Raw genomic sequence first — 65624 nt, forward strand, 5'->3', positions numbered from 1 at the left:
CCCTTCTTTCTTGCTGCCCTCTCCCATTCCAAAAACATAACCTGTCAAGGTACAGAAATCAAACCAGCACATGGGCCGTTTTTGCTTTATGGGTTACACTACTCTGAAGAAATGGAAGTAGGGTGTAAAAAATATTCAGTTTAAGGACATTCCAAAATGTCCTGAATCTCAGAAAGTTACAGTGCTTGCTCCTGATCTGCATATAGTTCCTGACTTCCTTTCATAGATGGTGGAATATCATACAGTTCCCCCTTTCTTTCTTCATGCCTCTGCCTGTCTGTAGATCACACAGACCCGTCTCTAACATTTGCTTTTAAACATTGGTAGTGGTGAGGGTATCTCCCCCTTTTTTCCTATTAATTTTCCTGTAGAGTAGAATTAACCTGGAGGATTTCCAGACTCTGAACCACGCTGAGAAGAGCAGGGTAACCCTATGGCAATTGTCTATCATCTTTCCTGGGTCCAGGCCTTTAGGAAAACCCAATAAAGTTAGGGCATCTCTCCTCATAATTGCCCAAGCCCATAGAATTATGCATACAATTCTGTTCTGGGCCTTTATGGAAGCCAGGTTAAACACCTCAGGTTTAGAAGAGCATCGTAATTTGGCAATCCCCCAACAGAGAACCCCCTTTTACTTTCTCCATATCTCCACAGCTCCTGCCTGAGGAGTCACTAAGGCTCTTTTTTCAAGAATGTCATAAACAAGCCACACAGGGCTTTGAACTCTACATGCCACGGGGCCGGTACTGGAGGCATCGTCTCTCTCCTGGTAACTCCTCTTCCCAGCATCCCCTTCCAGAGTTCCCAGGGGGTAATAGTGGCCTGACTCCTCCAGATCCTGGCTCCACTTCTCTGTCTCCATCCTTGTCCTCGCCTTCTGTGTCCCACAAATCCTACCATCTTCCCCTGAATATTCCCTTAAGAGCTCAACAGATCTACATGGTCTCATATCCTGTACTTTCTCTTCTTCCACTCCAGAACTGCCCAGCATTCCCAGTGAGTATGCTAAGTTGGTGGTTCGCACTGTACTGGAGCCTGTGCTGCAAGGATTGCAGGGATTGCCGCCCCAAGCCCAGGACCCTGTCCTTGGTCAGGCACTGACAGCCATCCTGGGTGCCTGGCTTGACTACATCCTCATGCACAAGATCCGGTTCAGGTGGGGAGAAAAGGAGGCAGTGGCAGAGGGCTGGATGGAACTGGAAAAAGGGAGGGGGTATAGGTGGGGCAGAGCAGTTAGAGAGGCAGGTGGCCACATTGTACTTTGGCCTTCAGCCTGCAGGGGGCGCTGCAGCTCAGACAAGACTTTGGAGTGGTTCGGGAGTTGCTGGAGGAGGAGCAGTGGGGCTTGTCCCCGGAACTTCGTCAGACTCTGCTCACACTCAACATCTTCCAGAAACTGGATGGGGCCCTGCTGTGTCTATTCCAGCAGCCTCTGCCCAAGCCTGAAGTCCACAGGAGGCCTCCCTGTTGCTGTGAGTCACTCTTAACCAACTCCAGGCTCTCTTTGACCTGGCCTTGCCACTTTATGTGCCCCATCCCCCATCCTCATCACTGACCTCATATAGTTGTCAAGGGTAGTCATACCTCTCCTCCTCCCCACTGCCTGTCTTCCATTCCTGCCTTACTAGGTACATGCAGTGAGGTCCAGACCATGGAATTGCCCAGCAGCAGCCTCAACAGCCTGGAGAGCTTGGAGCCCCCTATTCGGCCTGGAGCACCCCCAGCCCAGACAGCTCAGCTGCTAAGCACACTATGGGGAGGGGGACCTAGCCCGGAGGCTTACCTGGTGGGAAATCAGCAGGCCTGGCTTGCCCTGAGGCAGCACCAGCGTCCCCGTTGGCACTTGCCTTTTCTTTCCTGCCTGGGGACCAGTCCTGAATCCTGAGAAGCCTGGGACCAGGAGCCACAAAGTCAGAGCTCCCCATCTCTGGCTGGGAAAGCCCAGGTATTTCTGTGTATATTAAAGAAGCCTACAATTGGGAGCTTGGAAGAAAGGATACCTGAGAAACACAAGCTCCAGAGAGCCTGGACTTAAAAGCTAAGAATCCAAGACACTCCAATGCCTGGAATCCAGAGTAAAGGGCCAAACACCACAGCCTGGAACCTGGAGGTTAGCATCCTTGGGAGGCTTGGGCCTAGTTCCCCAACAGTGAAGACATCTCAGGGCTAGGCCCTAGAAAAAGGGCTATGGAGCTGGATCCCTGGGGAAAGGGAAAGGGAAAAAATGATAGAAAGCAGAGAGCCTAGATGCTACTTCCTCTTAAGTCCTAGGAGCCACGCTAAACACACAGTTCATCAGGAACCACAGAGGTGGAATAGGCATTTCTACATTTGGATCAGTCCCAAGAGGTGTATTACCCTATGCTCCCTGTCTTGTTACTGTTTGAAGTCACTTAAGAATATTAGGCTAAAGGACCTTCACGTTTAAACTTTGGTTACTCAGAGTTCAACGTGTTTGATCTTCAGTTACCTGAGTAGGGTTTACCCCCCTGGTAGCTGTATAATCCCTGCCATGGCAGTATCCTCACCGAAGGGGCCAGCGCTTGAGATGGCACAGCAACGTAAGGAAAGGGAAAGGCCACAGAAGATGGACGTATTATCAGAGCCAAGTGCAAGGCTTTTGCGCTATTTATTTATTGTCTTCACCGTAGTACAAGAGGACTATTAATGATAGGTATTTACTGAACGGTTACTTTGGGGACCTCCAGACCCTGGGTTGAAACCACCTCCCTAACCGGGGGCCTTCTTCCTCCACTCGGGGTGGGGAGCCCAGGGAACGCTAGCTCAGGAACTGTAGAATCAGAGTACCGCACCCTCAAGAGGCCGGGAGCAGGGAGGGGAGCGCAGCGGTAACGGACACTTCCGCCCGCACGAGGCCTTCCGGTGCGAAGGTCACCATGGCGGCCTCCTTGGCTCGGCTCGGGCTCCGGTCTGTGAAGCAGGTTCGGGTTCAATTCTGCCCCTTCGAGAAGAATGTAGAGTCGACGAGGTACGAGGAAGAAGGAAATGGGGACGGGAAGGGGCGCGCCTTCCTCGCGCTGGGGGTCTAGGGGGTCTAGCCCTCTCGGCCGGGCGTTCAAGCTGTTTTCCGACCGCAGGACCTTCCTCCAGGCGGTGAGCAGCGAGAAGGTCCGTTCCACCAACCTCAACTGCTCGGTGATTGTGGACGTGAGGCACGACGGCTCCGAGCCCTGCGTGGACGTGCTGTTCGGTGGGCTGGGGTGGGGAGGCGGGCGGAAGGGGCTCCAGGCAGCCCGCGCGCCCTCAGTCCGGGGCCCCGCCGCCGTCGCCGTGTCTGACTCTTTTTTTTTTCTTCCCCAGGAGACGGGCATCGCCTGATTATGCGCGGCACCCACCTCACCGCCCAGGAAATGCTCACAGCCTTTGCCTCCCACATCCAGACTAGGGCTGCGGCGAGCAGCGGGGAGAAGCCAGGCGCTGGTACCGGGCGCTGACAGTGCAGAAGAGATCAACAAGCCGATTTTAGCTTGGGATTGCTAGGACGCTTACCTAAGAGTTTGAGAGACTTCATCACTCGAATCACAGTCTGGAGGGCCACGGAGCGCCGGAAAGAAAAAAAGAGCGAGCCCTGGGACTACTGATCCAACCAGCGTTTCTGAAAAGAGACACGATGAGAGAGGGGTCTGCACAAACTTGAATTGATTTCATTTTCTTACCATCACTCCCTGCTGAACCCTTTTGAATTTGGCTTTTCCCACCACTCACTCAAGGTGCCTATTGCTCTTATTAGCCAAATCCAGTGCTGTTTTTCTCGGTCCTCATATTTCCATCTCAGTAGGATCCGCCGCTTTTAATTTGCTCCCTTGTGGAAGTTCCCTTCCTCGTGGGTCTTTTTTTCTTTTAACCATAAAACTGTGCTTCTTTCATCCTTCATTTTTGTGTCTATTTCTGAGCATTTCATTCTGTCATAACTTGAACTCTGGGGTTAAATCCTACATTTCTGTTTGGCTCTAATCTCAACTACTGTGCTATTGTCAGGTTCCTTACTAGCAGTTTCCTCCAAACCCCACCCACACTCCTTTGTCCAAAATAGCATTGATAATCTTACATACACATATACTTGCCTCTTCCCCTGACTTCCCCATTCCTTCATCTGCTTTATCTCCTCAGCAACCTGGGCTGGAAACCACAGCATTGCCTCTGCTTCTGCCCTCTCTCTTTCCCTGCATATCTAGTCAATAAATTCAGAATATTCTTTTTTAAACAAAAGCTTCTGAAGTGTTTTCTCCGTTCCCATTCACTTTCCTGTATCATTGTATTATCCCACCCAATCTCCATTTTTTCTGACCATTTTGCTGCTGCTTAATTTTGTCTTTCAAAGCTGGTCGCTGTTTTTATGTCTTCCTGCTACTTGTTTCACACTGTGCCTGATGTGTTTTTCATACTGGGTTACCAACTCGTTAGTATGGATCGTGAAATCAATTTAGAGGGTTAAATCAGCATTTCAGAAACAAAGTAAAATAGAATAAAAAATATCAGAGTGCATGGCACAGAAAGGGAAGCACTCTTTTAAGAAATTTAAGCTTTCAGCATAATCATGAATATATACATATAAAACATGAAGTATGTTGATGTGTGCATATCTGCAGGTACTTGGTTGCAGAATAGAACTGTTTCTTACCACGGGTTGTAGGAAAAAATGGTTGATGGTACTGGTTTAGAGAACTTGAGAATGCTTAGACAATCAAGGATCTCTAGACACTGGCTGCCGTGTACTTTGCCAAATACTTTGCTATAGCATTACTACACTGCTTCTCTGCTTAAAAGGGTACTATCTTCAAGAGCTGTTATTCCCCTCCCCCCTTAAAAAAGAAACTACTGAAAAACAAACCAGAAACCTACCGGGAGGCAGTATGGGGTAGTAAAGAGCCAGGATTCCTGGGGTTGAAATCTTAGCTTTGCCCTTAAGTAGTTCTGTGATTGTGGAAAAATTAGTCTCTCAGTGCCTGTTTCCTCATTTGTAAAATTGGGGTAATGGTACATATATTCTAGGACTGTTGAGAAGATTAAATGAGTTGCTATTTTTAAGTGCCTAGAACATTACCAGGAGTGTGAGTGTTACCTAAGAGGCCTTATGCTATAGCCAAAAGTATACTGACAGCCTAGATTTGAGTTCCCCCAACTTGACGGCTAGCTGGCTTTTCTCTCTGGCTAGACTTTACTGCTCTCCTCATCTGTAAAAATGGGGGTGTTTCAGATATTGCTGTAAACATAGATTGAATGCTGGCACTGTGAACCTGAGGTTGGGGCTGTTTTCTCTGTGTCCCTAGCACTTTGCATAGTGCCTGATACACAGCGTGCAATTAACATTTGTCACATTTACAAATATTTACCATCTACCTTGTGCCTGTAACTGATTAATACTGGGATACAAAGATGAATAATGAAATCCAGGTATGTAATAAGTGCTACAATAGACATGTGAATTAGATGTAATGGTAGCAAAGAAGATAAAGACAGGAGTGACCATTGGGTTTGGTCAGAAGGTGATTTTTGTAAGAGTAAAAAGTCTACCAGTGGAGGGTAGGGTCAGATATCAGATTATAGCAAAAGAGAAAATATATATAGCATAAAGTATTAGCTTTATACAATGAATTTGGATGGGAGGTGTGATACTAGTTAAAGTGGCATAATGATGTTGAGTAAGGTTTTTTAAAGGATGATAGGGACTTGTACTTTATGAAAATACCTTTTTAAAAAATGTTTTAATGTTTATTTTTGAGAGAGAGAGAATGAGCAGGGGAGGAACAGAGAGAGAGACATAGAGGAGACCTAGGATCGGAAGGAGACTCCCAAGCTCTGAGCTGTCAGCATAGAGCATGACGCACGGCTCTAAGCCAGGAACCCTGAGATCATGACCTGAGCTGATGTCAGGAGCTTAACCAACTGAGCTACCCAGGTGCCCCTATTGAAAACACCTTTTAAGCTGAGCTGTTGGTGAGACACAAGTTAACTGTGAATCTAAGTTGCTTTTCTGAGCCACCAATTGTAATGTTAACTCTTCTAGGCCACCTAGAAATGTTGCCTCCTTCCTACAGCCTTTCCTGACCTGAATATAAGCTATCCTTCCCCTAAGACCCTTCACTTCCTGGTTTGTAGAAAACGAGGGGAAATGCATTCTTGAAGTGCATACACCACCATTTTGGTCCTTTTAGAGTTCATCTAGATAAGGAATCCTGGACTGAGTGGATATCTGGATATATTTGTCTAAAGTTACAGGTTGCTTAAAGACTGCTGGAACAGATTTCAGGCTTCCTTTTGGGTCCACTCTGGCACACTCCATTTAAATTGGAAAGAAGGCATGGGCAAAATGATACAGTCTTTATTTATGTATTTTTTTTTTAACATTTATTCATTTTTGAGAGATGGAGAGAGACAGAGCATGAGTAGGGGAGGCGCAGAGAGAGAGAGAGGGAGACACTGAATCTAAAGCAGGCTCCAGGCTCTGAAAGATCAGCACAGAGCCCGATGGGGGTTCTAACCCACGATCCAGGAGGTCATCACCTAAGCCAAAGTTGGATACTTAACCGACTGTGCCACCCAGGCGCCCCGATCCAGTCTATTATAGATACAGTTCGGCTCCAAGCTAGCCATTTCCTGGCTCTGTGGCCGAGGCCAATTTACTTGAATTTTCTAGGCCAGTTTTCAGCCACCTGACTGGGGCGGCTAAATGTCAAACACTCGGGAAGGCGTCCCAGGTTCTTAATAATCATTTGGAAAGCAAAACCAAAAAAGCCAACGTGAGATTACTTGTATCTACTAGCCCGTGAAATCCAAGCGCCAAAGAAACGTTAACCCAGGATATAGCTAGCCCTAAACAACTGCCGGTGACAGCGGTTCCGGACTTTGAGACTTAATCTGACGTGGCGGGGCGGGACTTCCGGCGGGAGGCGGAAGCGGAGCGGGAGGCGCGGACCGGCAGGGGCGGGTGACACATCTGTGGTCTCCCGGGCGCGGCGCGCAAGCCGGGGAGGCGAGACAGGACTCGGGTTCCGTTGCCACCTGCCCGAGCACTCCGCGACGCCGACCTCAGTGCCAGGATGGCTCGGGGAGAGCGGCGGCGCCGTGGAGCCCCGGCAGAAGGAGCGCGGATAGCTGAAAGGGTGGCTCGGGGCGGCCCTGCACGACGGGGCGGCGGAGCCCGTGGCTCTGTCTGGAGAGCGGCTCTGGGCGTCGTGGTCCTGTCTCTGGCCCTGGGCCTGTCAGGATGCTGGCTGCTGGCGTGGCACCGTGTGCGGCGGGCGGTCACACTGCACTCCGCGCCCCCAGCACTGCCTCCCGACTCTTCCAGCCCCGCCGTGGCCCCGGACCTCTTCTGGGGCACCTACCGCCCTCACGTCTACTTCGGCATGAAGACTCGCAGCCCGAAACCCCTCCTCACCGGTAACTGGGCCTCGGAGCGGGCGGGCATGCAGGCGGACTCTTAATCCGGGCGCCCCAGCTTCACGCCAGAGCAAGAGTGGGGAGGGGTGGTTCAGAAGAGTTATGAGGAGGGATTATAGTGAAGTTCTCGAAAACCCAGAGGGACAGGTCCCCTGATCTCTCTTTGACTTACGTGGCCATTCTACCCCCAGGACTGATGTGGGCGCAGCAAGGCGCCACCCCAGGGACCCCTAAGCTCAGGCACACGTGTGAGCAGGGGGACGGCGTGGGTCCCTATGGCTGGGAGTTCCACGACGGTCTCTCCTTCGGGCGGCAGCACATCCAGGATGGGGCCCTAAGACTCACGACTGAGTTCGTCAAGAGGCCTGGGGGTCAGCACGGAGGGGACTGGAGCTGGAGAGTGACTGTAGAGCCTCAGGTCAGGGCCTCAGGACACCCTTTCCCCAGCCCATACTCACTCCACCCTTTCTTTGCTGCCAGCAAACTCAGTATGTTGTGAAGGTTGATAGCAGGGGCTCTGAATCTGGCTGCCTGCCTTAAACACTTGCCTGTATGACCATCTCTATTTACTCCATAAGCCGTGGTTTCCGTGTCTGCAAAATGGAGATACAAACGGCACTTTACTCAGAGGATTGTAGGAATAAAAGAAAATGATGTGTAGAGTTCTTAGTACACGACACAAAAACACTCTGTTTCCCAGAGAACTGTGCAAATCTCTATACCTCATCTCACTGGGTCACTGACCCTCGTTGACCCTCAACACTGCGGATGTATGTTTACCATGTTGCTCCTGCATGGGGTTCCTTTGAGTAAGGCTGGATTTTCAGGAGAGAATACTAATCTAATTCTGTGTTTTTCTGTCCTCCTTGGTCACCCAGGCCTCAGGTACCTCTGCCCTGCCTTTGGTGTCCCTGTTCTTCTATGTGGTGACAGATGGCAATGAAGTCCTAGTGCCAGAGGTTGGGGCCAAAGGGCAGTTGAAGTTCATCAGTGGGCATTCCAGTGAACTTGGTGACTTCCGCTTTACACTTATGCCACCAACCCATCCAGGGGATACTGCCCCCAAGTATAGCAGGTAACAGAGGAGAGAGTGTGGGGCGATGGTAGGGGTGGTATGGATGCTGAATTAGCCTGATTTCTATCTCCCCGACTCTACCCTCTTTCCACCAGTTATTTTGCTTCTCACCAGGCTCCAATTCCCCTGCATTGCCAAGACCCTGCCATCTTGACTCGTGATCACCTCTTATTTCTCTTTATAATCCCCATCTTTTTCTCCTGAGTAATATTTCCTATTTATCTTCTTCCCTTCAAGCTACAATGTCTTCTGGTCCTCCAACCCAGGACTTCCCTTGCTAACAGAGATGGTGAAGAGTCGTCTAAGTAGCTGGTTTCAGCATCGGCCTCCAGGGGCTTCCCCTGAACGCTACCTCGGCTTGCCAGGATCTCTGAAGTGGGAGGACAGAGGCCCAAGTGGGCAAGGACAGGGACAGGGGCAATTCTTGATACAACAGGTGACACTGAAAGTCCCCTTTTCTGTGGAGTTGGTGTTTGAATCGGGCAGTGCCCGGGCAGGAGGAAGCCAAGCCCTGGCACGGCTGGCAGGCAGCCTGCTGACCCAAGCCCTGGAGAGCCATGCTGAAGCCTTTAGAGAGCGCTTTGAGAAGACCTTTCAGCTGAAGAAGAAGGGCCTGAGCCCTGAGGAGCAGGCTTTGGGTCAGGCTGCCCTCAGTGGCCTCCTTGGTGGGATTGGTTACTTCTATGGACAGGGTCTGGTGTTGGCAGACATGGGGGTTGAGGGATCTGAGCAGAAGGTGGACCCAGCCCTCTTTCCACCTGTCCCTCTTTTCACAGCAGTGCCCTCCCGGTCATTCTTCCCACGAGGTTTCCTCTGGGATGAGGGCTTTCACCAGCTGCTGGTACAGCGGTGGGATCCCCGCCTTACCCGGGAGGCCCTAGGCCACTGGCTGGGGCTGCTCAATGCTGATGGCTGGATTGGAAGGGAGCAGGTACTAGGAGATGAGGCCCGAGCCCGGGTGCCCCCAGAATTCCTGGTGCAACGGGCAGCCCATGCCAACCCCCCAACCCTGCTTTTGCCTGTAGCCCACATGCTAGAGGGTGGCGACCCTGCTGACTTTGCCTTCCTCCGCAGGGCCTTCCCCCGTCTGCATGCCTGGTTCTCCTGGCTCTATAAGAGCCAGGCAGGGCCAGTGCCACTATCTTACCGCTGGCGGGGCCGGGATCCCGCCTTGCCAACCCTGTTGAACCCTAAGACATTGCCTTCAGGGCTGGATGACTATCCCCGAGCTTCACACCCTTCAGCCAGTGAGCGGCACCTTGACCTGCGGTGCTGGGTGGCACTGGGTGCCCGTGTGCTGGCGCGGCTGGCAGAACAGCTGGGAGAGACTGAGGCAGTTGCGGAGCTGGGTCCACTGGCTGCCTCACTAGAGGCAGAGGAGAGCCTGGATGAGCTGCACTGGGCCCCAGAGCTAGGAGTCTTTGCAGACTTTGGGAACCACACAAAAGCAGTGCAGCTGAAGCCTCGGCCCCCCCAGGGGCTGGTGCGGGTAGTGGGCCGGCCCCACCCTCGGTTACAGTATGTGGATGCCCTGGGCTATGTCAGTCTTTTTCCCATGCTGCTGCGGCTGCTGGACCCCAACTCATCCCGCCTGGGGCCCCTGCTAGATGTTCTGGCTGACAGCCGCCATCTCTGGAGCCCCTTTGGTTTGCGCTCCCTCACAGCCTCCAGCTCCTTTTATGGCCAGCGCAATTCAGAGCATGATCCTCCCTACTGGCGGGGTGCTGTGTGGCTCAATGTTAACTACCTAGCCTTAGGGGCTCTCTACCACTATGGTCATCTAGAAGGTCTTCATCAGGCCCGGGCTGCCAAGCTCTACAGTGAGCTCCGTGCCAATGTGGTAGGCAATGTGTGGCGGCAGTACCAGGCCACAGGTTTCCTTTGGGAGCAGTACAGTGACCGGGATGGGCGGGGTATGGGCTGCCGCCCTTTCCAAGGCTGGACCAGCCTTGTCCTACTGGCCATGGCTGAAGACTACTGAACGGGGAGGATGAAGGGGAGCCAGGCCCCCACTCTGGACTAAAGAGACCAGGTCCCTAGCTTCTGCCCCCAGCCCTCAGATGCTAGTGCTTCAAACTTTCCTCAGCCCATCTCAGGTGTCTCCTTCTTGTCATCCCACATAGCCCTGGGGTGAATGTGAATTCAGAGTCTATTTTTCTAAATAAATTGGAAAACCATGCCAGACTCTATTGCTTTTGCCAGTTTTGCCTCACCAAGAAGTCTTAGCTCAGTCCAGACCTTAGAGCTGCCTGCTTTTCTTCAGAGAAGTTGGGAAAAGTGGTCATTTCTTATCCCCTTAAATCCAGTCAGGTCAAGTGCGAAGCAGCAATTTCAGCACTAGTCCACCCAAATTCACAAGCAGCTGGTTCACATCTCTTTAATGAGATCAAAGGCTCCTGTGTATGTTTTAGGGGGGTAGAGCTAGCACAGTCCCCCAAATGCTGCCACTCTCCTCAGGACTCCACCCCTTTCAGGCAGATTAGAGGAGGCAGGGAGAGGCCAAGGAGAACTCAAGGAGTTGGGCCCAGGGCTGTTTCTGGTGGGCAAGTAATCCACCCACCCTCCCAAAACTGATTATGGGACGTCCCCTTCACTGGAAGCGAGCCCCACAGGAGAGACCTGGGGTACAGGATCAAGGGGCAGCATACAAGGGTCCTCCAAATCTGGTGGGGTGGCACTAGCCCTAGCCTCCTTGACTGGCTCGCCCTCACTGGAGTCAGGACAAGGGCAGAGCTCAATACCTGAGTCACCAGTCAGGCGGCGATAACGGCAGGAAGGGGGAGTGGGGGCAGGGCTCGCCCCTGCCCCAGGCTCATCGTCTTGATGAGGGGGGCCACTCTGGTGGGAGGAAACACCTTCCACATTTGTTCCCTCGCAGTGGGCAGGGCAGCTAGAAGCAGAGGAGCAGCAGGTACGTTCACTGGAAGCAGTCAAGGGGCAGCCTGAGGCTGCAGTGTAAGGAGGCGGCGGTGTGCCAGGGCGGTGAACCACATCCTCATAGGCTGGGGGTTTGAAGGCGCTGAGAAGGCCTGCAGGAAAGAATGGCATGGTTGGTGGGGCAACCAGCAGTGGGGTAGTAGTATTTTTGCTATTAGGAAAAGTGTGCTTTGAAATGTCTATACAGGGAATGTGGGGATGATTTGGGGTTCTGGGTTGGGAGGGGCCACCAGTAGTGAGTCCAGAGCCTCAAGTCACTCACGAAGGTCAAGTAGTGAACCGGAAGGGACAGGGCCAGCCCCATGGCATGCCCCATGGTAGGCCAACAAGTTGATCTCACGCTGCCGCTGCTGTTGCTGCAGCCGGAGTTTAGCTCGTCGATGACGGAAGGCGCAACAGCAGCTAAAGAGGATGAGGACAGTCCAGAGCAGCCAGAACCCTGCAAGGGGTGAGGGTGGGTCTTAGATACTTCCCACGCAGAGAAAGGTCCATGAAGACTGGAATTTTGAGGCCCAAGGGCAGGTGGGCAGAAGGACCCGAGAATAGCCCCCTTGGAGACTCACACCAGAGCTCATAGTAGTAGGTGCAGCAGCCTGTCTCCCCGCAGCAGTGACCACTCTCACAGAGGTAGGGCTGGTTGTTCACTCCTGGGCACAGCTCTCGAAGCTGGGAGCAAGGAGGTACTTAGAACCAAGGGAGATTCCAGCCCCAGGCAGTGTCCACCCCCACCCTGCTGCATGCACGGACACAGTCCCACCCTGTGAACCAAACTGAGCTCAGAGAGACCTGTGCGGAGGGTTAAGAGTGATGGAGAGAGGAGTGTTCAAATGTCAGAAGGGCTGTCGACATGAAGGGATTTGGAACAGCAAGAATCTGTCTAGAGAACTAAATGTACAGTGTGGACATACAAAGAGGCAGATTTCAGTTCTGCGTATAGGAGACTTCTCTCACACTCAGGCTGGCTCCCCAGGGTCTTTTCTGTTAACAGAGTATCTGGGCAGAAGCCAGAGGGCAGTCTGAGCCATCTCAAAGTCTCAGACAATGGGTAAGGGGTTTAAGGTAATTTCCAATGTTAAGATGCTTTCATTATCCTCCCCTGGCCTGCCTCCCCACCCCCAAGCTGGATCTCTCCACCCTTGGGTTTCAGGCTTCCTAGGGTAGAGGAAGGGCCATATGAGACCCAGAGCAGTGCTCCCAACCAGATGGGATTGCTGTGGATGATAAAGGATGGCATCCAAGGCGCGAGTCTGGGTTCCAGCTCTTCTCCAAATTGCTCCCTCAAGAGAAGACGCTGCCGGACTCTGTTGTGACAACAGGCACACAGAAAAACATCACAAATAACTGTTGCAAGACAGAGGGAGCTTCCCTGAGCCTCACTATGCCTTTGGTCACTGGAGAGCCACTGCAAGCTTCCACTGCAGCCGTGGGATGGGGTCTAAGAAGCTGCAGGCAAAGTCAACTGCATCTACGTTACAAAGTTTAGACAAAGAGTAGAAGGGACATATTTAGGAACTTCACAGTACCTTTGGCTACGTGAGTTCCTCCCCAACCCCGCAAAAGGAAGGGACAAGGAAAGGGGAAAGAGAAATAAATGGCTGTCGTGATAGGCTTTTGGAGCAGTTGGGATACCTGCTGTTGCGGCACCCGAAGTGCCCCCCAGGTCTCCTCGCTGCCGTTCCTGCTGCTGGCCTGAGCCATGCCTCCACCTACAGCCCCCTGTAGACCACAGCCTCCTCTATCGCCAGGCGCCCCGCCCCTGCCACCTCTGCCATGGTCCCTGCCCGGCCCATCTTCGCTGCCGCCACCATCACTCCGCGGCCGGAGCTTCCATCCGGAGAGAGCGCTGCCAACTAGGACCCAGATTGCTCGGTCCTACCAATCAGCAACGCCCGCCGGCGGACAGGCCAATAAGAACGGACCAGAGGTTTCTCCCAGTGACCAATGTACAGCGGCGCCTCCGCCACTCTCCCAGACGACAAGAGCTTACACAGACAAAGAGTGGGGTAAGGTTCGACCCATGGCCCTGACTGACAGCGACAATAGCCAATATGGACAACAGAACGGGCTCCGCGCTATCAACCAATGAACGGCCGTCCAGAGAAGCAAAGTTCCTGCTGATTGGCTTGAGCGCTATTTTCGGGATGACGCCAAAGCCTCAACCAAGCCAGGTAATTCCGATAGAAAGGGCGGGGGAGAGGACCAAAAGTCCGCCCAAGTTTAGGGGCAGAGCGGTCAGCCTTCTTTTGGCCCAGTGGTCGTTTCCTGGGGCTCGATGCAAGCTCTCGAGAGGGCAACGTGTGTGGGGGGAATTGACCGGCCCATACCCCATTCCCCCAATTCTGTACAAGTTGAGGCACCGGATGAAATTTAATAGGGTGGAGAAAATAATGAAAACGGGGGCAGGGGAGAGGGCGCAGAGTCCGGGTTAAGTATGGATCTTAAGTAGCCAAAAGCGGGGATCCGGGACCCTCGGGCCCTCCAAGCCGCATCTGCAGGTTGATGCGGTAGCACTGAAGGCTGCAGAGTGCCTGGCCGGTGCGGGAGCAGGCGTAGCGGCGCGGGTGGGGGCAGCCCGGGACAGAGCATCGAGGAGGAGGGCCAGATGGGGATGGCCGTTGAGACAGTGGCGCGGGGACGGGAACGCCGGCGGGGAAGGAGAGGGTGGAACCCTGTGCCCCGCTGCTGTAGCGCACCATGGGCGCCGGGGCCACTGCCCGCCCGCCCCGCCGCTCGCCCCGAGCTGCCCCTCGGCCTCCCCGCCCGCTGGGCGCCGCAGTCTTAGTGAGACGCTCGATAGTCTGATTCTTGTGCTCCTCCGCCCGCCGAGCAGCCTGCAGCCGTCTCTTCCTCGCCCTCTCCTCGCGCTTCAGCAGCATCTCCTCGGTGAGGGCCGGAGCAGGGCAGCCCCCAGCCACAGGTAGTGGCAGCATCGGGGAAGGCTGACTCCGCGCCTTCTGGAGCAGAGCTCGCTGGGGAGAAACAGACGGAGGGGGTGTCAGAGAGAGGTGTTCTGAACGAACGAGGGAAGGCGAAAGCAGGGTCTTGAGGAGCGCTGGACTTGAGAGAAGAGGTGGAATGGGCACCTCTCCAGGTGCCTTTTAGTACTGCCTCCTCCCAGATCCCCAGACTTTCGTCTCTAGATCCTTGACTCTCAAGAAGAAAAGCATTAATATTTCCTGCCTTCCCCCAAACTCTGTTTACCACCTCTCCAGGGTTTTTTGTTTTGTTTTGTTTTTTGCTGTTTTAAATCTTTTCATCTCAGGGGAGACCATCAACTGGATAACTGCTCAAGCCCAAAACTCAAGGTTTCCCTTGACTCCTCTTCTCTACCCCTCCCTGACTCCTAACAGGCATCTACTTCCAAAATATATCCAGAATCCATCTGATTTCCTCCTCCACAATTTCACCTTGGTTCAAGCCACTCCCCAACAGCTTCCTGGTAGATCTTCCTTTTTTACTCTTTACCTCCACTAAGAAGCCAAAGTAATCTACCAAAATAGAACTCAAATGTATCACTTTCCTGCAAACAATCCTCTCATGGCTTAGTCACACTTATTTTCCTCCTTGACCAGTACTAGGCATGTTCCACTCTCAGGGTCTTTGCACCTGCTGGTCTCTGCCTGAAAAGCACCTCTGGTATTGGAAATGTAATCTCTTCAGAGGGGTCTTCCCTGACTACACTATCTAACATCTCTTTTCCACGACTTTCTATTTCATTGCCCTAGTTTTGCTATAAATCATGCTCTTCAAAATTATTTATTTACTTACCCCTCTCCCCCAAACACAGACACACAAGAATACCAGCTCCATGAGAACTGAAACCTTTTCTGTCTTTTTTTTCCACCACTGATATCCCCACTGTCTAGCAACATTCTTGGGACATGGAAAATTCTCAATACATATTTAGCAAGTGGATAAAGAATGAACCGACTTACCTGTCGAGCAGTGAGCAGCCGTTCATTGATCTCCTTCTTGAGATCTCCATTGTCATCCAGCTCTCCCTTCTCCAGGGCATCCAGCCACCTCTGTTCCTCCTCTTCCTCTTGACCCCCTAAGCCCCCTGACAGGTCCCGAAGTGGGGAGGGTGATAGATTACTGTCTTCATCTGGAAAGCAAAGTTGGAGAGCTAAAAGTAAAATTGTTCAGATGGGGAACCCTAATTTGGCCAAGTTAAATGGGGACACTCAAAATTCTCACCATCCTCAAAACCAGCCCTCTTCCTTTTACCAGGTATAGTGAAAAACCCAGTTTCCCCACCTCCAGATCCTTCTCACCCAGCCAGGCACGGTACTGCTCAAGGGGGACTCCTTCCATAGGTTCCTCTTCATTGTCAACAACCATAAGGGGAGAGGGTGATCGTGGACCTTCAGGTATCACAGTAAAGGTAGGAACACTGTAGAAAAGCACCACTGTGTAAGCTGAGCAGTTGTCTCCTCTTGCTTGGTGGTTATACCCAGCCCTCCCCTGCACACTCTTGGGTTCCAGCTACCTTAACGTCGGCCCCGAAATCAGAGTCCATTCTCTTCTACTGGAAAGCCCAGAGAGCTGCTTCTTTCTCTGCCTACTCCTAAAATTCCCCAAGTAAAACCTTGGCTTTCTTGGCCTCACCTCTTGGTGCCCAGGACCTGCCCACCCAGCTTGATTTTGAGTTTAAGCTGGGGCTTGGCAGGTGACGGCTGCGTCGGCCCAGCCTCCTCTTCCTGATGGTGTTTCTTCTTGTGTTTTTTCTTGTGCTTCTTGTGCTTTTTCTTGTGCACTCCATGGCCGTGGGCACCCGCCAGACTCAATTCCAGCGCTTCCCCTGCGTAAGGAGAGCCTGTCAACGGCGGACCACAACGGCGGGACAGAGAAAGCCTTGAAGAACCCGATACCCCCGAAGGGCCACACTCTTCCCGCGGTACACGCTGTTACCATAACAACAGCTCCGCCTTTCTCCTTCCCACCTGTGGCTAAGTACCCCGGACGCTTGGAAGAGCAAAAAAGGGACTCCTTTTCTGAGGACGCCTAACTTGCTTTACCGACCCGCGCCTACCTGGTTCAGGGGCTTCCATAGCCCCAGAGGTGCTCCCGCGCCGCCACAGCTTACTCATAGGATCCTGCAAGGAAAGGGGACTGGAAATGATAGGAACACATGCTTAATTGCCTTTTCCGCCCCGCGGAAGAACTGACTCTCTCAAAATAACAGGCTACTTCCGGTACGGAAAAACCATGCTTGTGCGGGGCACGCTCAGTGGCTAAAAATCCTCCCTGAGAAACAATGAAAAGTCTAACAAAAAGTTCCGGGCCCTCTGAGGCCGGGACAGCTTAAAGAGGCACGGCTTTGCCCTCGCTTCGCCTCCCCACACTCCATTCCAGCACTCAGCGCGGGCGATTCAATTGTTATTGTACCTAAACGTAGTGAGCGTGTACTCTGGACCAAACATGGGACCAAACAAAGATGAACATGAACACTTCCCCTGCTTTGGAGGAGCTCAAAGCGCACCGGAGGAGTACGTAAGAAACTATGTTGCCGGCAAATGGCAGAAGTCCTTAATAGGACAGGTGCCCTAGGAGCAGAGCAAACTGTATTTAAGCCTAAATTCTCATCAGTAGAGAAATGGATGAATGAATTATGGTGCATCTATACAATCTGGAACACTTTATTGCTAACAAAAATTAAGAGGGATAAGTAATTGATAAGATTGACATGGAATTTAGATCCTAATGGGTAATAGCATTGGAGACCATCTCAGTGTCCCTCTAATGAAACACCAAAATAATTAGGTGCATGGATTGGGTACATCCATACAATGGACAGCTATGCTACTATTCAAAGGAATGAGGCCTCTGAATGCTCCCAAGAAACTAGTGACATTAATTCTGATGGTGACTGAGGAACAAGGGTGAAGAGAGTCTTATTTTTCATAATATACATTTTTTTTGTGCGTTTTGAACTTTGTAAAAAATATGTGTCTATTTTACCTAATTAATAAAAGAGAGGGCGCCTGGGTGGCTCAGTTAAGCGTCTGACTTCTGCTCAGGTCATGATCTCACCGCTTATGAGTTCCAGCCCCCCTGTTGGGTTCTGTGCTGACAGCTGAGAGCCTGGAGCCTACTTCAGATTCTGTGTCTCACCTTCTTTCTGCCCCTCCCATGCTCATGCTCTTTCTCTGTCTCTCAATAATAAATAAAAACGTTAAAAAAAATTTTTTTTTAATATTTTTATTTATTTCTAGGAGAGAGAGAGAGAGAGAGACAGCGTGAGCAGGGGAGGGTCAGAGAGAGAGGGAGATACAGACTCTGAAATAGGCTCCAGGCTCCGAGCTGGCAGTCAGCACAGAGCCCGACGCGGGGCTCGAACCCACGAACCGCGAGATCATGACCTAAGCGAAAGTCGGACGCTCAACCGACTAAGCCACCCAGGCGCCCCATAAGTAAACAATTTTTAAGTAAAAAGATAAATACTTTTTTAAAAAGAACAACAAAGTATTTCTTATATGAAATAATAAAGGTGAGTTTCAATAGGATGTGATACCATTTCAAAAGTGTAATATGTTTCTATATATGTAGGGAAAAAATGAGGAATGCATACTACACCTTAATTGTGGTTATCTTTAGAAGTTGGGGTTGAGGAACTTCTACTAGTTAGATCTGTGATGAATTTTCTTACAGCCAGTATATATCATATTTATAATTAGAAAAATGTACCACCTATATGAGTATGTTTAAGTACGTACAAGATGTGTGTCTGAACAAGGTAGCATCAGGGAACAAAGAAAAAACTGATTCAAGAGACATTTCAGTGACAAAATTAAAAGGAATCAATGAAATATGTGAGAATTCAGGAAGAAGTCAATGTTGTATAACGATTAAGATTAACAGAATGGACTTTGGAGTCAGACAATCCTATTATAAAAACCCGGTTCCACTATTTATTGGCTGTATAACCTTGAACTAAAAAGTTATTTAAGCTCTCTGAACCCTAGATTTCAGTTTTGTAAGAAGGAATGAAGTAGGATCTACTTTAGAGGGCTCTTTCAAGGAATAAAAGCAAATCAAGAATGCAAAGTACCTGGAAAATAGTAGGTGTTCAATAAACAAATAACAACAACAATAATTGAGGCCTGCATTTCTGGCCCAAGTATTTAGAGGGAACGTGGTGTTTAAAATAGAAAGCGAGCATAGAAAGTGAAGCAAGTATGAGAATCAGTGTTGTCAAAGGTGAATTTGAAGTGCCTGAGTGAATGCCCAGATAGAGATGAAATGCTGACAGGAGAAGCCAGTGCAAAAGGTGTGAGTAGGGGTGTCATCAGCATAGAAACAGAGGTGCCCCCCAAAGTATGGGAATAGACAGACATTCCAGAATGAACAAGCAGATGAAGAGGAAAAGACCAGGAACAGATCTGAGTGAGCACCTGTCCTGGACAGGCAGGCAGAGAGTGGCCAGGCAGAGTTGAGGAGAAGAGGTCAAAAGAAGGCAAGAAAGGGACACTTCAGCAGATGAAGGCTGTGATCAGTTATGTGTAGTCCTGCAGAGGGCAGGCTGAACTCCTAGAAGGGGATGCATTCTAGCAGATGTGAAGGCAATAGTCCTGTATCACCAGGAGTTAAAGTGAGGGATCACCTCACTTAGTATTTGTTAAGCACAGTATAGTTTATAACCTGCTTTCACATCCCTTCTCTCCCTTGATCTCCACGGCAGCTCTGTAAGAGGTACTACTGTTCCCTCATGAAGAAACTGAGGCTCAGAGAGGTTAAATGATTTGGCCAAAGTCACATAGTTAGGGAGTGTTGAGCCAACCTCCAACAGCGGCTTCCTGACACCAGGCCGAGTGGTGTTTCCTCAACATCCTGATGCCCAGCAGGGAGCAAATGGCAACAGCAGGTAGCCAATAGCTTCGTTATTTTGTTTTGGTTTGGTTTTGCTTTGTTTAGAAGAGATTTAAGCATCTTTGTAAGCTAAAAGGAAGAACTTTGTTCTTCTGAAAGAGTTCTTAGCCTTATTTTTAAAATATTTTTTTATTTTGAAATAATAGCAAACATACAGAAAAGTTGCAGGAAGAGAACAAAAAGGACTCTCTCAGTTCCTGAAATCAGATTCTGCAATTATTAACATTCATCATTACCCCTCCCCCTCATTATCGTTACTTATTTTTCTGATCTGAGACAAAGTTGCAGACATGTTGCCATTTCACCCTTAAAATATTTCCTCAAAATAAGTACTCTGTTCTTATAACCTTTTTGCAACCCTCCCAATCAGGAAATTAACGTTGATAGAACATGACCATCCAATCCACAGAGGGCATTCAAGTTTGACCGCTGCCCAATGTCTTCCTTTCCTTTCTAGCCCAGGATCCAAATCCAGAATCATGCATTACATTCTCTTATCATATCTTTGATTTACTTGAATCTGGAACATTTCTACACTTGTTCCCTATCTTTCATGATCTTGACAACTTTAAATAAAGAGTACAAATCTGTGACACCTGGTGGCTCAGCCGATTAAGCGTCCAACTTTGGCTCAGGTCATGATCTCAGGGTTCGTGGGTCCAAGCCCTGCTTCGGGCTCTGTGCTGATAGCTCAGAGCTTGGAGCCTGATATGGATTCTGTGTCTCCCTCTGCCTCTGCCTCTCCCCAGCTCGCACTCTGTCTCTCTCAAAAATAAATAAACATTTAAAAAAAGAGTACAGACCTTTGGGGGCTCTTGACTGGCTCAGGCCCATTTGGTAGAGCATGTGACTCGACCTCAGAGTTGTAAATTCGAGCCCCACACTGGGCGTAGAGATTACTTAAAAACATAAAAAATTGTAAATGCTTGTTTACTTATTTTAAGAGAGAGAGAGTGTGCATGAGCAGGAGAGGAGCAGAGAGAGAAAATCCCAACCATGCTCTATGCTGTTAGCAAGGAGACCACCGCGGGGCTCAAACTCATGAACTGCAAGATCATGACCTGAGCTGAAATCAAGAGCTGGTTGCTTAACCAACTGAGCCACCAGGTGCCCCAAGTGTAATTATTTTTGAGAGAAAGAGCATGCGTGCACAAGTGAGGGAAGGGCAGACAGAGTGGGGGAGAAGGGAGAAAGAGAATCCCAAGCAGGCTCCAGCATTGTCAGTATGGAGCCTGATGCAGGGCTCGAACCCACAAACCATGAGATCATGACCTGAACCAAAACTAAGAGTCAGATGCTTAACCAACTGAGTCAACAGGCACCCTCAAAATGCAATCTTTAAAAAACAGAGTATAGGCCTTTGATTCCTGATGTCCCTCAACCTGGATCCATCTGGTGTTTCCTCATGTCTTGATTCATAATTGTTGGCAGGAATACTATACAAAAAAGACTGCACTGTGTTCTTCTCAGTGTATCACATCAGGAGGCACATGATGTCAGCCTGCCTCACTACCGATGATGCTAATCTTGATCACCTGCTCAAGGTGGTGTCTGTTAGTGTTCTCCACTGTAAAGTTGCCATTTTTCACTTTTATAATTAATGAGTTATTTTCTGGGGAAATACTTTGAAACTACTCTGATAATCCTGTTCCCCACCAAACCTCCACCCACCAGGCTTAGTATCCATTGACAAATACTCTATGAGTCAGCAGTACTATAATAATTGCCAGTGTAATCTTTCTACTTCCATTATTGCATCTACATGTATTATTAGTGGGCAGGCTACTGTGAAAAGGTGCTTTCTCTTCTTACATTCCTTTACATATGTATTATTTACATCATTTTCTATTTCAGTCAATGGGTTATAATCCATTACTATCGTTATTTATTTTGATGCTGAAATATGTCCCAGCTTTGCTCAGTGGGCATTTTTTTAGGATGATTTCTGTGTCCTTTTGACATGTTTCCATCATTCTTTGAGCACTTTTTTACTTTCTAACACTACAAAATGTTTTGGGCTTGTCTTGTACTTTCCTTTGAAAGGGGTGGGAACCAAGAAATGCCAGGAAGTAGAAACATGTGGCTGATGTGACACTGAGCTACACCAGTCACACCACTGGAACCTACTGATGAGGATTTCCCTGTTAGCACAGCCACCTGCCCCCCCCCCCCCATGGGCTGCAGGTGCAATGATTATATCATGAACTCTCCCTGGGTCTTGTTTTCACTTGTTCAAGATTCAAAGTCCAGTTGGGAGCCTTCCAGTTGGTTGACTTAGGCCAAGTACTTTCCCCTGAGCTGTGAAGAAGTGTGAGAGAGGATGAATAACCTTCTCCAGATGCCATAACGAGGGTAGAGCCTCAGTCTACCAGTATTGCCCACAGTAGGGGACCATGCAGAAATAGGAAGATGATTTAAAAACCAGGTGGCTGACAATCCCTTCTCCAAATAGCTACTTTGTACTTGGAGACATAGAGACACAGGCATAAGTAAACGAAAAAGTTGGAAAGATAATGCACCAAACCAGTAGAATGCTGGTAAATTTTTAGCAAAAGCTCCCTGAGAGAAAAGAAAAAAAAAAACAAAAAACAAAAAAACAAACCAGCCCTGATTTATGATGCTCACCTGTTTCTGTTGTGTAACTACTCTCACCATGCCAGATGTGATGTGATAGGACACAGGAATTTAGGAAGAGACATAGCATTTCCATATATATATATATATATATATTTATATATATTATATAAATATATATATATATTTATATATATTATATAAATATATATATATATTTATATATATTTAAATATATATATATAAAATCAATGTGAATAACCTCAAAAGACAATAGGAAAATGCAGTGAAATAATGAGGAAGGGATGAATTTTGAGTATTTGTCACTTTTGCTTTAATAGAATTTATTTGTGAGTTTTAGATTTAATTAAAAAATTTTTTAATGTTTTATTTATTTTTGAGAGAGACAGCATGAGCAGGGGAGGGTCAGAGAGAGAGGGAGACACAGAATCCGAAACAGGCTCCAGGCTCTGAGCTAGCTGTCAGCACAGAGCCCAATGCAGGGCTCGAACCCATGAACTGTGAGATCATGACCTTAGACGAAGTCGGACGCTTAACTGACTGAGCCACCCAGGCACCCCTAGATTTAATTTTTAATCAAAGCTGTGTTTCACACCTGGAATGCACAATTCCAGACAACTTAGCAGATGTCTCTTATGAACCAGTGTGAGGCGTCAGCACCCCATAGCACTAAATGTCTCAGTGTTTTTCTCTGATGCTCGGGAAGGCATGCTTTTATTCATTTATTTTGTACTTTATATTATTTTTATTTTATTTTATTTTTAAGTAGGCTTCACACCCAGTGTGGAGCCCAATGCAGGGCTTCAACACATGGCTATGAGATGAAGACCTGGGCTGAGACCAAGAGTCAGACACTCAACTGACTGGGACATCCAGGTGCCCTATACTTTATATTATGTTTAAATGATAAATTAGGAGTGCATTAGCTTTTTTCTTTTTAACTGTGTTTTCAAATAGGAATTTAATTAAAAAAATAAACAAATCCACAAAACCATTGGCCCTTGTTTCTCCACTCCTATTCATTCACAGTCAACTGGCTTCCCTGACCTCAGTCAGAACCTCCTCCAACTGACTTACGCAAAAGGCTGCCAGATTATGATTTCTAAAATACAACTTTAGCTGTCCCACTCTTTGCAAAATCTTCAGTCACATGGAGTCCAGATTCTCAGGCAGGGTTTGAGCTCTACTTCCTTTCCAAACCTCTTCCATTCCTCCACTTCTTGCAGGGGCTTTCAAACCCTTCTGGAGAGGGAGAGCCCATGGTCCACGAGGTGGGGGGTGGGGCAGCCGAGGGCCTGTGGAGAGGACAGCGCTTGAGGCTCCAGCCCTGCTTCCATCACAGCAGCTGTTGCTTCTATTTCACATATTCCAGGTAAGATTTCATTTTGGGGGAAAAGCGCACTCTGTTGCTAAAAAAAAACAGTGTTTACAATGAACCCTTTTAGTCCCACAGCATGCCTCATCCCAGTCAGGTACTCTCAAATCTGCATGTTTTCTTGAGGCATTTCCTGTGTTCATGTACTTCACTGACGGTTGACTGAGTATTTCCTATGTGCTGGACACAGGGCATAAAGCAGTGGACAGACAGACTGTCCCTCCCTGGAGAGCTTACAGTTAAGAAGAATTACAATAAAGGGGCACCTGGGTGGCTCAGTCTAAGCATCCTACTTCAGCTCAGGTCATGATCTCATGGTTTGTGAGTTCAAGTCCCACATTGGGCTCACTGCTATCGGTGCAGAGCCTGCTTCAATCCTCTATCTCCCTCTCTCTCTGCCCATCCCCCCACCCTGCACTCTTCCTCAAAAACAAATAAACATTAAAAAAATTTTTTTTAAAGGAATGACAATAGATATTTGAAGAAATAAAAAACAGTTCCAAGGTGCCTGGCTGGTTCAGTAAGTAGAGCATATGATGGTGACTCTTGATCATGAGGTCGTGAGTTTAAGCACCACATTGGGGGTAGAGTTTATTTAAAAAAAAAACAAAAGCAAAACAACGACACACACAAATAAAACGCCTTTCCCTTCCTTCTCCTCACCCATCCTTTGACGTTTATCTCGGAGACCATGAATTTTATAAAATCTTTTGATCGGACTTTCCTACTGATGAGAATAATTCCCGTCTCCATGTAACTGTATGTCAAGGCTGTTTGCTGTTTTCCTGTCCAGCATCCATTCCTTGAGCTTCTGGTGGTAGTACTGGAACAGTCTTTGGTAAACCACCTCTCCATTCCCTCCTCTCCTAGCTCAATAGGTTCCAGTTGGTCTCTGGTAGTGGGCAAGTGACCCAGGCCAGATTGATTGGCATGTGAAAGTCCCCCCTTCCCCCCATAGCCACAATGATTGGTTCAGGTTGGGTGACCCCTCTGGCTACAGAGGTTAGATAAATGATCCCAGATGACCCATAGGGAATCCAAGACATGGGTAGGATGTTCAGGAAACAGATGCTGTCTTTTTCCCTGAACTTAAGCCTGAAAAATTATAGACCCAGAATTTTTGACAACAATCTTATGCTGTGGACGGTGAAGCCAACATGGAGTAAGTAGAGCTAGATGATGGGAAGAGACAGGGTCTTTGTGACACTGAATGCCTGTGTCAAGCCACATCTAAACCCTAACCTCTGTTTTTTTTTGTTTTTTTTTTGTTTTTTTTTAATGTTTTATTTATTTCTGAGAGAGAGAGAGACAGTGTGAGCAGGGGAGGATCAGAGAGAGAGGGAGATACAGAATCTGAAGCAGGCTCCAGGCTCTGAGGTAGCTGTCAGCACAGAGCCCGACATGGGGCTTGAACCCAAGAACCATGAGATCATGACCTGAGCCGAAGTTGGATGCTTAACCGACTGAGCCACCCAGGCGCCCCATAAAGCCTGAGCTCTGGATATTTTAGCTCCTCAATAAATTTCCCCTTTTGCTCAAGTATTCTTAAGTGAGGTTTTCTAGAACATTGAGTAATTAGCAATAGCAGAGCAACTGTATCCTCTCTAAAGGTAAAGGCAAGTATTTCTCTGACTCCAGCCCATCTGCTATGAAGGAGCTTTGCTCTCAAGATTTATTTATTTATTTAATTATATTAATTAATTTCTCAAGTTCTCTCCAGTAAGTTCTAGAGTCCCCAGAAGACTCATCCGTGTGGTCAGCAAGCTAATACTCTGCCATGTCCTTCTCTCTCACTAGGCTCCGTGAGGTGAGGAAGGCCCCTTCTTCTGCACAGACTGAGAGTGTTAATCCTGTCTTGGCCATCCAGCAAAGCAGCTGAAAAATAGTCAATATTGTGGTCAATGATCAACTCACCTTCTCAAGGCACTTATGTTTTGGGTCCAGAGAGTCGAGGTCACCTATGCCCCATTCAAGGGCACAAGACTGCTGCACCTGCACCTTTGTCTTCATAGCTTCATTTATGGGGCACTTGTTTTATATCAGGCACTATGCTGGGCATCTTACACCCATTCTCATATGGGATCCTCATAGCAACCTGAGGAATGGAGGTAATTACTATATCCCCATTGAACACAAGAGAAAACTGAAGCTCAGTTCAAGACTGAGTCAAGACTCTGCAGTTAGTAATTGACAGAACAGGAATCCAAAACATACTTAACCATTGCCACGGATTGGGTGGATGGGCAGGTAGTGAGCTAATGGAGGACCTAAAGCGGGACGAAGAAACATTTGGGTCTGTAGGAAATTGAAACCATGACTTCAGAAGCTGCTTGGTGTGAAATTGGGGACGGTCCCGGGGCCCAGCTAGAACCGCTGGGTGCCACGCGGTGACCCAGGTGGCCACGGGATTTTCCGCGCGCAGGGAGTGGGGCTTGCCAGGTGGGGGAGGCTGGCGGGGCGGGGCTTCCCTGGGCCCGCCCCTTCCCCAGGTGAGGCGCCAAGAGACCTGGGCGCGACCGGATGATGCGCCCCCGCAATGTTTGAGCAGTGTAGGGTGCCTGGCTGTGGGGTTGTCGGGCCAGGCCTGCTTGGTGCCTCGGGACTGGCCCGGCCGGCCGGGCCTTTGGCGGGGGTGTTGGAGGAGGGTGCCGCGCCCTGCCCAGCCCAGGTGTCGTCTCCGGGGGCGGAGTTTGGGAACCCGGCTGCGGGAGATTCCCAGCCCGACTGGCTGGCTGACGTCGAGGGACAGAAGCGGACGAGACCAGGCACAGCCAGGCGGCTCCGGGAACTCACAGAGCAGGTAAAGGCGCAGGGTCGCCAGCATGTTCTCCCGAAACCACAGGAGCCGGGTCACCGTGGCCCGGGGCTCCGCCCTGGAGATGGAGTTCAAACGCGGCCGCTTCCGACTCAGCCTCTTCAGCGACCAGCCGGAGGTGAGACCCGCGTCCCTGCCTCCCCCAGCCCCCCGCTCCAGCAGCCCCGGCTGCCCCGGGCCCCCGCCCCCGCCCCAGCCCGCGCGTACGCGGAGGGGCGGAGACGCGGAGGTCTGGGTCCTAACCGGTTGTTGACTTCAAAAGTGAGGCGCGGACCGTCTGAAAGTTAATCGAACCCGTGCCACCCCTGACACTCCCTGAGCGCTTGGGATGACTTGCCTCTGCCTGGAAAAACTCCGGTTTGGCTTCAGTTGAAGGGTCTGCAGGCTCGATTTTCAAAACGTGCCTGGACCCGGCCCATCCCAGGCATCCCACCGCCAAGGGCCCCATAAAGCTCGGACTCAGCTTTGGCTCCCGCTTCTTCCTCGGCCGCCAGCCCTGTCTTACAACCTGTCTCAACCATCCAGGGCAGCCTTCATCACCAATTCGACTTCTAGGCCCGGTCTCACCACTTCGCTGAAGCCCTCCCCAACTGCCTGTGCCCCTGTAGGGCTGGGAGAGTGTGTGTTTGAGGGGGCGCGGGGGGGGGGTAGTCCCTTTCAATGATTTGGGCGTTTACCACACCAAAACGTTGTAGTCCAGTCTCTAGTCACAATTTCCTCCCCCGGCCCACGGCTCTACCCCCTTACCTGATCTGAGCCCTACCTGTAACTCTCCATAGAGGCTCGGGAGCGGCTGAACGTTGTGGGCCTGAGCTAGGACAGAGAGGGCAGTAGCGACACAAAAAGGCTGTCCCCAAGGTCACCTCTCCCTCCCTGCAGGACCTGGAAAGGGTTAAGTGAGGGGGCCTTCCTCCCGCCCCCCTCTCCCTCCGGGCCGGGATTCCAGGCCTGGCTTCTGCCCTTTCCCCCCCAGCCTGCCCAGAACAAAGGCCCTTTCACATCCACGTCCCGGTGTCCCTGGCCTTCTCTGACTCAGAAGCTAGTGGACCTGGGGTTGAGCGGCTTTGTTGGGTCCCTCACCAGCAACCCAGTGTGTGACCAGCGTGGGGGGAGGGAGAGGCAAGGCCTAGGGACCAGGAGGAGGGGCCTGTGGGCTGGGGCCGCCCCCGGGATAAGTTGGGCCTTCGGGGCCAGCGCAGAGGAGCCGGGGCGGAGTCGCAGGGCCCGCAGGCCGCCGAGGGGAGTGTGACTCCGTGGGCCGGGAGGTGGGGGGGGGGGGGGCAATGCTGCAGCTGGCTGGGAATCGGGGCTGGTTTCCTGTCTGGAAGGGAAGGGGCCCGCAGAGGGGAGCGGGGGCAGCAGCAGACAGGCACACCCCTGCCTTTCTCCCGCCCTCTCCTCCCTTCTGCTGGAAAAGCGAGGTAATTGTGAGCCCAGGGTGGGGCGGGCTGGATAAGGGCCCCAAGTTGGAAGAGGTGGCCCTGGCGGTTGGGCCCAGTGTACCCCCTTTGTCCTGCTCCCTGGGCTCACTTTCCGCTCAAGTCCTCACTTCCATCCCTCTTCTTTTGAGAGTGAGATCCCCTCTCGGAAAGCTCTGACCGCCTGCCCAAACCCACAGCTCTGTAAAACCTGCTGAGCGTCCCCTCCCTGCCCCCTTCCAGCTGTGCCTGCCCCTCACGCCCTCCGGCACACAGATTCTCTGTCCACCAGGCCAGGGATGTGGGCGGGGGCTGGGGAGGCGCTAGAGTCGGAATGAAAGGGCCTTTTTCTTCCACAGCTGGGAGAACAGCTGCCACCAAAGCAAGACTGGACACTCTGTGCCCAGAGCCCCCTCTGCAGCTGGCCTCCCTTCCTGGGACCCTGCTCATTCTCACCTCGCTTTCCTTCATTCTCGTGCCTGGCTCCCACCAGGGCTCTGGAACAGTGGTAGGCAAGGGGAATTTGTCACAGCAGCGAGAGGGGCGTAGCAGGAGTGCAGAGGGACAGGGGCAGCCTCTGCCCTCTGCCCACCTCTTTCAAGACCGGGGGAGCAGCAGGAGGAGGAATTGTGGAGCAGCGTGATGCCTGCCCAGCACCCCTCCTCTGGAGGGGTCCACAAGGGAAGGGGCAGTGGGGGCACAAAGATGCAGGACAGATTGCACATCCTGGAGGACCTGAATATGCTCTACATTCGACAGATGGCGCTCAGCCTGGAGGTAACGCCCCCGCCCCCGTAGTACACCTCCTGTGCATGCACCCCAGCCTCAGTTTGCCCCCCGCCCACTCCTGCTGGGGCTGAGGAGGGAGGGTAGGACCTGCTCAAAGTGGGGAGAGGGCCAGGTGGGCCTGTATGCCTTGCGTCAGACGCTGTGTGTGGACTTAGGCTCAGTTCTGTCGAGCAGAGCATTATGTTGGCACGAGAGTCTTTACACCTGTTTCTGAAAGCTCTGTGGGTGGGTGTGGATGTGTGTTTTGGGCCTGAGGGGGTCATTTAGGTGTGGGAAGAAGAGAGGACTTTGATGTAAGAGAGGTCTGTAGGAAGGATGTGGCCTTGCTAGAGAAGGGGAATTGGGCTCTGCAGCAGGATGTAAGAATTCTGTTGGCCCTGGAGATAGCAGAGAGCTATTTGTTCACTTATTTATTCTTAAACACCTTTACTGAATACCTCCTATATGCAGGCTCCTTTCTAGACCATGGGATACCTCAGTGAACCAGACAGGAAAGGCCCATTCACCTGGGGGAACAAGTAAACATGCAAACACATAAATCATCTCACATAGTGAAATGATGGTGAAGATGGGGATGTAACACACATCAGGTAGGGAAGGCAGCGCTAAGTGTGGAGGTCAGAGAAAGTCTCTGTGATGATAAAATGAGCTGAGACCTGAAGGATATGGAGATATGTGAAGACTGGACGAAGGGCTTTCCAGACAGGGTGTAGCAAGGAAGGCTCTCAAATGAGGATGTGTTCTAGTTCCAGTGTGGCTGGAACATAGTACTTGGGGCTGAGGTCATGGACAGGGCCCAGATTATGCAGGGTCTCGAAGGCCCTGACAAGGCATGTAGATTTTACTCTAGGTATGCTGTTGGCCCATGCAAGGTTTTATTTTACATTTTTAATGTAATTACATGTTTAATGTTTATTTATTTTTGACACACAGAGAGTGACAGAGCATGAGTGGGGGAGGAGCAGAGAGAGAGGGAGACACAGAATTCGAAGCAGGTTCCAGGCTCTGAGCTGTCAGCACAGAGTCCGACACAGGGCTTGAACTCACGAATTGCAAGATCACGATGTTGCAATGTTTTAAAATAATGACTTCTGTGGACAATAGGCTAGGCAGGGGTTGGTAGTAGGAGAAAGGAGAGTTGGCAAGGGGAGTAGCAGAAGACCACTGGACAGCAAGTTGTTACAGTCTTAGGGGAGTGAACGTGGTGGTGTGGAAGAAAGCGCTCATGGTGGAGACAGAGTAGGGGCTGGATTACAAATGATAGTGCTAGATCTGACAGGGCTTGTTGATGGGTTGGACATGAGGGCTGGACACTGATGGATTTGCCTCACAGCAAAGGGGGTCCCAGGTGCATGGCTAAGCAGCTGAGTGGTGTGGGCATTTACTGAGATGGGGAGGGAGAAGGAAACCATGCAGGTGACCGCTTGGACAAGGCAGGGGTTTGCTGCGGGGGAAGGTCAGAGGTGGGATTGTAAAGAGAGCACGTCCTTGGCACAAATTGTGCAGGTTGTTTCTTTCACAAGGGTGACAGGCAGAGAAGCAGGAGCCTTGGCCTGGTTTGGGGCTACAAACCTTTGGAGGGGACACCTTTATCTAACTTGTTTCCCTGGAGAGGGTCACCTTTTTATAATATGCAGAAAAATGCTTAATGAGCCCATTGAGACTCTAATACCACCTATTGTTCTGTGTTGGCATGTGGGATAAAACCTAGTCGTCTGCACTGTCCATGTTACTAGTTACATGTGACTATTTAAATGTATAGTTTAGTTAATTAAAATGAAATAAACAATTTACTTCCTTGGTTGCTCTAGCCACATTTCAAAACGGCTACTGAACATGTCCATCATTACAGGAGTTACTATTGAACAGAGATGGTCTAGGTATTTAAATGTTTAAATTCTGCACTGTCCTGTGCTCTCTTCCCCATGTAATTTTTCTTCATGGGAAGTCTGTCCAAGTTCTGGGGCAGAGGAGGCTGCTCAGATTTCACTTTGAAATCTCTTCTTCAGCTATAGGTTGAGGGTGCTGTGTTCTTTCTCCACCAAACTCAGCGGTCTACTTCCCTCACCCCCTCACTCAAAGAGAGAGAGCCACTGATATTTCAGAGAATGCTAAGAGAGGTACTCATGGAAGAGTAAATCCAAGAAGACTTTCTGGAGGAAGCAACTTAAGCTGCAAGTAAAGGGGAGGTGGGAGTGAGGGAAAGGTTGTTTTTAAATATGTGCTGGGCCAAGGAAGTAATTAGACTTTCCCACTTAATTTTCAAACAATACTATGAAGGAGGAGGAACACTCCCTAGTTTATAGTCTCCAGAGGCTAAGTTCTCACAGCTAGTCAAATTCCCAAGTCAGGGTTTGGATTTAACCCCAGTGGAGATTCTGAAGGGAACAGAGGTGATGAGAAACAGAGCAGTAAGTCAGGGACAGAAAAGAATGGGAGGGAGGGACAGGAAGATGTCCACGGAGGGCTTAATGTGTGCTGGGCTTCTGCCCATGACTCATCCTCCTTCAGCCCCTTGGGCCTTGACCCAAGTCCAGCTGACATCCAACTCTGGGCTCTTTCCCAGGAGAGTCTGGAGAAAATGCCTGCTTGGAGGAGAAAGGGGTTGTGTGGGTGGGGAGGGGGAGACAAGAAGCTATCCTTGGGGTGGGGAGATGGGGGCAAAACACAGGGATCTAGAAACAGTGCCAGGATTCCTGAGATGGTCTGCCCAAAGGGAGGAGGCTGGATTTCTAGGGTCCTCTCCTCCCTGGAGCTCTGGGAGATGGATTTGGGGCCAGAGTGGACTGGGGGATGATAGCAGGCTCATTTCGGCTGAGCCCAGAGACTTTTCTATGGCCCCAGTTATTCCAATTTACATACTCTCCTCCCCCCCCCCCCCATGCTTCTGGGCAAGGGGTCACCTTGGAGGGCAACCGCAAAGCAGGAGGGGCCTCTGGCCTCCTGCAGCTCTAGCGAACCAAGGCCAAAAAGCCCTTTCCAATGCGATGTGGGAGCTCAGGGAGCCTTGCGCACTGGGTCCCCTGCTTGCTCCGGCTTGCGCAGCAGCTAGAGCCCGGAGCCACCCAGCCCTGCCAGGCGCAGGGAGGGACCGCCTGCGCCCCGGGAGCCCCTCGACGACATACCGGACCGCTCTCGCGGCAGTTGGGAGCTGATGTCACCGGCGCTCCAAGCGCCACGGGCGGGAGCGCGCTTGCGACTCCCCGACTCCCCGGACCCAGCGCGCTGCCTGCGTTGGTGCCTCAGGCGCAATGGACAGGGCTAGGGAAGGATCCGTGAGTGTTGGGGCCCGGAGACTAGCCAGGAGGGGGCTTGAGGACGCCTCTCAGTGCCCTCCCTTCTCTCATCCATTTGTGGTGTTTGTGACAGAAGAAGCTGGATGCAGAATGGGATGGGGGTTGGCAAGCAAGAAAGCTTAGCAGAGGTGGGACCCTGGTGCAGACAGACATTGAAAGGTGGGGGTAGGGGCAGGAGCTGTGTAGTCTGGGAGGGCTTCCTGGTGGAGCGGGCATTGGGACCTGGTTGGCCTATATCTGAAGGGTCAGGAGGAGAAACAATGCTGGGAGAGGGGTCATGAGAGTCAGGTCTAGCTCATTGGTGGCCCAGGAAATAAATAGTGAAGGAGGAATGTTTTCAGGGAGGCTGGACAAGGCTTTTGAAAGCAGGAGTTTAGGGTGTTCAGGTCTTGGAGACTTGGAGGCTGGAGCCACCAGGGACAAAAGAAAGTGCCCAGTGTGAGAATTGGTGTGAGGGGAGAAGACAGGTTTTGGGTGATCACATTCATCCTCCTCTTCTAGCCTGGTGTCTCCATTTGGCTTCCTCTTGAACTAATCTTATACTGTAATGGGGTTTGTCTTCCACCTTTCTGAAGCCTTCCCCATCACCTCAGCCAGAAGCAGACACGGTCTCTCTCCTGTGTGTTTATACCATGACATGGCACTTATAGTGCAGCCATTAATGTCTGCATCTCTCACCTCCCAGCTGGATTTTAAATGTGGGCCCTTGGACAGCACAGGAATGCTCCGGGGTTTGTTGGGTGAATGCTACTGCTGTCAAAATAGCAGAATTTTAAAAAGCATCCTCACCATTAATGTATACTATGTGCTGGGCCTTGTGCTAAGTGCTTTACATTTCTGGCTTACTGAATTTTCATGAGCCTGGGATGTGGGGACTATTTCCATCCTCATTTTACAGATGGAGAAACCAAGTCTTAAGGAGTTTAAGTAAATTATCCAGTGTATTTTAAATAAGTTTATTCCCAGCTTATCAAGACTGGCAGGAATGTCACAGACCTAGGTTTGTCTTGTGTCAGACTGGTGCTCTCACCGTCCGCTCTCTGCCAAGACCTCCGAAGCTCTTTCTGAGTGAATATTCCTGAGAATCCTGGGGCCTCTCTCAGTGCCTACCCACCCCCATCCTTATGCACAGCCTGTTTAGCAACTCACTCCTGACCTTCTGCCTTGCTTGCCTTCCCATCCCCAGTCCTTGCCTCTGTCCTTAACCTCCCAAGCTCAGAGGCCAACAGGTGGCAGATCCCCTAATTTGGAGTGCATATAGGGTTCTGTGCAGCATGGATGGACTCTGTATGTGGTATGTCCCTTCTCCACCGATCCCTTATCAACTGGATGTCCCTCTTCCCACTCATCACTAGAGGCTTTGGGGTAACCCAGGATGGTCTTTACTATCTTGTCCATTTTCATTAGTTGGTGGTTCTCAGTCCTGGGTACACCTCAGAATCACTTGAGGAATTTTCAAAAAAACTCACAAACTCCACTCTTAGAGATTCTTGTTCTGCACATCTGAGGTAGAGCCTGGTAATGTGTTTTATTGTTTGTTTTTAACTGAGAAGATTAAAAAGTTTTTAAGAAGGTAACAATTTCCAAAAGCACGGTAGTAAAGAAGGGTATATATACATTTAAAAGTAGCATAAATCTGTTTTCCACTCCTGCACCCAGGCCCACAATCTCTATTTTATGCATATTTTATTTTACATATATAGAGTGCACTAATGGTAGCATTCTGTAATACTGTTTCCTTTTCTCACTTAATATATTTTGAAGGTTTTTTTTCATATTTACACACATATGTCTACCTTACTCTTTAATGTCTGCAGCATTCCATATTCTGTGATATAGAAGTGTTGTGACTTATTTAACCAATGCCCGAGCAAAGGACTTTTAAACTTGGTGCTTGAAAACAATGTTGTAATGAGGGGCACCTGGGTGGCTCAGTCAGTTAAGCACCCAACTTCAGCTCAGGTCATGATCTTATGGTTTGTGAGTTCAAACCCTGCATTGGGCTCTGTGCTGAAGGGTTAGAGCCTGAACCTGCTTCGGATTCTGTGTCTCCCTTTCTCTCTGCCTCTACCATGCTCATATCTCTCTCTCTCTCTCTCTCTCAAAAAATAAATAAAAACATTAAAATAATTTTTTTAATGTTGTAATATGGCTTTGCCAATAGGTGTCACTATATATGTAGGATAAACTCCTAGATATTGAATAGCTTGATCAGAGGATATGTGAATTTCTCTGGTTTTCATAGATTTTTCCAAATTGTGCTCAACAGAGGCCAAAGGAATTTATGCTCCTACCATCAAATGCATGAGTGCATCCTCAGTTTTACAAAGCTTCTCTGGTTATTCTTGGGTAGCTGACGTTGAGTTGCCTGAAACATAAGTTTCTTCTCTGTGTCTCCTGGGCCACAGCCCACTTGGGGACTGGAGGGTACTTCAGCCTGTCCCCAACTGACACTTCCTTCTCATCCTTTTCCCCACTTTGGCTAGGACACAGAGCTGCAGAGAAAGCTAGACCATGAGATCCGTATGAGGGAAGGGGCCTGCAAGCTGCTGGCAGCCTGCTCCCAACGAGAGCAGGCTTTGGAGGCCACCAAGAGCCTGCTGGTGTGCAACAGCCGCATCCTCAGCTACATGGGTGAGCTGCAGCGGCGTAAAGAGGCGCAGGTGCTGGAGAAGACAGGCCGGAGGTAAGCAAGGGGGAGGCAAGGCCTTATGGGGAGTAGTGGTGTAGTGCGCGTATGTATGGAACATGGATCACCCTGAAGATGACTTTCCCATGAAGCCTTGTCAGAAGCCTGGGAGATACCTTGGTGTTTTATACCTCAGTGTGCCGCCCAAAGGTGTACCAGGGAATAGCTAGGGCTGGACTCAGGAAAGCTAGTGTGTCTGGTGAAAGGCCGTCTGTCTGAGGGATTATAATGTAAAAGGGCTAATTTGCTAAGCCCAGCCTGTGATCTGATGAAGCCGGCTGGCTGGCTTCTTGAAAGATAATTTTCTCAAAGTCAGTTCACCAGATGGCCAATTTAGCACAAACTGACAATAGTGTACCTAAGGTTCACTATCACAGGCAGTGCTTGAGAAAGGAAATAATAAAAAGACATTTAAGGGAAAGCCTATCCATTCTCCTGAATTGGATTGTATATTCTACAAGGGGTCAGCTTCCGGATGTGAAATACCAGCTTCATGACATTAGACGGCGCTCATCTGACAAATCCACAGTTGAGGTGATGCTCTGGTACAACTAAAGTGTTTGGAGAAAATACGTGGCAAATGATCATTCTGAGAACTGGTCACTTGTGGTAACCTGGTCATTTGGAAAACTGGCTTCTGGCAAAATAAGCCTGCTTGTCCCCACTGCTGAGTAGGGAGAAGGCTCCAGCTGCCCACTGGCATGGTGCACATCCTAGGGCCATGAAGGCTGCCAGAGGAGAGGCTACTTGGAGCCCTCCACCCATGAAGCCCCTAGGGGAAGGCAGATAACCAGCTCTGTGGCTTCCCTATAAAGCTAAAGGGCAGGCAGATGTCAGGGAGGAGGGGAGCAGTTTCCAATGTGTTTGCTGTCCCCTGAAAGGCAGCCATCAGCAGGCTCGCCCTGGCTGTACAGCCTAGGCAGTGTGATTTGAGGTATATCCCAAATTGCTGACAGTTAAACGCACTGCCTTCAGCCCCTACTGAGTTGCTAACTACATTAGTGGCGTTATGGATTTGTATGGATAAACTCATTGTCACCTTAGGAGAGATACATGCTTGGTGAATCCTGCTGATGGGTGGGGAGGGGAGTAAGGCCAGATGTCTGGGCCCCTGCAGTGGGGTACTGGGAAGGCCCAGCTCACCTAGAGATGGTAAAGGAGAAATCACAGCTGAGGAGGAGGGAAGAGAGGTTTATGGCAAATGGCACACAGATAATCTTTACCTGGATTCTTGATTTTCCAACAGATTCAGTATTCTCCTATATCAAAGAAAGGATAAGATGGTAGAGAAGAATAGCCTCCCCTGTCATTAGAAAGAAAGCCTGCAAACTCCTCCAAGTTGGGTTTAATGCAGAAGAGCCCTTGAAAAGGAGTCTCTCTGCAGGCAACTGGCAAAGTTTACCTTTACCTCAAGCTCCACCCTGGCAGGGTCTGGGGAGGTAGTCAGAGAGGATGCTCAGTGGGGGAGGAGCCTGGAGCTTATATTGCATGTTAGCTAATGTTCCTCCAGTGTCCCTAAGCCCAGTGACTCCCTGGGTTCAGCTGACAGCTCTTATAGTCCCTCAGTCTTGCTAGGCTGGCTGGGGACCTGGGGTTGGGCCCTGGGCTACAGGCAACCCAGAACCCTCAGGAACCAGAACCCGGGGGTGGGGAGTAGATGTAATGTCTAGAGATTGGGTGGGGATGTTGTGATTTGCCCACAGGCCTTCTGACAGCGGACCGCCTGCTGAGCGCTCCCCCTGCCGTGGCCGGGTCTGCATCTCTGGTAAGAAGCACAACTCCCCTAGTCGCTGGCATTCCTTGCCTAGCCACAAGACTTCCTGCCCTATCTCAACATCTCTTCCTGCCCCTCTGCCCCTCTGCCCCTCAGACCTCCGGATTCCACTCATGTGGAAGGACACAGAATATTTCAAGAACAAAGGCGGTGAGTTACACACATGCTGGGACAAATGGAGGGAGTGACCTGAGGTTGGGTGTTCTTGTGGGGCACGTCTTTACCAGTTTTGGCCTCTGTCCCCAGACCTGCACCGCTGGGCTGTGTTCCTGCTGCTGCAGCTAGGGGAACACATTCAGGACACAGAGATGATCCTGGTGGACAGGACCCTCACAGACATCTCCTTTCAGAGCAACGTGCTCTTGTGAGCACCTGGTCCCTGTGACTCCCTCCTTTCTCCACTCTGCTCCAATCCCTGGATGCCATAACTGCAGGGGAAGAAGAGAGGGAGGGAGACGGGCCTCGCCTGGGGAGTTCTGTACTTGCACCACATCCGTCCATCACCCTGCCTGCCCCCTCATGCCTCTCTGGACTTCCCCAGGACCACCCTCCTCTCTTCTCCCATACTCCTATAGCACCGAGGCAGGGCCAGACTTTGAACTGCGACTGGAGCTGTATGGGGCCTGCATGGAAGAGGAGGGGGCACTGGCTGGAGCCCCCAAGAGGCTTGCCACCAAGCTCAGCAGCTCCCTAGGCCGCTCCTCAGGGAGGCGTGTCCGGGCATCGCTGGAGAGTGCTGGAGGTTCAGGGAGCAGTCCCATTTTGCTTCCTACTCCAGCTGTGGGGTAAGGCTCTACATTCCCCCACTGCCCTCAGTTGCCTCTGTCCTGGCCACGGGTGACCTCAGAGCTGTGTTGAGCATGCAGAATCCATTTTGTGATGCTGCCACAGTGTGCAGACCTACACGAAGAAGCAGAGGCCACACAGCTCAGAGGTAGTCTGGCCTATACTCCAGAGCCAGGCCCATGTCAACTGAGAAGACCAGAATGAATGCAGGAAGAGCTAAGCTCCGGGGTCTTCAAGTTTTTGCAGCAGCAAATGCATCTTATGTGGATAGAACAGAGTGTCCTGGTTGGAGCAAAGCAACCTAGGTCCTGAGGCTTTGCCTGCTGGAGCCTAGAGGCATCCAATGGAAACATGGGGCCTCTGAGGAGCAGTTTGAAAAGCTCTAGGGCAGTGAACAGAATGCTGACTCTGGAGACACACGAGTTCAAATTCCAGCTCCACCACCTACCAACTATAAATTATGCGCAAACTTCTTAACTTCTCTGAGCCTCAAACTGTCTCATCTATTAAGGGAACAATGCCACCAACCTTCCCAAGCTGTTGTGGGAATACAATGGAATAACATATTTAAAGCACAGAACCCAGCACTTAGCAGCTCAGTGAATGTTTTAACCCATGTTGGGGAGGCCAGCTAGTTTTCTGTGGGGCCGCCTGAACAACAGGACAGATCTGCTCGACCCTCAGATCTCCTGCTATCTAATACGCAGGTCACTTCTCTGTCTGCCCTGCAGTGGTCCTCGTTACCACCTCTTGGCTCACACCACGCTCACCCTGGCAGCTGTGCAAGACGGATTCCGCACACATGACCTCACCCTCGCCAGCCACGGTGAGTATGTGCTGAGGGGGGGGGGGGGGGGAGGGCTGGTGCTGGACAGTGAGAAGAGGGGCTGTTGAATGGTCCCTTTTCATTCCATACCCTTACCCTGCACTTCCTGTCCCCCAGAGGAGAACCCCGCCTGGCTTCCCCTTTATGGTAGCGTGTGTTGCCGCCTGGTGGCTCAGCCTCTCTGCATGACTCAGCCTACAGCAAGTGGTACCCTCAGGGTGCAGGTGAGGGGGAGAGCCCTGAGGTATAGAAGGGCACCTGGAGAAGGAGAGCTGGATCACCTAGCCACCGAAGGACTACTGAAAAATCAAGATCTGGGTGGAGTAAGGAGGGCGAGAAGAGAGGTGGCTCAGACAGGAGCGTGGGCAGAAAGGAGCAGATTCTCACTGGGGGAATGGGAAGAAGGGTGTTGGGGGTGTGATTCCTCCAGGTAAACTGAGTCATTTATGCAGCAAGCTGGGGAGCTGCAGGACTGGGCGCAAGTGCATGGAGTCCTGAGAGGCACAAACCTCTTCTGTTACCGGCAACCTGAAGACGCAGACACTGGGGAAGAGCCATTGTTTACTATTGCCATCAACAAGGTGATGGGTCCCTTGGTGGTGAAGCCACCAGATGCCAGGGCCCAGGAGCATCTTCTTCAGGTCCCAGGAGGGTGGGTGCAGAGAGACTGAAACTCACCTGCTGTTCCTAACAGCACCACACGGGCTTCAGGGCCAGGAATGTTCTCCCTCTCCAGCATCACTGGAAAAGGCTCTTCTACTCACCAGCTTCAGCCCCTGCCAAGTCTCATAGGGTCCCGTGGCCAGTTTAGGATTTTCATCCTCTTTCTGCCTTTTCCCTCAGATTTGAATCTGCATCTATTTCACTCTTTCCTGGCTTTCTCTCCCAAACCCAAGTCCAATGACCCCTCTTGGTTTCCGAGCCCTTTTGTTGGCTTTCCTGCAAATTTTTATGAAAGTACTGAGGGATATTAGGCATCAGCATTCCTGCTCACCTCTGTGCTTCCCTGCCTCGCTCAGTGCCTCCTTCCCTGTCTCCATCTGCTCCGCATTCCTGACTGAGGATGATCTGTTTCATCCCCAGTCCTTTCCTGCCATTTCTTGCCCGCTCTGCTCAATAGGAGGCAAATAAGAGGGCTTGAGGAGAGACCCAGCAAGTTCCTCCTTCTAAGGCAGGGACGATCAAACCTTCCTGATGTCACTGCTGACTTATGTGACCAACGTGAACTGGAAGCAGACCCCTTCTTTCTCCTGCAGGAGACGCGAGTCCGGGCAGGGGAGCTGGACCAGGCTGTGGGCCGGCCCTTCACTCTGAGCATCAGTAACCGGTATGGGGAGGACGAGGTGACACACACCCTTCAGACGGAGAGTCGAGGAGCCCTGCACAGCTGGATGGAGGCCCTGTGGCAGCTTTTCTTTGATATGAGTAAGAGGAAGAAGCTGGTTTGAACCTTGGGAGGGATTGGGGTTTGATGTTTTTACCAAAGGCCTCTGTTTCCAGAAAGCGTGGAAGGGAGCGCGGCAGGAGAGAGGATGGCCTGGCCCTCTGTCTTCCTCCTCCCACCCCAGTCACTGCCCTCCTTTCAGGCCAGTGGAAGCAGTGCTGTGATGAAATCATGAAAATTGAAACCCCCGCTCCTCGGAAACCACCCCAAGTACTGGCCAAGCAGGGGTCCTTATACCATGAGATGGGTGAGTGAACGTGCACTCAAGGAACCTGATGGGAAGTGGGGTTGGGGGCTCAAGGGAGCCCAGATAATGGCAACAGGGAGAAAGCACTAGGTTGAGGCAGAGCTCTGGGGGCCCAAAGCCCACTCTGTCCTCTTGTATTTGTTTGTCTTCTACGGCTCTTCTTAGAGCCACTGCCACCAAAGTTCCAAACAAATCCCCAAAGAGTCAGATTCATTTCATGGATTTCTGTCCTAATTTCTTCTTCTCTGTTTCCCTTTCTGCATGCGGATTCCTGCCTCTTCCTCTGACCCTCCACTTGCCTGGCACTGCTTTCTTTTTCCTCCTCTTTCCTTGATTTTTTCATCCACTTCTGCCCCCCTCATCTCCATCCCCCTGGCACCCCGTATCCCATAGTCTTATCAGAGCCAGTGGCTCCAGGGGGCCCAGGTGAGGGGCTTCTCCTGCAGGATAACACAATCTCGGCTGAGATCCGGGCTTTGCTTTCCTCCTATTACAGTGACAGGTGATGGTCAGGGCTGGGTAGGCCTGGGACCTGAGCTCTGACTAGCCCCCTCCCCTCAACCCCTTCCTGGTGCCACAGCTATTGAGCCGCTGGATGACATCGCAGCGGTGACAGACATCCTGGCCCAGCGGGAGGGCGCAAGGCTGGAGACACCCCCACCCTGGCTAGCAATGTTTACAGAACAGCCTGCCCTGCCTGGCCCCTGCTTACCTGCCTCAGTGGCCCCAGCCCCAGCTCGGACCCATCCCATGCCCTGGGGGCGACCCCGAACATTCTCCCTGGATGCTGTTCCCCCAGACCACTCCCCTGGGGCTTCCCGCTCGGTTGCCCCTCTCCCCCAGCAGCCATCCCCACGGTCCAGAGGCCTCTTCAGCAAAGGCCCGCCCCGCACTTGGCTACAGTCACCAGTGTGAGAGAGAAAGGTGCTGGCAACAGGATCTGGCCAGAGGAAGAGAAGACCTGTGTGCATTTGGGCTCTGGATGTGGTGCTCTCAGTAGCAGGTTGGCCAGCTTGGCCTCCCCTTCCTCTGCTGGACTGGGGGTAGACTGGGGAGGAGGAGCAGAAGCCCCTCTTAAGCTGTGGTTGCCAAGGTGTTGAGGGGCTCATTCCTGGGACTGGCTGGTATCCCCTAAACCCTTCCTGGGAGAAAACTGGAACCAACCCTGCCCTACCTCCCTGCACTAACCAGCTTTGAGGATGGCACTGAAGAGCCTTGGGAGGGAGTGCACCTCCCTTGTGACTCTCACATCAACCATTAAAGCTATTTAACGGCAGCCTTCACCTGGTTCTTGAGGACGGGTTGTCTTTCTGCTTGGTCTGGACCTGCCCCAGCCCCTTACCCCTGGAGCTTAGTTGACCAGGAGTCATGAGGTATAACTGATACTGAGTAATCAGACAAGGGCTGGGCGGAGGTGTACTTTATAAATACCACAGGGAGAAAGGACAACTGCTCTTCTCTCACATGCTGCTGAATCTCATGATCTCGGCGAGGTCATAGCCAGTCACAGCAAAGGAGCTCCCCGCGGGGTCACAGAATCGGGCACCGCACACCTGGGTGTCAGGTACACACTCACCATGACAGTGTTCCACCTGGGGGAGAAGAGGGTAGCTCAGGGCCTGCTGCCTCAGGCTTAGGCCCCCCTTTCCACTCCTGCCACCACACACACCTCAGTGTTGCCACTCTCTGGGCTTCTGCTCAGCTTCCAGATGTGTACGAAGGTGTCCTCAGCTGCAGAGAGAAGCTATAAAAAAACGTGGTTGGCTGAGCGGGCATTGGCACATGCTGACAGGACCGTGATAGGCTGAAGTGCCTGGTCCCGATGCCCAGGGAGAGGGCTACACTGAGTAGCAGACACGTCTGTGGAGTTTCTCAACATCCCCAGCACCAGGAACAAGCGTATGGAGGGAGAGAGAAGGAGACTGACCTTTCCCACCTCGGGAGCCAGGTCCAGGGCACAGATGGCCCGGGCGTGGGCACTGATCTGGACATGTAGAGTTCCTGTGCTGGCCTCATACAGACGCACCTGCCCGTCCCCATAGCCTGCTGCTACTGTCCCTTGCCACAGCTGCACAGAAGGGCATGGGACCCTGCAAGGGTGATAACACACTTTAATTTCCTTGGACCCCTTGGGAAGGCATCAGTACCCTCCCATCTCACCTACCCAAATCCTGGAATTCGGGTCAATAATTTGAACTCGGGCCCTGACCGCCAGACACACAGCAAGCCTGAGTCATCTGCTGTCACCATGTCAGCCATACAGTCCTAAGGAGAAAAGCAGGATCAGTCCTTCCCTTTCCCCCTGCTGGGTCCTGTATACAGGGCAGGAAGGGAGGGGAGGCAGTATTTGTATCTTTGCCTCTCTAGGAAAAGGGCAAGATGTGCAGCTCTCCCAGGCTGGATGTGGGGTTCCCTCAGGATGCATGAAAATCTTTCTTTGCTTTCCTTAGAGCCTCATTCCCCTGACCTGACAAACAGTATGTTAGGAGGGGGGATATAACTGTCCTCACTGGATGAATGCTAAGACTGAGCCCACAGTGTTATGACCTCCTGGAGGTCCTGCAGAGAGCCAATCACAGTCATGACTAGAGCCCAAACCCCTTGAGGACCCACAACCCCAGGCAACCAACAAAGCCCATGGGCCCAGCGGTGGGTAAGGTGCAGTGAGCATATGAATTAGGAGATACATCCCCTGTTCTCAAGAGGTTTGCAATCCAATTAGGGAGACAAGAGTTGTCTTTAAGGGTAGTACCAATTCAGGGTTCAGCCAAGGGAGATCAGTGGGAGGGGGAACAGGGGGATGGCTTCCCAGAGAAAGTGGCACTGGAGGTGGGCCTGAATAGGTAGGACAAGCCCAGAAAAGGAAACTGCACGTGTCAGAGTTGAAAAGCATCTTAGAAACCATCTGTCCCAACTCCTCAATCCACACTAGTATTGAAAAGTGTTCGTGAACTATTAAATGCCACGTAAATGGAAAGTAGGGCTTCATCACTGGACTTAAGTTTGCTGAAGCCTAGGAAAGTGCAGCAATTTACCCAAAGTCATCCAGCTGCTTAGTGACAGAGTCAAGACTTAAACCCAGGTCTCCTGCCTCCCAAGGTGGGAAGGCTCCCAGGCTCAGTGGAATTGGTAGGGGAATCCACTCACCTGTCCCTGGGCAGGCTCGGCAGCAATGTCTGTGACTGGTGTCTGGTGCCCAGCCAACTCTTCACTCAGTACAATGTTGGGACCCTTGGCTGGGATGTCAAACACCAGTACCCGGCCCGACCAAGTTCCTGCAGAACCAGTGCCCCACTGATGGCTTCCTGATCCTCCCCAGTCTCCAACCACCACATGTAGCACCCCATCCCATAAATCTTCTTAACTAATCCCCAACACAGGGCTCCAACAGCTCTGCTCCTCCACTGACTACCATTATTCTATCCTAACCTACCCCTCTGAAGCCCTCTATGCCTTTCTGGAGTCTCTAAGAACCCCCTTCAATCCCATCCTTCCCTCTAACCCTCAACAATTCCCTCAAACCTTCAGCATCCTCCTGACCAAAGCCCATACCCCCACACCCTAGCACCCTCATGCCCTGCCTTTGGCCCCCTCACCCACACAGATGAAGTGGCCACTGGAAGCAATTCCTCGGGCAAACACAGCCTGTACTGAGTATGAAAGGGGAAAACAATTAGAAATAGCACCTCCTCCAGCCTCACCAAACACTCCCTACCCTGACCACACTCAAGTCCTGCAGGTACCTGGAGATGCATCTCCAGAGTCCAGTGCGTGCCAATAGACCATGACAGAGCCATCCGACTCATACATCTGGAAGACAAGAGCAAGATGGGAGCACAGTCCAGCTGACCTTTGGTGAGCTGTGTACTTCACATATTCATGTTAGGCCTTAGCCCTTTTAATCCTTAAAACAACCCTGGAAGGCAGGCACTGCTTTTATTTCCATTTTACAGAGGAGGGCATTGAGGCTCTGAGAAGTTAACTAAATTGTTGGAGGTCATACAGCTAGTAAAGGGGAAGGTATCATCCATGGCACTTGGGAGCTGGAAAAGATGGAAGAAATGAAGATGAGAAATAAGGAAGAATGGGCTAAACATGTGAAACGTTTGTAAGTGCTTAGAGGCAAGTAGGGAAGGTCTTGAGGCTTCTGGGAGGAGTTGAGAAAACTCTAGTGGGCGGAGGCTAGGAAGTGCCTCTTCTTACCTGTATTCCTCGATGTGAGGTGAGTACCAGCAACACTCGGAAAGGGAGGACACACCAGTGGACCTAGAGGGAAGTGGCCCAGTAGGAAGAAGTGGTCAGAGCAGAGGACAGGAGGACTCAGAAGAGCATTAAATCAGAGGGTTAGGGAGGGCCTATTCCTTGAGGTTTGGAAAGGAAGGACAGAGCTTAGGGCCGGGTTCAGCAACACCACTCACCTGGGTGATAAGCGGAGGGCTCACTCCAGCTCCCTCCTTAGCGTGGAGTTGGCGCTGGGCCAAGGGCACACCCTCAGGGGCAGCGCTGAGAAGCTGGGCGCTGGGTCCGTGGACAACCCCAAAATGTGTGAGGTTGCGGGAAGGCACCTGCAGCACACTGAGGTTGTTGCACAGGGCAGCGGCCGAACCTCGAAGGGGAATGGAGCGCTCCCGGCGGAACATCCTAGTGGAGAGAGGCTCGAATCACAGGCGCGCTGCGAACAGTAGACAGCGGCGATTCCTTCTCGAGGAATGGGGGCGGGGTGCAGGGTGAGGGGGGTGCTCTCATGAGGCACTAAAGACCACTGGGAGTGGATCAGGATGTGATGGGGAACCCGAGGACGGCGATAGGGGAGTCCGGAGTGGAGAGGTCTTGGGAAGCGGGAAAAGGGAACCCTAGGGCTGAGTCATGGGGCGACGGGGAAATCCCAGAGGAGGAATGGTGATGGCACAGGACTCGGTGGCTCCAAGCGTCCGAGCGAAGGCGGGATGAGGCAGGGTAGCCCCCAGACCCTTCTTGTCTCAGCTGGGTCCCTGAAGCTCCCGGCCAGGGTCAGAGGTTACACCCGCAGGTCGGCTTGCCTGACTTCAGGATCTGGAGGTCCCGGCGAATCCGCCGCCACCATAGAGACGACGCACGTACGCACGGCCAATAGGCGGGGCCGAACGACCCAAACTTGCGGAGAGCGGCGCGGTTGCCAGGGCAACTGTGGGCGGGGCGAGTCTCTCTGCGGGGGTTGAGCCTCTCGGTGCTAGGCGCCGTTGCTAGGACGACGGTTAGGCAGGCGCCGCAGCGGCAAGGCAGGGAAGCTCCTTGAAACCCCGCGGTTGGAGCTACAGCTGCGGCAATGGCTCACGAAGGCTCGGTGAGCTTCAGCTCAACTGGGGGTGCGCCAGAACCGGGATGGGCCTTTAAGATCGATGTCGGGAACCACGCATGGGGTCGGCTCCACGCCAATCGGCGCCTGCCCACCATGCGAGCCTTCGTGGTGACCAAGAAAGCCACGTCGGTCTTGGGCAGAAAATCTACATCTGCACCACGCACGCTGACACGCTCTGCCAAACTCGGAACCTGAGGGAAAAAGTCAAATGGGTTGTGCAGAGGCCAAGAGCAGGAATTGACTTTGGAACAGCTAATGCATGTAATAAGTCTCTTATACTGAGGTACCCATTCAAATGGATAAACTAGAATTGGTCAGGCATTGGGGAGAGGTGTTGCTAAGTAAATTCCCTTTCAAGGATTTTAAGAGAAAGAAATGGAGTAAACAACTCTCAGGCTGCACTTAAAAGTCAAATTGTTCAAAAGCCAACACAATTTTAAATAAAACAGATTTGAGGAGGCTTTGTGCTATAATATTTCTAGCCCCACTGGTCAGGCCACGCCTAGGTACGGCCACTATCCGGGTTCCACATGAAAGGCTGGGAGGGTAAATCCAAGGAACAGACTCTCCTCTCCCAACCCTACCTGCCCTGCTCTAGCCAAGCCTGGTCTGGGCTGTGAGTTATTCCCTGGGCTTGCCCGTCAGGGCTATTTTCACTAGCAGAGAAGGGAAATGAGGCTTAAGGAATTTTGAGTTCAGTGTAAGGCTTAGGAAACACCAGATCTGGGGGAGAATGACTTTGGGAGGGACATCTGGTAGGAAGCAATAAGGTTGGGGTGAGGAGGCAAAGATTTGGGAAGATTATTTGGAAGGAACCAGGTTGACAGAAACTTGCAGGAAAGTGAGGAGGCTCCCAAGAATCTGCTTGTAACTTTCTTATGTCCCTAAAATGAATTTATGGAACCAATCTTTTTCTTTTTATGTGTTCTTTTCTTGATTATAAAAGGATACAGACTCATTATAGTATAGAGAACTTATAAAAGAGAAGAGCACAAGAAATAAACATACCCACTGTTACAGTTTTGGTGTTTTCCTTTTCAACACAGAATGGTTTATACATCGGAGATGATACTTGATATGTAATTTTGTGTCCTGTTTCTATCAGTTATCATTACATCATAAGTATTTTCATGTGCTATGGTAAATTCTTCCTAAAGTATCTTTAATCGTTGCATAATATTCCATAATATAGAAGGCACACAATTAGCCATATATTCTTTTCGTTAGACATATGTTTTAAATATTCTGCTTTTGGGGGCACCTGGGTGGGTTAGTCGGTTAAGCGTCCGACTTTCGCTTAGGTCATGATCTCGCGGTTTGTGGGTTTGAGCCCCGCGTCGGGCTCTGTGCTGACAGCCAGCTCAGAGCCTGGAGCCTGTTTCGGTCTGTGACTCCCTCTCTCTCTGACCCTCCCCTGCTCACGCTGTCTCTCTCTCTCTCTCTCTCTCTCCTAGAAATAAATAAAACATTAAAAAATTTAAAAAAAATATTCTGCTTTTGTAAATGACAGCTCAGAGAATATGTTGAAGGATATATTGTTATTTTCATTCTGGAATATACCTTTGAATGTGTTTACAAAACTGGATTTGATGTTTTTGAACGTTGGACATCTTTTCAAATGTTTATTAGTCATTTACAGTTCCACTTTTGTGAAATGTTATGTCCTTTGCTTATCCTTGGGGTCTTGGGCTTTTTGTTATTTTATGTGAGGTTTTTTTTATTTTTATTTTTTTTTAAATTTTTATTTATTTATTTATTTTAATATTTTTCTTTATTTCTAGGAGAGACAGAGAGAGACAGCGTGAGCAGGGGAGGGTCAGAGAGAGAGGGAGACACAGACTCTGAAATAAGCTCCAGGCTCTGAGCTGGCAGTCAGCACAGAGCCCGACGCGGGGCTCGAACCCACGAACCACGAGATCATGACCTAAGCGAAAGTCGGATGCTTAACCGACTAAGCCACCCAGGCGCCCCTCTGTGAGTTTTTAATATATTTGGGAATATTTATCCTTTCTTATATTTATTACAATTAAAATTTTTTTTAATTTTTAAAAGTATTTTATTTATTTCTGAGAGAGAGAGGCAGCGTGAGCAGGGGAGGGTCAGAGAGAGGAAGACACAGAATCAGAAGCAGGCTCCAGGCTCTGAGTTAGCTGTCAGCACAGAGCCTGACTTGGGGCTCGAACCCATGAACTGCGAGATCATGACCTGAGCTGAAGCCAGACACCCAGCCGACTGAGCCACCCAGGCGCCCCATATTGCAATTTTTTTGAAAGCAGGATAAAGTCAGGCTCTAGAGGCAGACAGACCTGCCAATGAATTATGACTCCACTACTTCTTTGCTGTGTAATTTGGGCAAATTCTGTAAAATAAGGATAAAAATAGCATGTAGTTTAAAAAAATGGAAGACTTGAGTCAATTGTATGTAACTGAAATATTTAAGTGCCAGTAAATTGTAACTACTGTCAGCTTGTACTTAGGAGTGTTTTAAAAATAAGTATAGGGAAAATTTGCATATACACACACACACACACATACCTCTTTAGCTGTTTCTTTATTATTTCTTACATAATTTTTATACTTAGGTAGTTTTTTCTCACACAGAGATTGTATGACAATTTAACCTATTTTTTCCTACATTTAATTTTTTGCTTATATTTTTATTTCATTTGCATGTGTGTATTCGTTAATTCATCTGGAATTTATTCCTATGTATATTGTGAAATGAGGATCTACGTTGATTTGGGGGAAAAAGGAGACTCTAAAGAACACTAACCATTTGTTGACTTGTTCTTAAGTTCTTTGAACTCTCAAGAACTTCGAACCTTTTGAACTAATGCCAATAGCAGGGACTGTGGCATTAGAGCTATATATAATTTGGGTGTACTCTGTAATCTCAAACAAGTGATGGTTAACTTGTGTCATTTCAGTTTCTTTGTAAGATGGGTTTAGTGAGCTATTATAAAAATTAAACTAGCTAGGTCAAACAACTAAAAATGCATCTGACACATAGTAGGCTCTTAGTAGATTGTTCCTTTCAAAAGGCTTTTCCTTCCTGCTGGACAACTTGAGAAAGCTTCCTCCTAGCCTGTAGCTGCCTCCCCATTCCACTTCTGTCGGTTTTCTGCCCTGATTGCCCTGTTCTTTCCTTACAGAGGCAAGAGAGGCAGATCCGGGACCGTGGGGTGACCCGATCCAAGGCGGAAAAGGCGAGGCCGCCTACGGTGCAGGTGCCACAGGTAGACATTGTGCCTGGGCGGCTCACGGAGGCAGAATGGATGGCACTCACGGCTCTGGAGGAGGGAGAGGATGTTGTGGGGGACATCTTGGCTGATCTGCTGACGCAAGTCATGGACTCTGCCTTCAAAGTCTACCTGACCCAGCAGGTGGGCCTGGATGGGGGTTCTTCAGACCGTCTCTACCCTGCCCACCCCCAGCTGGGCTAAGATCCTCTCTCACCTCCGTAGTGCATTCCATTCACCATTAGTCAGGCCCGGGAGGCGATGCTGCAGATCACTGAGTGGCGCTTCTTGGCCAGGGACGAGGGAGAATCTGCAGTGGCCGAGGACCCCACGTGGGGCGAGGACGAGGAACCTTTGGCATGCATGACAGATGTTTGGGCTCAGGGATCAGTGCCCGTGCTACAAGCGCCCACCTCTGTGGGGCTGGAGGAGATCTTCCAAGACGAAGTAAGCCCAGCCTCCAGATCCCTCTGACCCTCAGCCCCCTACCCTGAGCCCATCGCTGCTGCTTGCTGCCTCTTGGTACTCTTCAGGGCCTCTCTAGACTCCTCCACCCTTAGTTCCGCTCTCCCTTTTCCGATGTCTCACTACCCACCCTCCACCCCTAACCACGGTGCATATCCCTAGGACCGAGGGAGCGTGGACCAGATCTCTTTAGGAAGATCGTGGATAGCTAGAGGCTCTCAGGAGCAGATGGAATCTTCGGAGGCTTCTCCAGAGCTGAGAGTCACTTCGGACCCCCCACCTACCCCAGAGCTGTTTCAGGAGATAGGAACCGGGGGTCTTTTAGAGGAACTGGATGTCCAGGCCAGAGACCACCAGTCTTCAGCTGGATCCTCGAGAAGCCAGCAGTCAGTAGAGATGGCTCCCGATGGCAGTCCTCACCCTTTTCCGAAGCTGTCCCAGGTAGCCAGCACCCAGGCCGCGGCCCAGAGGGTACAGCCCTGCGGCTCCCAGTTCTCGCTGGAGGACCACTATTATTGCACCATACAGCCACCAGAGGCTGGGGAGTGGCTGAAGCTCAAGAAGGGGAAAGTGCACCGCATGGACTCGGTCATGTGGGTGGCCAGCTCTTCCACCTCATTCGAGACACAGCAGCCTACGGGCGCGGACGCGCTGCACGGCGCGCTTCACTACAGGGTGGGCCGCAAGGCCACGGCGCGCCTAGACCCCGCGCGGCTTCCGCGCCACTGGGTGCGCCCGCTGGTGGAGGTTCTGGTTCCAGACTCCGAGGCGCGCCCCCTGGAAGCCTACCGCGGGCGCAAGAGGGGCGTGAAGACCGATGCTCAGGCCGGACCGGTAGCACCAGGCCCCCGTGTCCGTGGCTCCCCGACAGTTTACTTTTCTCTCCCGCCTAGTGCTTCTTTCCGTGTCTTGGGCCGGGGCCCTGGTCTCCAACCCCCCTCTTTGACCTTAGGCCTCCAGCCTCCAGGCTTTGGGTCAAAGTTGCCCTTTCCCAGCCCTGGGATTCGCTTTCTTGCCACCCACTCAACCCTCCAGGATCTGGCCCGGAGCCCCAGCCCTAAACTGTGGCCAGGTGCCAAGTGGCCCAGTGGCTGGGAAGGGGAGGCCGAGTTGCTGGGCGAGATGTGGGCAGGCCGCAGCCATGTACCTCTGCATGGTCATCACCCCAGGGACCGGGAGGGTCAGGATCCTCACATGTGGCTTCAGATGTCATCTGGAGTTCTCGAGGCCACGTCCCAGGTGATGTGGAAGCCCATGTTGCTGCCTGAGGCGATCAAGCTGGCTCCCGGTGTGAGCTTGTGGAACCCAACCTCCCAGGTGCTGCTCAGATCTGCAGGACACCGGCAGGTGGACAAAGGAGGCAGCATTTCTTCTTCCGTCCAGCAGCACCCCATCCAGACTGGTGCCCCAAAGCCTCAGGTGACCATGAGACAGCTAATGAAGAAGTCAACCCCCAAAGTGTAGTCACTCCTCTCCAAGCACCTGCCCTATTCTGGGTCCTGAAGCTCAGTCAGTATTTTCCTTCTTTCTGGTTGCCAGAATAAACACCTCAGTTGCTTTAAGAGTTGGCCTGATGTCTGTCAGTTTTTTCCAAGAGGGTTTATTCAAGAGCAGTTGTCCTGCAGGCCTGGAAGAATGTGGAACATTGGTTCCAAGTAAAAACCCCATTTCCACCCTTAGGAGACACTGAATTAGGGCTAAGGTTGCTTTCCGGCAGACGCATTCTGGAGAACCATCTCCCTCTCTACAAAGGAGTAGACAGGGGCTGCAATTGGGGTCTGCCTCAGTTGAAAGAACTTAGAGTCTCCTTGCAGTAGGGGACTGAGGGGACAGCCCTGCTTAAGCACACAGTGATTAAAGACAGGAGAAACTTGGTATTTTGCTGCTTCAGTTCTGGAGCTCATCAATGTACCTTAGAGTGGAAGTCCAAGTTTCACTATGAGCCTCCAGCGGGAAGCACTGACTCTACACCAAGGACAGCAGTGAGGCAATGAAGTGACTAAGGCATACAATTTAAGGTGGAGTTTACTCTTTAAAATTTTTTTTAATGTTTTATTTATTTTTGAGAGAGAGATAGAGACAGCGTGAGCAGGGGAGGGTCAGAGAGAGAGGGAGACTCAGAATTAGAAGCAGCTGTCTCCCTCTCTCTCTGACCCTCCCCTGCTCACGCTGTCTCTCTCTCAGAAACTAAATTTAAAAAAAAAAAAAAAGCAGCCTTCAGGCTCTGAGCTAGCTGTCAGCACAGAGCCCGATGCGGGGCTTGAATCCACGAACCGTTAGATCATGACCTGAGCCGAAGTCGGACGCTTAACCAACTGAGCCACCCAGGCGCCCCAAGGTAGAGTTCACTCTTGATTTCAAACAGGGTGCTTGAATAAATCGGAGAGTGACTGCCTCTTTAAATTTTGTGTCCTAGACACCACACCAACCTGACTGCTAATCACCACTCAGCTTTGATAAGCTCCTCCCCAACTTACCTTCACTTCAGCACAACACTTTTGGTAGCAGGTCAGCAAGTTTTTGCGATGTTGCAGTGGCCTCTACTCAGCACCCTTGTCTGGAACCCTGGCTCTTTCCTGCTCATTCTGGTCCTCCTGCTTAGACTATATGTGTGGCTCTGGCATAAGTATTGTCTTTGGGACCTCCAGCAGTGCTCCACAGACTTGACTGGGAAGACAGCAGTGGTGACTGGAGCCAACAGTGGTGAGTGCTCTTCCCATCCTTCTACCTCGGTTAGTGTCTCAGTCCAGTCCCCAAGAGCCACAATGAGGCTGGCCAGAGGGCCAGCATACACTTGCTCTATTGCCCTTTGGAGTCGCTCCCCAGACTAGCCTATCCTGAAGCTGCCCTCCTACAGGTATTGGGAAAGCTGTGTCCCAGGAGCTGGCTAGCCGTGGGGCCCGGGTAATCCTTGCCTGCCGTAACTGGAAACGTGGACAGCAAGCCCTAGCTGAGATCCAAGTAGCCTCAAAGAACAACTGCCTCCTGCTTGGCCAGGTGAACTTGAGCTCTATGGCCTCCATCCGTAGCTTTTCCCGGTGGCTTCTGCAGAAGTGTCCTGAGATTCATCTGCTGGTTAACAATGCTGGAATCTGCGGTATGTCCCTTGAATTGCTTCCCCCAGACACATTGCAGGAGACTCCTTTCCAGTTCAGGGACCCTAATACAGGCACACCCAAACCTAGCCTGTGCACCCTGCTGAATAGTGTTAATTCATAATGATCCTAAAAAGCCCACCTTAAGTAATTACCCCCATCCTTGCACATTCATGTTCCTGTCGAGTTTCTACTGAACGCCAAGATATGCCCTAGATCTTGTGTCCCTCCATCACTCACTACCTATGTTCTCATTTCCTCCCAGGAGTCCCCAAGACACTTACCCCAGAGGGTCTTGATCTCACCTTTGCCACCAACTATGTTGGGCCCTTTCTGCTTACAAATCTACTCCGAGGTAAGGAAGGATAGGTGCCTACCTTCTGTGCTACCCTCACTTCTCCATTCCCCTGGCATTAAAAAAAATTTTTTTTAATGTTTTTTATTTATTTTTTGAGAGTCAGAGAGACAGCGCAAGCAGGGGAGGGTCAGAGAGAGATACAGAATCCGAAGACAGGCTCCAGGCTCTGAGCTAGCTGTCAGCACAGAGCCCGACATGGGGCCCGAACCCACGAAATATGAGATCACGACCCGAGCCGAAGTCTGACGCTTAACTGACTGAACCACCCAGCTGCCCCTCTCCTGGCATTTTTATAGCTAACCGTCTCCATGGCTACTTCCTTTCCCTTGTCCCAAACTATTCACTGAGTGATGACCCAGTAAGGTTTTTGCTGCACACGTCGGGGCAACCCACCTGACCCAAGTCAGGAGGAAGAAGCTGGTAAAAAATCAGTCAGGCCAAAATACAACCAGCAAAGGGATATAATTCCCACCTCTTTCCCCCAGCTGTGAGTTCTAGCTATACCAGTGGAGTCAATCATCTCGACAAAAACTTCCTAAGGGTGGCACTAGATTACTAGAAACATAGACACCAAGAAGACCTACTTCCTGCTCTCAAATAGCTCAAGGCCCACCAGGAATCTAGACAGAACACATCACTGTCTTGGACCCAAATCCTTTCACTTTCTGATTTTTTAATCTTTTCTGATTAAGGAGGTTTGGGTTCCTCCTGGGGAGGCTGGGGCAGAGTGAGTGGTGGGTGCTTTCTTCCTAACATCCTCTCCTGGATTGCATAATAGCCTCTTTAAAATAAAATCAAACTTTTTGGGCTAGATCATATGTGTCCAAAACATAAAACTGAAAGTGTACAAAAAGGATGACACTAAAAAAACTCTCCTGTCAGGGGCACCTCTCAGGGTGGCTCAGTTGGTTAAGTGGCCAACTTTGGCTCAGGTTGTGATCACTCAGTTCGTGAGTTCAGGCCCTGCTTCCCTGCGACAGGCTCTGTGCTGACAGCTCAGAGCCTGGAGCCTGCTTTGGATTCTGTGTCTCCCGCTTTCTGCCCCTCCCCCACTCACGCTTTGTCTCTGTCTCTGTCTCTCTCTCAAAAACTGAATAAACAAAAAAATTAAAACAAAAAAACCTCTCCTCTTCTCCTTGAAAATCAGGTACCCGTTTCCGTCTTGGGAGGCAATTTGTGTTGCCAGGATCTCATGGGTTCTTTATGGCTGATTAAATTAGCCCCGAATGGGAAGTGAACAAGAGCAGGGTGAAACTGCATGGGTTTGCAAATAGGAATGTTTTGTCTCCTTTCCAAAAATTTGAACGCCCAGGCTGCACCTTGCTTAGTAGTAGGTTCTTAAACTGTCTTCTCTCTTCCCCTTCTCTTATCTTTCCTTCCTCCTGCTACTTCTAGAAATCACTTTTCACCATATCACTTGCTTAAAATCCTTGGAAGGAAGGTACTCTATCCTTTACAGGAGAGACTCTAAATCCCTTATCTCCACTTACAGATCCTCTGCAGACTGAGAGCCTCACCTTTTGCCCTTCCTTAATCCACACTCTCCTCGTTAGCAGACAATCTGTAGTTCATGGACTGCACTTTTTTCCCCCTTTAGCTGTGTTCTTGCACATGTAGTTGCCTCTATCTGGACTATCCTTTCCTACTCTTTTAGCCTGGCTAACTTTAGTTCATCCGCCCAGACTGAGCACAGATACTGCCTGTGCTGTGGATCCTGCCCTTCACCTCCCCCAACAGCCTCCCATCTATGGGGCTCCCTTAGCCCTTGTACACATCTCTGTTCCTGCATTGACATTCTTCCACAATGATCGATCTCCAATTAGGCTGTGAGCCCCTTTGATCTTTATGCCTGCATGCTTTGGCTCTGTTCTCTTTAAGAATAATTTTCTTTCCAGCAAATTTTGGCTAAATACCACCTGCTAAAATTTCATTTGTGATTCTTAACCTAAATGTAGGTCTCAAAATAGTTTTAGCATTTTGAACACTATAAACTCATATGTGACAATTATTACTTTTAGTATTTTATATAATCCAGACTTGTGTGTGTGTGCATGTGTGCGTGTGTGTAGGGCACTTAAAATTGTTTTAGCATTTATTTATTTATTTTGAAAGGTGGGGAAGAGAGAGAGGGAGAGAGAGAATCCCAAGCAGGCTCCATGCTGTCAGTGCAGAGCTTGACATGGGGCTCAATCTCGTGAACATAAGATCATGATCTGAGCTGAAATCAAGAGTTGGACACTCAGCTGAGTGAGCCACCAAGGTGCCCCTACCCCACCTTTTTTTTTTTCTTTTTAAGATTTAACTTATACTATTTGTTGTAACTTTATTTTTTTTTAGTTTGGAAGATAGCTGGGTTTTTAAAAAACACTTTCCCAAGTATCTCTATACACATTTCTTCCCCCCTCAACCTAGCACTCTTATGTCCTTAGCACCTATCTTGGTGTCTGCCCTAATCCAGAGACCTAATGAACATTTGTGCGACAAATACGTAAAGTGTCTCCAGTCTCTCCTTTTCCCTCTAGGTCACCAATGAGGTAAAACATAAATAAGAATCCATTAAATTAGCTCCAGCTGGTAAGTGGAAGAAAAGCAAGGCAAAAATCCAAAGTCTACAATGAAAGAGGAGGAAGAACGTTAGGAAAGTAGCTAATGAAAATGAGTGTCAGTTCAAATTAAACTGTCCGGGGCCTAGCCTGGGGAATGTGGGGTGCGAGGGCGCTAACCCTATCCTGAAAGTCCTGGATGGTCCCTGCTGTCTTGGAGTCACCTGGAGAGGCAGGCTGGGGAGTGGGCATTGGAGGGAGTTCATTCCAGAACTTGGATTGAATGAGTGTGGTTTTCTTTCTACCCAGGGGCCCTACAGCGGGCAGGGTCAGCCCGGGTAGTAAATGTGTCTTCCTTTCGGCATGCACATGGGTATTTTGATGAGGAGCATCTGACAGGAGCTGGTAAACCCTTGAACTTTAACCAGAATTACGACTGCAGCAAACTACTCTTGACCTCCTTCACTGGGGAGCTTGCCCGGAGACTTCAAGGGACAGGTAATTGCCTGTGAAACCCCCTCATCCCTCCATTCCCAACGCCACCTCCTAACACTTCACATTTCATGCCAACGTGTTGTGGCCATAAAATACTCCAAGTGTCCCCCAAGCCAGCTGTTAATCTCTGCCATTTATCATCTATACAACCTATATTTCTCTCATCTGTCTGCACATCTCCCATTCAATCTTTCCAATGCTCTTATCACTTCTAACATCCCTTTCCTCTCAGTATTTTCCAATACCAGCACCATCCATTATGTTCCTCTTAAAGTTCACCCAATGCTTTCAAATACTTATGTCTCCTTACTGGCTTGAACACCACCATTCGTGTAAGTTCCGGATGACCGACTTCCCGGACACCACCCCTAAGTCTCTGGTTACCTCGGCCCACAGACCTGGTAGGATCCTCACATTATTGCACACTGGAGAACCACACTTACTCTTTCTTCCAATATCCTCCACTCCTTTCACTTTATGCTCTGCTTTTGTCTCATCCTCTCAGGTGTGACTGTGAACTCTGTGGACCCAGGTATAGTGTACACAGAGATCATGAAGCATTTTTCTTGGTTTTACCGCTTCCTCTTCTGGCTCTTCACCGCCTTCTGCAAGGTGGGTAGGGGAGGAGCTGGCTAGCCTGAAGAGGGTGGGGCAGGGCTCTGCTTCTGTGTCTCCAGTTGGCTAAAGTCAGCTTGGCATGACTCCTCCTCTTCCCCCATGTCTTACAGAATTCCAGACAAGGTGCAATCCCAGTCCTCTACCTGAGCTTAGCAAAAGAGCTGAATGGCATTTCTGGAAAATATTTTAGCAGTTCCTGTATAATAACTCTTCCAGCAAAAGCTGCTCAGGATCCTCAAGTGGCCCAAAGGCTCTGGAATGCCTCGGTCCACATAACAAACCTAGACAAGATGGACTGATCCCCTGTGCCCCCTTGCAATCCTCACTGATTACCAGCCCTTACTCTGATCGTCTGTTGGCTCCAAGTATCAATCACCTTGTCTAGTATAGTGATTACTTCCTCTTCCTGTTGGCTTAGTGGCATGAGAGCTCAGATTAGCTAGGGGACAGTTTTAGCCTCTAATTTACTGCCAGTTCTCTAATGGAAGTATTCATCCCTTGGGTACTGGGATCTCCAAATCTACAGAATCCCATGTTGTGGTGACTGGGAGCAAAACTCCTTCCAGTGGGGATTAGGGGTCCTGGTAAGAAGGGAAACTTCCACCTGTACCTCTTAATTTCTGCATATATACTTCCTGACTTTGGGGGAGACAGCACCACTGTGTGGTGCCCTCTTGATTAAAGCATATACCACCTGTATATGCTGTAGGATAGCAGTCTGACTTTGCAGAGTGTTGTCTCAACTGATACTGTAACTGAGCCTGCAGATGATTATTCCACATTTCCATCAAACCAGCTGCTCCTGGGTGATGAGCCAAGCATTAAGATCCATGAATTGTGGTGGTGGGAGCCCATTGCTTTTTTCATTGGGTTTTGGTTCATCTATGTAAATTTTGGAATCAGCTCTTTAAATTTCACACACACAAGAATACTTTTTGTGGCTGTATTCCATCTACTTGGGAGGATTGATATTTTTATGATATCCAGTTTTCCTAACCTTGAACAAGTATACTCCTATTCATTTAACTCTTCTTAATATCTTTACCAAATTTTCAATAATTTTGTAAATGAAGATCTTGTACCAGCTTTACTATATTTTATTCAGGTAACTTAATTTTGATGCTATTGTAAATGGGGCTTTAACCTTGGTGTGCTGATTGTCTATCAAACAATTTCGATAAGTTGTCAGATTTTAATGTGGTATCTGTAGGTGCTTTTGGTTTTTCTACATAGAAAATCATTCCATCTAGGAAAAATAAGTTTTACTCTTTCCCTTTCAAGTATTCTAACTTTTGTTTCTTTTTCTAGGAGTCCCTTATAGATTTTCCAGTATTAAACCAACCTTGCATTTCTGAAGTAGACCCAATAAACTGCCTTGCATTTCTGGTCACAGTGTTGTATATTCATTGCTAAATTGAACATGCTCGTTATTGTTTAGACTTTGTATTGTGTTTATAAATGAGACTGACCTACACTTTTCTTTCTAAAATTTTGTTTAAGCAATCTCTACACCCAACGTTGGGCTTGAACTCACCACTCTGAGAGGAAGAGCTGCACGCTCTTCCAGCTGGGCCAGCCAGATGCCCTGGCCTGTACTTTTCTTTGCCTGTATTGACATTGCCTGTTTTTGCTCTCATGGATCTATTCATTTTATACAATGAATTGGGGATTTGTGTTAGTCCAGAGACATAATCTGCGAAGCAGTTGACAAGTTAGGATTGAATGTACAAGAAACTTATTAGGGGAAATGGCTGCAAGAAAATGGGAAGGAAGCTGGGAGAAGCTGAGAGGGCACCAGACTGTGATCTGAATCTGATCATGAGTAAGGGAGGGAAAGAAGGCTGGTTGGGAGCTTCTAAGAGTACAATGCAATTATTTTTTTTTTCATTTTTAAATTCCCTCTCTTGAAAGTATATAATCTATTTCTGTTCTTTAGTGGTTAGTCAAAAAATTTCAACGTACATATTTGACTTAACAGTTTCTTTAATCAGTATCTTTATTTTTCTTTCAAACAATATATAAAGCTTAGTATTCTTAAAAAAATTTTTTTTAATGTTTTTATTTATTTTAGAGAGAGATAGAGACAGTGTGAGCAGGGGAGGGCCAGAGAGAGAGGGAGACACAGAATCAGAAGACAGGCTCCAGGCTCTGAGCTGTCAGCACAGAGCCCGACGCAGGGCTCAAACCCATGAATCGTGAGATCATGACCTGAGCTGAAGTCAGATGCTTAGCCAACTGAGCCACTCAGGCACCCCTAAAGCTTAGTATTCTTTAACAGTAATTATTCTCTTTGAATTTATATGCTTCTGTAAACTAATATTTTGATGATGCTGTTATTTTGTTAATAACACAAATCAGATATATTGTTATCATTTTATTTTATTTTTTAAAAACATTTTATTTTTTATTTTTAGGAGAGAGAGACAGAGTGAGCAAAGGGGGTGCAGAGAGAGAGGGAGATACAGAATCTGAAGCAGGCTCCAGGCTCCGAGCTGTCAGCACAGAGCCCAGTGCAGGGCTTGAACCCATAAACTGTGAGATCATGACCTGAACTGAAGTTGGATGCTCAACTGACTGAGCCACCCAGGTGCCCCTCAAAATATCTCTTTAAAATGTTTTAGTCTACATCTTAATTATAGACAATTTCTTTTTTTTTTTTTTTTATGTTTTATTTATTTCTAGGAGAGAGAGAGAGAGAGACAGCGTGAGCAGGGGAGGGTCAGAGAGAGAGGGAGTCACAGACTGAAACAGGCTCCAGGCTCTGAGCTGGCCGTCAGCACAGAGCCTGACGCGAGGCTCGAACCCACGAACCGCGAGATCATGACCTAAGCGAAAGTCGGACGCTTAACCGACTAAGCCACCCAGGCGCCCCAATTATAGACAATTTCAAATTTTAGATTTTATTTCTATAGGACAGTGCTCGTATAGCTATCCAAGTGCTTCTCTCTCCCTGCACCTGTCCCCCCCCCACCCATAACTGGCATTGTCACCTTTGATTTGCTCTCTGCCTTTATCCAATCCCCTCTGCACATCTGTCAGCCTGAAGACCATCTCCTCCCTCTAGGAGACAGTATTCTGTTCCTCAAAGAGAAGTTTTCCCCTCTTGGTTCCTTCCTATGTTCTGGAATGCCCAAGATTCCACCCAGATGAGCACAGATGTTCTCTATTCAGCATCATGGGTTGGGAGGATGGACTCCAGTCAGCAAAGCGGGGTTTCGGGGTCCTAGGGGTCTTGTTCACAGGACCCCTCAGGCTAGCACCTATGAAAAAAGATATAGAACAAAGACAATATTGACTTTCCTTGAAGACCATGCAGCCTAATCCAATGTAAAAGAAACAATATTTTTCTATTAGCACATCCTGTCCTTTAGACTCAGTGGGACCCCCTTTCATGGTGCTGAGAAGCATTTGGGTCTTTCTTATGTCCCCCACCCCCATTCCATCTGAGGCCTGGCTGTTTCACATGCAAAGTCAGCCCATCTGTTGAAGGTTGTTCAAGTTACTCAGAAGGATGACTCCAGCTCTAAACAAAGTACACTTAAAAAGCAACTTCAAGGCAGATCAATATGTAGTAATACAGACAGCCTCCAAGATATATTGTCCAGTGGAACTAAAAGCAAGGTTCAGAACAGTGCGTACAGGAAACTGCTGTTTGCATCTAAAATGCTTGTTTTCAGACTCTGACTCTGGAACAGCAAAACAAACAAAAAACTGGCACTGAGTTCCTTTGGGTAAGGATCTTGGGGGATGGGATGGGATATGTACGTTTACAAAAATAATGTGCATATTCACAATAGTCAAAAGGTAGAAACAACCCAAATGTCTATTGATGGGAAAATGGATTTACAAAATGTAGTATATATACACAATGGGATATTATTCAGACCTAAAAAAAGAAAGAAATGCTGACCCATGGTACAACATGAATGGACCTTGAAAACATAAGCCAGACCCAAAAGGACAAACATTGTATGGTTCTACTAAAGTACTCGGAGTAGTCAAAGAGACAGATAGTAGACTGTTACCAGGACCTGAGGGAGGGGAGAAAAGGGAGTTCATGTTTAATGGATACAGAATTTCATAATAAAAAGATGAGAAAGTTCTGTAGATGGATAGTGGTGATGGTTGTGTTGGGGAGGAAGAATTTTCCTTTATACTTCAAAATTCTAGCTGGACTAAGAATTAAATTGACCTGGGACAGATTAATAGGAGAAAATCAAATGTAATTACATACATATAGGGAATCCACATAGATATCCCAAAGACAGTCAGGCAAAATGAAATATGTATGTCACCTTGAACTAAGGAGAAGGGAGTAGAAGTCTGGGACTACAGACAGAAGGAAAGCAATTCATGGGCAGATTAAAAAGAGTAAAGTTTGATGATCAAATGGCTGCTGGGACATTCAGAAACAAGGACATACTCACGGCTCCCACAGCGGGCTCTGTGGTGACAGCTCAGAGCCTAGAGCTTGCTTTGGATTCTGTGTCTCTGTCTCTCTGTTCCTCCCTCCCTCCCTCTCAAAAATAAGTAAATATTTTTTAAAAAGGGGGGGGGGCGGGGGCTCCTGGGTGGCTCAGTGAGTTAAACATCTGACTTTGGCTCAGGTCATGATCTCACAGTTTGTGAGTTCAAGGCCTGCAGAGGGCTCTGTGCTGACAGCTTGGAGCCTGGAGCCTGCTTTAGATTCTGAGTCTCCCTCTCTCTCTGATCCTCCCCCTACTTGCACTCTGCCTCTCTCACTCAAAATAAATAAACATAAAAAAAAAAAAAAAAGAAAGAAACAAGAGACATAGAGGGGACTTTGATCAAACAGGCCTTTCTGGGTTCCTCCCTATCTGCCACCCCTAGTTAATATTAGAATGTAGTTATCTATGGTGAGAGCTCTCTTATTGAAGAGATCCTCTATCTAAATTCTTTCTTTATTGAAAAAAAATTTATTTTTTTACATTTATTTATTATTGAGAGACAGAGAGAGACAGAGCACGAATGGGGTAGGGGCAGAGAGAGGAAGAGACACAGAATCTGAAGCAGGCTCCAGGCTCTGAGCAAGCTGTCAGCACAGAGCCCAACGCGGGGCCCGAACTGGGGAACTGGGAGATCATGACCTGAGCCGAAGTCGGTTGCTCAGCCGACTGAGCCACCCAGGCGCTCCTATCAATTCTTTTCGGCAGTTAGATGGAAGGTCAGAGTTTCTTCCTCTTTTGGGCCTTGATGGTTTTTAGCTTGAAATAAGCTGCATGTCAAAGTGACACATTTTGGGGTAGACTGCCCTTGGGCCCTACAGTTGTAGAATAATGTAAGTGCACTTAATTCCATTGAACTGTATGCTTAAAAATAGTTAAAATGAGCATCCAACTCTTGATTTCAGCTCAGGTCATGATCTCATGGTTGTGAGATCAAGCTCCTTGTCAGGATCCATGAGGAGCACAGAATCTACTTAAGATTCTCTCTCCCTCTCCCTCTGCCCCTCTTCTACTTGTACTCTCTCTCTCTCAAAAAAAAAAAAAAAAGGATAAAAGGGTAAATTTATGTGTGTGTTACCACAATAAAAAGTATGTGCATACAGTGCCTTTTAAATTTATTTTCATATGCCATTTCTCTTTAATTGAAGGGGATGGAGGCCACTTCTACTAAAATTACAGATGCGCTTATTATTTGATACAGATGTATCCTACCTGTATATACCTACCCACATATGCAGTGTCATATGTACAAGGCGATTCACTGTAGCCTTGTTTGCAACAGCAAAAGATTGGAAACAAAGTATCCCACCCGAAGAGGCTGGTTCATAAATTATGTATATCCAGGCAATAGAATACTATGCAGCTGAAAAAACTGAGTAAGGAAGATCACTATTTACTGATTTAGAAAGATGTCCAGGATATATTAGATGAAGTAACCGAAGTACAAGTATATATAGGCATGCTACCTTTTACATAGGAAATGGGAGGAGTAAGACTATGTATTCTTATTTGTTTGCATTTCCATAAAACATTTAAAGGATAAGCAAGAAACTATACAAACAAGGGTTACCTGTAGTGGGCAGGGGGAAGGAGTGGGTGGGAACAAAGTTTGAAGGGAGGTTTTTCAGTGCATACTGTTTATATTGATTTGATTTTTTGAATTATGCAAATTCATTATCCATTCAGAATATTAGAAATATTTAGAAGATGAAATGGGAGGAAAACGTGGCAATAGTGGAGAGGTTGCCCAATCATTCTTTCTACCATTTACACCTCTACCCCCACCTCCACCCACTATCAATTTTATGGATTTTTCCGGTTGTTTTCTTTTCTTATTCCTTTCCCCCCCTCCTTTAAGTAGGCTCCACACCACTCCCCTTTAAGTGAGGTGTGAACACATGACCCTGAGATTACTTTACTGACTGAGATAGCCAGGAGCCCCAGGTTGTTTTCAGTCCTAGATTAACTGGGATAAACAAAACAATAGTTATTATTCAGGCTCTTTACATGGATTCATTTAATCTATCAACCTAGTAATATAGATACTATTATTAACATTCTCATTTTACAAATGAAGAAACAGGGACATGGAAGGGGTTAAGTAACTCACCTAAGATCTCACACAGCCTGTAGATTGAGGTCAGAATTTGAGTACTCCATCTTTCAAATCCTGGCTCTCCCAACATCCTTGTACAAATATCTTTGAACACTTGCCCTATTGTTTCATTTCTTTGGCTACGTTAATTAGATATAGTTACATTGGGAGCACCTGGGTGGTTCAGCGGGTTAAGCGTCTGACTTCCGCCCAGGTCATAATCTCACAGTTTGTGCGTTCCATCCCGGCGTGGGGCTCTGTGCTGACAGTTCAGAGTCAGGAACCTGCTTTGGATTCTGTGTCTCCCTCTCTGTTTGCCCCTCCCTGTCTCGCCGTTTGTCTCTCTTTCTCTCAAAAATACACATTAACAACAACAAAAAAAATTTTTTTAAAAAGGAACGCTTAAAAAAAGTGGCTACACAGGGTCAAGGAGTTTGTCCTTTTAGTTTTTCTTCTTTCTAAATTAAAAGAGCCCAAATACCATTATGTACATTGGCATTATTTTACATTCCCCTCATAAGGGCATGACAGGGTTGCCTGGTTGGCTCAGTCAGATAAGCGTTTGGCTCTTGGTTTCGGTTCAGGTCATGGTCTCGAGGTTTGTTTCATGAGCCTGCTTGGGATGTTCTCCCTCTCTCTCTGCCCCTTCTGCAGCTCAAGTCCTCTCTCTCCCCCCACCCCCCTCAGAATAAAAGAATAAACTTGGGGGAGAAAACAAGAGCATGAGAATGCCTGTATCCCCATATGGATAACACTGAGTAGCAGCAAAATTTAATTTTTTCCTCAAGCTTACTGATGAGACAAGGTTTATCACTAATGTTTTAATTAGCAGTTTAGCACTAAAAAGCTTAGTGGCTCCTGGGAGCCATTTGCCCAGAGCAACGAGTCCTCAAGTCCCCGTGCGCTGTCTCCTCTCCGCCGGCAGAGGGCGCAGGCGTAGAGGCGCCCCTCTCCTGTGGTCCTCATTGGCTTCCCAGGCACAGTGCGCACGCGCATATCTCGCTCCAGGTGTCCAGCTTTGTGCCTGACGGAGGTCTCCTCGGCTGCGCTCAGCGCGTAGTTTTTAACCCTGGCTGGTCTTCGGGAAAGAGTAGCGTGTTCCCTGAACCCAAAGCGACTCTGGGTCTCTGGGGCGAGAGGGTGTGAGGCGGGCCTCGGGGGGTCGGGCGGCGCGTCGGGCAGCCCACGCGGGCGGGGCGGGCGGGGCGCGCCCGGCAAGGACTTGGGCGTCGGTCGCCGGCGGTGGGGCCGGAGCCGGGTGCAGAGCCCCTGACAGGACAGGTACGGAGGCGGCCACCCTGCCAACCGTCTCCGCCGCAGCCCCCCGCGTGTTCTCTAGGTTCCCGGCGGTGGACGGGGTGGGGGGGGCGGCTGTTGGGCGGGTGCGCGGCATGGAACCCGGTGTGCGGAGCGGGGACGGTAGGGATGGGCCGCGGCTGGGTGGGCGCCTGCCTTGAGTCTGGGCCCGTCCGACCCACCTGCGCTCTTCATTCTGTTGGTGTTCTCCCGGGGTTAGAGTGGTGGCGCCTCCTAATTCCTCCGCAACGGCGAGGACCCCCCTCCTTTCCTGGGAATGTCTGAGGCACCTCTTGGACCCCTGCCGAGCTACAGGTTTACTTGTGGGCACGTGGTTGAGAAGTTTGTGTCAAAAGAAAAACAAAAATCCATAGAGGACTCAAACGTGGGGGCGTGGATATGGGTGTGGTGTGTCTGTGTCTCCCACTGCTGGGGTGCGCCTTAACTGGCAGCGTGACTCTGGAGAAGTCTTGCACAGTCCTCTTGTCTTTAGGCAGAACTACAGGTAAATCACACACGTGAGGAACTCCGCTGTTTTTAAAGAGGCAATGATTTAGAAGCTGCCCCTCATGTATTGCAGTGAGGAGAACAGCAAGCCCCTATTGACCACTTACTAATCCAGGATGCTTAAGGTACTGAGAGTCAAAGAGCTATGAGGTCAAGATTGACGTTCTTTACCCAGTGTACTGCCAGAGCCTGAGCCACGGAAATGTTAAAGGAAATTACTATAACTTTTTTTTTTTAAGGCATTTTGTGCTCAAATACGTTTTGAAACTTCATGGTTAAAGTTTTCTCTGGAATATTTCAGAGCCCTTGGTATGCTAATGATGTTATTGAAAGTATGTTATAGAGACTTCCCCAGATTTGAATGGGAAATGCCATTTTTCTTGGGCGCTGACTCTGTTTAACATCTGAGATAGTTTGGAAAATGCAATGCAATTCCAGAATTAGAAACTCAGGGTTTGGGAGGGACTGTGTAGGTCAGTGCTTTTCAAACTTTAATGGCGCGCACACCTGCGGATCTTGTTAAAAGCAGATCCTGGTGGGTTCTCCACTTTCTTTTCTTATAATTAGAGAAAGAGCATGCAGGAGCAGGGGAGGGACAGGGAGAGGAGAGGGAGAGAGAGAATGAATCCCAAGCTGGCTCCACGCTGTTAGTACAGAGCCCGCCTTGAGGCTGGATCTCAAACTGAACCATGAGATCATGACCTGAGCCAAAATCAAGAGTCCCACACTTAACTAACTGAGCCACCCAGGTGCCCCTGGTTCTGCATTTCTAATAAATTTCCAGGTGGTGGTGGTGATGGTGCTGCTGCTGCATAGACTACACTTTAAATAAGGGTGTAGATCACTGGATTGAAATTTAGGGACCATGTTCTGCTTCCTGCTTTGTAATATAAACTTTGCTGCCTTGAGCGAGCCACTTCACCTGACCAGGCCTGTAAAATAGGAGGCTGGACTAGAAGAGCACTGAGGTTTCTTTTAGATCTAAAATGCTTGTGATTCCAGTTCCATTACCTTTGTGATGGTTGAAGTCCATCTAAAATATCCTTCCCAAATGGCCAGGTTGGGCTTGAACATTTGGGGAATTTACTACATTTCATCTTCAGATAGCTTAATAAGGAAGTTTTTCAATTCCTGCAATATATCTCTGCAACTTCCATCCTGTTGGTACTAGGTTATCTTTTAGAATTGAATAGAAAAAAAGAGTACAGTCCCCCTTTAGAAAGGTTACTCCTAAAGTATTAGATGATAGTTTCTCCTCCCAAATTTTCTCTGCTGAATTATCCTTAGTTCTTCCATGACATTGTTTCAAATCCCTCTTTTTAAATTGAGTCTTTTCTACTTGGAGTGTTGTGGGGCTTTGGCTGGACTTTGGAGGATGGGTGGGGCTTGCAAGACTAGGGAAAGTATCCTAAGCAGCTGCCAGTGGTGCAGAGATGACACTGCATATGTTAGAGCCAGAGTTGTTTGGTTAAAGTAAGACATGGTATGTCAGTGAAAGATTTGGGGGCGGTGAGTATATGGACAAAATATTTTAGAGTGTATCATTGTTTTACTGTGGTATATAATGTGGTTGGAAATGGAGAAGGAGAGAGGCAGGGAGCCAGATAAAGTTCACATACCAGTAATAGAGGACTTATGTTGATGATATAGGAAGGCCTTATATTTGTGTTTAAGATTTTACAGATTACAGAACCTTCCACAGGCATGATCTTATTTTATTTCATAGTCCTGTGAGGTGGGCAGAGCAGCTGTTAATCCTCTTTTATAGGT

At 49.4% G+C, this 65624-nt stretch overlaps 10 protein-coding genes and 1 long non-coding RNA gene across 20 annotated transcripts in view; 7 read left to right on the forward strand and 4 right to left on the reverse strand.

Moving 5' to 3' along the window:
• Positions 1-2642, forward strand: part of CCDC142 (coiled-coil domain containing 142) — a 7122-nt gene extending 4480 nt beyond the window's left edge. For 2 of the 4 annotated variants that reach the window (XM_039240120.1, XM_039240121.1), the window contains 4 exons: positions 655-769; positions 979-1156; positions 1273-1472; positions 1629-2642. In XM_039240120.1, coding sequence (XP_039096051.1) covers positions 655-769; positions 979-1156; positions 1273-1472; positions 1629-1885 — 750 coding nt within the window. In that variant the 3' untranslated portion in view covers positions 1886-2642. The remainder of the gene's footprint in view (positions 1-654; positions 770-978; positions 1157-1272; positions 1473-1628) is intronic. The other 2 variants (XM_039240122.1, XM_039240124.1) reach the window with 2 other exon arrangements.
• A 229-nt stretch (positions 2643-2871) lies between these two features.
• On the forward strand, positions 2872-5360 carry MRPL53 (mitochondrial ribosomal protein L53). Its single transcript, XM_039240127.1, has 3 exons — positions 2872-2989; positions 3099-3211; positions 3322-5360. The coding sequence occupies exons 1-3, from the start codon at positions 2898-2900 to the stop codon at positions 3453-3455; spliced, it is 339 nt and encodes a 112-aa protein (XP_039096058.1). The 5' UTR covers positions 2872-2897; the 3' UTR covers positions 3456-5360.
• A 1557-nt stretch (positions 5361-6917) lies between these two features.
• On the forward strand, positions 6918-10668 carry MOGS (mannosyl-oligosaccharide glucosidase). Its single transcript, XM_039240170.1, has 4 exons — positions 6918-7404; positions 7596-7822; positions 8283-8479; positions 8717-10668. Exons 1-4 carry the CDS (start codon positions 7062-7064, stop codon positions 10458-10460), a joined length of 2511 nt encoding a protein of 836 aa, XP_039096101.1. The 5' UTR covers positions 6918-7061; the 3' UTR covers positions 10461-10668.
• A 173-nt stretch (positions 10669-10841) lies between these two features.
• WBP1 (WW domain binding protein 1) lies at positions 10842-13669 on the reverse strand. Of its 2 annotated transcripts, XM_039240148.1 has the most exons (5): positions 13046-13669; positions 12616-12717; positions 11980-12082; positions 11679-11855; positions 10842-11508 (listed from the first exon to the last, which is right to left on the reverse strand). In XM_039240148.1, exons 1-5 carry the CDS (start codon positions 13112-13114, stop codon positions 11054-11056), a joined length of 906 nt encoding a protein of 301 aa, XP_039096079.1. In that variant the 5' UTR covers positions 13115-13669; the 3' UTR covers positions 10842-11053. The 2 variants fall into 2 exon arrangements, with proteins under 2 accessions (XP_039096079.1, XP_039096080.1); XM_039240149.1 differs by lacking the exon at positions 12616-12717.
• Positions 13670-13764: 95 nt separating this feature from the next.
• INO80B (INO80 complex subunit B) lies at positions 13765-16657 on the reverse strand. The gene is made up of 5 exons (XM_039240147.1): positions 16449-16657; positions 16025-16217; positions 15691-15809; positions 15352-15521; positions 13765-14385 (listed from the first exon to the last, which is right to left on the reverse strand). The coding sequence occupies exons 1-5, from the start codon at positions 16504-16506 to the stop codon at positions 13855-13857; spliced, it is 1071 nt and encodes a 356-aa protein (XP_039096078.1). The 5' UTR covers positions 16507-16657; the 3' UTR covers positions 13765-13854.
• A 9149-nt stretch (positions 16658-25806) lies between these two features.
• Positions 25807-40622, forward strand: RTKN (rhotekin). 4 transcript variants are annotated; one of them, XM_039240134.1, is made up of 13 exons: positions 27405-27491; positions 27848-28265; positions 34060-34259; positions 35966-36027; positions 36133-36186; positions 36283-36400; positions 36612-36821; positions 37554-37648; positions 37766-37872; positions 38101-38229; positions 38905-39073; positions 39235-39339; positions 39920-40344. In XM_039240134.1, exons 2-13 carry the CDS (start codon positions 28131-28133, stop codon positions 40252-40254), a joined length of 1719 nt encoding a protein of 572 aa, XP_039096065.1. In that variant the 5' UTR covers positions 27405-27491; positions 27848-28130; the 3' UTR covers positions 40255-40344. The 4 variants fall into 4 exon arrangements, with proteins under 4 accessions (XP_039096066.1, XP_039096065.1, XP_039096067.1 ...); XM_039240135.1 differs by lacking the exons at positions 27405-27491; positions 27848-28265 and adding an exon at positions 25807-26188; XM_039240136.1 differs by having other exon boundaries at positions 27418-28265; positions 40186-40622.
• A 122-nt stretch (positions 40623-40744) lies between these two features.
• On the reverse strand, positions 40745-44430 carry WDR54 (WD repeat domain 54). Of its 2 annotated transcripts, none has more exons than XM_039240104.1 (10): positions 44379-44430; positions 43758-43980; positions 43543-43605; positions 43083-43149; positions 42936-42989; positions 42487-42614; positions 41504-41604; positions 41267-41429; positions 41009-41083; positions 40745-40931 (listed from the first exon to the last, which is right to left on the reverse strand). In XM_039240104.1, exons 1-10 carry the CDS (start codon positions 44420-44422, stop codon positions 40800-40802), a joined length of 1050 nt encoding a protein of 349 aa, XP_039096035.1. In that variant the 5' UTR covers positions 44423-44430; the 3' UTR covers positions 40745-40799. The 2 variants fall into 2 exon arrangements, with proteins under 2 accessions (XP_039096035.1, XP_039096036.1); XM_039240105.1 differs by lacking the exon at positions 44379-44430 and adding an exon at positions 44249-44349.
• A 132-nt stretch (positions 44431-44562) lies between these two features.
• CUNH2orf81 (chromosome unknown C2orf81 homolog) lies at positions 44563-49943 on the forward strand. Of its 2 annotated transcripts, none has more exons than XM_039240109.1 (4): positions 44563-44662; positions 47830-48060; positions 48142-48363; positions 48544-49943. In XM_039240109.1, the coding sequence occupies exons 1-4, from the start codon at positions 44645-44647 to the stop codon at positions 49843-49845; spliced, it is 1773 nt and encodes a 590-aa protein (XP_039096040.1). In that variant the 5' UTR covers positions 44563-44644; the 3' UTR covers positions 49846-49943. The 2 variants fall into 2 exon arrangements, with proteins under 2 accessions (XP_039096040.1, XP_039096041.1); XM_039240110.1 differs by having other exon boundaries at positions 47830-47913.
• Positions 49944-50906: 963 nt separating this feature from the next.
• On the forward strand, positions 50907-56855 carry LOC120237019 (retinol dehydrogenase 12-like). The gene is made up of 6 exons (XM_039240150.1): positions 50907-51084; positions 51239-51478; positions 51742-51831; positions 54687-54875; positions 55378-55484; positions 55601-56855. The coding sequence occupies exons 1-6, from the start codon at positions 50907-50909 to the stop codon at positions 55787-55789; spliced, it is 993 nt and encodes a 330-aa protein (XP_039096081.1). The 3' UTR covers positions 55790-56855.
• Positions 56856-58374: 1519 nt separating this feature from the next.
• Positions 58375-62221, reverse strand: LOC120236997. Its single transcript, XR_005529829.1, has 3 exons — positions 62067-62221; positions 61183-61328; positions 58375-58750 (listed from the first exon to the last, which is right to left on the reverse strand). It is a non-coding gene; the product is annotated as an uncharacterized LOC120236997 (long non-coding RNA).
• A 1044-nt stretch (positions 62222-63265) lies between these two features.
• DCTN1 (dynactin subunit 1) overlaps positions 63266-65624 on the forward strand; it is a 30299-nt gene continuing 27940 nt past the window's right edge. The window contains exon 1 of the mRNA XM_039240116.1: positions 63266-63332. The gene's annotated coding sequence lies outside the window, so the exon portion shown is untranslated. The remainder of the gene's footprint in view (positions 63333-65624) is intronic.

This window comes from Hyaena hyaena, unplaced genomic scaffold (assembly GCF_003009895.1).
Source record: "Hyaena hyaena isolate Hyena2069 unplaced genomic scaffold, ASM300989v1 scaffold_168, whole genome shotgun sequence".
NCBI classification, from domain to species: domain Eukaryota; kingdom Metazoa; phylum Chordata; class Mammalia; order Carnivora; family Hyaenidae; genus Hyaena; species Hyaena hyaena.

Coding starts and splice junctions, on each gene's coding strand:
- MRPL53 (XM_039240127.1), top strand. CDS start 2,898: ATGGCGGCCTCCTTGGCTCGGCTCGGGCTCCGGTCTGTGAAGCAGGTT. Junction 2,990..3,098: donor AAGAATGTAGAGTCGACGAG/GTACGAGGAAGA, acceptor TTCCGACCGCAG/GACCTTCCTCCAGGCGGTGA. Junction 3,212..3,321: donor CTGCGTGGACGTGCTGTTCG/GTGGGCTGGGGT, acceptor TTTCTTCCCCAG/GAGACGGGCATCGCCTGATT.
- MOGS (XM_039240170.1), top strand. CDS start 7,062: ATGGCTCGGGGAGAGCGGCGGCGCCGTGGAGCCCCGGCAGAAGGAGCG. Junction 7,405..7,595: donor CCCGAAACCCCTCCTCACCG/GTAACTGGGCCT, acceptor TTCTACCCCCAG/GACTGATGTGGGCGCAGCAA. Junction 7,823..8,282: donor GAGTGACTGTAGAGCCTCAG/GTCAGGGCCTCA, acceptor TTGGTCACCCAG/GCCTCAGGTACCTCTGCCCT.
- WBP1 (XM_039240148.1), bottom strand. CDS start 13,114: ATGGCTCAGGCCAGCAGCAGGAACGGCAGCGAGGAGACCTGGGGGGCA. Junction 12,083..12,615: donor ATCCACAGCAATCCCATCTG/GTTGGGAGCACT, acceptor CCTTGCTCCCAG/CTTCGAGAGCTGTGCCCAGG. Junction 11,509..11,678: donor CGGTTCACTACTTGACCTTC/GTGAGTGACTTG, acceptor TCTTTCCTGCAG/GCCTTCTCAGCGCCTTCAAA.
- INO80B (XM_039240147.1), bottom strand. CDS start 16,506: ATGAGTAAGCTGTGGCGGCGCGGGAGCACCTCTGGGGCTATGGAAGCC. Junction 15,810..16,024: donor CAGGTCCTGGGCACCAAGAG/GTGAGGCCAAGA, acceptor GCTTTTCTACAG/TGTTCCTACCTTTACTGTGA. Junction 15,522..15,690: donor GCAGTACCGTGCCTGGCTGG/GTGAGAAGGATC, acceptor TTTGCTTTCCAG/ATGAAGACAGTAATCTATCA.
- RTKN (XM_039240134.1), top strand. CDS start 28,131: ATGCCTGCCCAGCACCCCTCCTCTGGAGGGGTCCACAAGGGAAGGGGC. Junction 36,028..36,132: donor TGGCCGGGTCTGCATCTCTG/GTAAGAAGCACA, acceptor TCTGCCCCTCAG/ACCTCCGGATTCCACTCATG. Junction 36,401..36,611: donor TTTCAGAGCAACGTGCTCTT/GTGAGCACCTGG, acceptor ATACTCCTATAG/CACCGAGGCAGGGCCAGACT.
- WDR54 (XM_039240104.1), bottom strand. CDS start 44,422: ATGGTGGCGGCGGATTCGCCGGGACCTCCAGATCCTGAAGTCAG. Junction 41,605..42,486: donor CCGAGCCTGCCCAGGGACAG/GTGAGTGGATTC, acceptor TTTTCTCCTTAG/GACTGTATGGCTGACATGGT. Junction 41,084..41,266: donor TGGCTCCCGAGGTGGGAAAG/GTCAGTCTCCTT, acceptor GTTTTTTTATAG/CTTCTCTCTGCAGCTGAGGA.
- CUNH2orf81 (XM_039240109.1), top strand. Junction 48,061..48,141: donor AAGTCTACCTGACCCAGCAG/GTGGGCCTGGAT, acceptor TCACCTCCGTAG/TGCATTCCATTCACCATTAG. Junction 48,364..48,543: donor AGGAGATCTTCCAAGACGAA/GTAAGCCCAGCC, acceptor GCATATCCCTAG/GACCGAGGGAGCGTGGACCA.
- LOC120237019 (XM_039240150.1), top strand. CDS start 50,907: ATGTTGCAGTGGCCTCTACTCAGCACCCTTGTCTGGAACCCTGGCTCT. Junction 51,085..51,238: donor GGTGACTGGAGCCAACAGTG/GTGAGTGCTCTT, acceptor GCCCTCCTACAG/GTATTGGGAAAGCTGTGTCC. Junction 55,485..55,600: donor TCTTCACCGCCTTCTGCAAG/GTGGGTAGGGGA, acceptor CATGTCTTACAG/AATTCCAGACAAGGTGCAAT.